General features: G+C 40.0%; 1 protein-coding gene across 1 annotated transcript; it reads right to left on the reverse strand.

Annotated features, from left to right (window-relative positions):
* Positions 1–7994: 7994 nt before the first annotated feature.
* Positions 7995–56680, reverse strand: LOC126277877 (THO complex subunit 7 homolog). The gene is made up of 4 exons (XM_049977404.1): positions 56551–56680; positions 36044–36167; positions 12525–12837; positions 7995–8645 (listed from the first exon to the last, which is right to left on the reverse strand). The coding sequence occupies exons 1-4, from the start codon at positions 56558–56560 to the stop codon at positions 8463–8465; spliced, it is 630 nt and encodes a 209-aa protein (XP_049833361.1). The 5' UTR covers positions 56561–56680; the 3' UTR covers positions 7995–8462.
* Between the last annotated feature and the right edge of the window lie 4268 nt (positions 56681–60948).

Below are 60948 nucleotides of genomic sequence, written 5' to 3' on the forward strand. Positions count from 1 at the left end.
CTCGGGATACTGGCAAATCGAAGTAGATGAGGCTGATCATGAGAAAACTGCATTCATCACCCCTGAGGGCCTCTATGAGTTTAAGGTAATGCCGTTCAGTTTGTGTAATGCACTAGCAACTTTTGAACGAATGATGGATAATCTTCAGAGGCACCTGAAATGGACAATGTGTCTTTGTTATTTAGCTGACATTACAGTGTTCTCAGAGACATTTGATGAACACACAAAAAGACTGAGGGCCATTTTTAAGTGTCTCCAACAAGCCGGACAGAAACTTAATCCAAGAAGCTCTCTTTGGAGCAAAAGAAATCAAAATACTTGGGCACCTTGTGTCAAACAAAGGTGTGCAGCCAGACCCAGTGAAGGTAAGAGCTACAACATAATTTTCTATTCCTAAAAGTATTAGAGATGTGAGAAGCTTCCTCAGATTGCGTTCTTATTACCGTCATTTTATCAAAGACTTTTGTATCAAAGCCAGGCCACTCCAAGAGTCATTAAAAGCCGAATGCCAAACTTATCTGGGGCGGTGCTGAACAAGATTCTTTTGATATGCTGCGAATAGCTCTGATGACAGACCCTGTACTTGGTCTGTATGATGAGAGAGCACCTACAGAACTACACACAGATGCCAGTGGGTATGGGATCAGAGTTGTTCTGGTGCAGATTTCGGATGGAAAAGAGAAGGTTATAGCCTGTGCTTCTAGGACACTTACAAAAGCCAAGAGAAAGTACTTAAGTACAGAAAGAGAATGTGTTGCTGTGATCTGGGCCATGTACAAATTTCAACAGTATCGCTATGGAAGGCCATTCACAGTTTTTACAGACCATAATTCATTTTGTTGATTGACAGGTCTTACGGATCCAATAGGACGACTTGCCAGGTGAGTGCTACGTCTTCAAGAGTATGACATTACCTTAGTGTACAAAAGTGGAAGAAAACACCAAGATGCCGACTGTCTCTCAAGAAAACCCTGTGCAAGACCATCAAGACTTTGATGAATATAGTGACTGTCTCGCTGCACTCCAGGATCTCTCTGCTGATCAGAAGAAGGACGCCAAGATATCTCAAATTATACTTGCCATAAATCAGTCAGAAGAAGTGAAAGGGCAATTTAAGGTAGTTAATGGATTACTTTGCAAGAAAAACTTTGATCTGTTTGAAAAGAGTTGGCTACCAGTGATTCCTAAACACATGTGCTCAGATGTTCTACAAAAATTCCATGACACACCTGAGGCCAGACATTTACGATTTATTAAGACATACAATAGGATCTGGAAGAGATTTTTCTGGCCAGGTTAATTTAGAGTGTCTGTCACTATGTGTTGCACTGTCGAGAGTGCCAGAGGAGAAAGGCAGTTCATCAGAAACCACGTGGCCGACTCATATCAATTCCACCAGCCGAAACGCTTTTTCAGCGTGTTGGGATTGACCTCCTCGGACGATTTCCAATGTCTGCTAGTGGCAATATCTGGATTATTGTTTGCATTAATTATCTGACACACTATGCCATTATAAAAGCACTGCATTCGAGGTAGCCAAATTCACCGTAGAAGACATTGTATTAAAATATGTCGGTGCAACATTACTCATCACATGACGACTGCCTACCATCCACAGACTAACAGGCTTACTGAATGCCTTAATAAGACCTTGGCTGACATGCTATCAACGTTCGTCAGTGTTGAGCAGAGCAACTGGGAGGAGGTGCTACCTTTCATGACGTTTGCCTACAACACCGCCAAACAAGATGCCACAGGATTTACGCCATTTTTCCTGGTGCATGGGCATGCGACTATGACGATGGACACTATGTTTCTGTTACATCCTGGTGATGACTACATTGGCCAGGTGTTAAACAGAGCTGAGAAAGGTCGGAAGTTATACCGGCTCTGCATTCTGCAGGCTCAAGAAAACAATTACCGAAGGTTGACACAAGCCACCGCTCTGTTGTCTACCTGCCCGGTGACCTCATCTGGATCTTCACTCCTGCTTGGAAGGTTTGTCTCTCTGAGAAGCTCTCCAGGCGCTAATTTGGACCTTATAAGGTTGTAAGACAGTTCTCTGATGTTACTTATGAAGTTGAAGATTTCAACCCCAACCCAAGACAACGAAAGATCAGAGAGACGGTCCATGTCCTTTGAATGAAGCCCTATAAGGATCCTGCAACCCAGGGTAAATTCGAAGCTCCAGCGACAGGCAACAAGTGGAAAGGCAACAAAGAATGTGGCAGCAAGGGAAGTTCTAAGATCACCGCCAGGGCGAACATCAGTAATTGGGAGTCAGAGTATGCAGGACCGATGACTCGTTCCTGGACTAGGAGGACGTGACACCAAGATGCTGTTCTCTCTAGGAGGGAGCAATGTCACAGAAGAAGCTGAGTAGCACTGTGTTGTAGTGGATATGATATTAAACTGTTGCATCAAACATCGTGAGTTCAAAAGCCAACTGAACTGTGAAATTTCAATTTATATATATTTGGTTCGAATACATTCTAGAAGTATCCACAAATGGCAAGAATCATTGTACTGGAATGTTCTGTAGCTGTATATATATATATATATATACAGTATGTGTTCTGGCTGGAGGCAGTTTGCTCCATGCTCTTGTATGTGCAAGTGCTGAATAAACCTTCATTAAGTGAAGTTAGTGTTCATCATTAATCTACTTACACCTTCCTCTGTGTGACAATATTATTTACAATCTTTAGTTTTCTGACATGTTCCTGTATATAAGACTCTTCCAATTTATTGGTATCTCAGAGCATTATTTACATAATGAAGAAATAGTAAGACTTTGGCTGGTATATCATAAATGATTTCTTTGCAAGGAATTCATTGTAGTGAGGACTGGCCATTTATGCCAGATCTAAGGTCGCATTAAAAAGAGGTGATTGATCAAAACATTATAAAAACGAAGTCCCTGAAGGTTGTGTGGGCAGTTGGAATTTCCAAGTGGAAAAAACTTCATTACAGGCTTGTACAGATCGATCTACCCACCCAGTGCAAAATACAAGTTTTACTCTCCAGGCTTTACTACGCCCAGTTATTAAGAAAAACATGAGGGTGATTTTGTGCAGGGATTTAAATATAAACTTTCAGACTAATTATTCAACAGAAATCATGTTAGTGGATTTATTCTGTTGTTACAGCTTGGTACAATATAATTTTCAATTAGAGTACAGGCAAATAGCAGTACAACCTCAGACAGTTCTTTGTAGATTATTCTCTGGTTGATGGGCACAGTGGGAGAAAATTTAGTTTGGCCTGTCAGACCATGACACACAGATAGTGATACTGAAGGGAATCAGTGAGAGTCATGACCCACAGTAGTAAACAAAAGATTTAGAGTTTTGAGTTCACTAGCAACACAGACATTTAATGCCAGTCTTGAAAGGCTAACTAGGCAAAAAGTCTACAATCCAGACAATTTGAATGGCAAATATAATACATTTCTTCCAACCTTTATCACCTCCCGGCCAACAATGCTATATGATCATTTCATTTCATCACTTTCTTTAATAGCTCTTTCCCATTAAAAAAAAAAGTGCAGGCACATATACAGTATTAATAAGCAACTGCTTTGGATAACAAATTGCATTAGAATACCACATAGGAGGAAATGGGAGCTGTGTCATAATATGGATAGTCAAGACTCCAGTAACAGAATTTTATTACAGACAATATTGCAAAGTGCTGCAGAGTATCATTAGACAGACTAGGTGCAAGACATCCTCCCGTCACCACCACCACCACCACCACCACCACCACCACCAACTCCAGTCAGGTCACAAACATCACCTATCCCATCAAAGGCAGGGCTACCTGTGAAACCAGTTATGTGATCTGCAAGCTAAGCTGCAACCACTGTGCTGCATTCTATGCAGGCATGACAACCAACAAGCTGTCTGTTCACATGAATGGCCACCGACAAACTGTGGCCGAGAAACAAGTGGACCACCCTGTTGCTGAGCACGCTGCCAAACATGATATCCTTCTTTTCAATGACTGCTTCACAGCCTGTGCCATATGGATCCTTCCCTCCAACTCTAGCTTTTGCGAATAGCACAAGTGGGAACTTTCCCTGCAATGTATCCTTCATTCCTGTAATCCTGGCCTCAACCTTCGTTAGTCATTGTCCTCTCCCATCGAGCCCCTTGCCTGTTCCCGTTCCAGCATTACACAATCCTCAATCCACCATTGCATCCAGTATTTTTACTTCTCTCCTTTTCCACTCTCGTAGACCTTCACCCTATTACTGGAACCTACCCTCCTGTACAAAAGATACCATCATATCCTCCACACTCCCCACAGTTCCTGTCCCTTTACCACATAGTGCCCTGCTTGTCACTATTGATGCTACCTCCCTGTGCACCCACATCCCTAATGCCCATGGCCCTATCACTATTGAACACTAACTTTCCCAACACCTGATGTATTCCAACCAATAACCTCCTCTCCCACAATTACTTCTCCTTTGAAGGCATTACCTACAAACAAATCTGGGGTACAGCTATGGGCATCCATGTGGCACTATCCTATGCGAACCTAGTCATGGGCCATCTAGAGGAATCATTCCTAAACACCCAGAATCCTAAACACCTCACCTGGATCTGATTCATTGTGACATCTTTGCCATCTGAATGGAGGGTGAGGACACCCTTTCCACATTCCTCCAGAACCTCAACAGCTTCACCCCATTTGCTTCACCTGGTCCTACTCAACCCAACAATACACCTTGTTACATGTTGACCTTCCTAGATAGCTACATCAGTACCTCTGTCCATATCAAACCTACTAACCACCAGCAATACCTCCACTTCGACAGCTGCCACCCTTTCCATACCCCTTCCATACAGCCTGGCCAACCTTGGTCGTCGCATGTGCAGTGACTAGCAGTTCATCTGAAAATATACTGAGGGTCTCACTGAAGCCTTCACAGACCGTAATTATCCTCCCAGTCCTGTACAAAATCAGATCTCTTGTAACCGTATCTTTCCAGTCGCCCACCACCTCCCAGAGTATCACCATCTGGCATAGAGGAGCATTCCCCTCATAACTCAGTATCACCCAGAACTGCAGCATCTGAATTACATTCTCCGCCAGGGTTTTGACTACCTCTCGTCATGCCCTGAAATGAGAAATGTCCTACCCTCCTACAGTGGTATTCCACTGTCCACTGAACCTACACAATGTACTCATCCATTGCTACGCAACCCCTGCTTCCAACCCTGTACCTCATGGCTCGTATCCCTGTAATAGACCTAAATGCAAGACCTGTCCCACATGTCCTCCCACCACCACCTACTCTAGTCTGGTCACAAACATCACCTATCCCATCAAAGGCAGGGCTACCTGTGAAACCAGGCTGCAAGCACTGTGCTGCATCCTATGCAGGCATGACAACCAACAAGCTGTCTCTCCGCATGAATGGCCGCCAAAAAACAAGTGGACAATCCTGTTGCTGAGCGCACAGCCAAACATGACAGCCTCCATTTCAGTGAGTGCTTCACAGCCTGTGCCATATGGATCCTTCCCTCCAACGCCAGCTTTTCTGAATTGCACAAGTGGGAACTTTTCCTCCAATGTATCCTTTGTTCCCGTAACCCTCCTGTCCTCAACCTTCGTTAGTCATTGTCCTTTCCCATCCAGCCCCTTCCCTGTTCCCATTCTAGCACTACACAGCCCACATTCCACCACTGCACCCAGTATTTTTACTTCTCTCCTTTTCTGCTACCCCCCCCTCCTCCATGCCCTCTGTCTAACCTGCTGACTGCACATAGCTGCCCTACCCTTCTCCACTTTGTCCCTGCGTGCTCCCCAGCAGCATGTCATTGTCCACCACCCCCAACCCAGCCTCCTCCTTACCCCACCCATTCACCACTCCCATCATGCACTGGTGCTGCTGCTCAAATTTGTGACAGTCTTTTTGTTGTGCCTACCTGTTCTTGGCTATATGGTGAGTAGCAACTTTCCGTTTGATATTATTATTTTTATGATCCACCACAGTTGTGCAAAATATTAAATTATTGCTTCTCGTCTTTAGTTGGCAAGTTAAATTAATTTTTTATTGGTTCAGGGAAATATATAGAACTCCCGAAAACTGCTGTTCTGAGACAACTACGTGATGCAGCTCCAAGGAAGAGGTAAATTGAATAAATTATTACATGATTAGAGAGTTAAGGCTCCCATGTGTAGTGATGAAATTTCAGAGATTATGAAGACAAGTGCACCATTGATTAGTTCTCTCTCGTCACCTGTGCCATGTATCTTTCAGGTGTGGTCTGTTTCCTGAATGACTGAAATACTGATTAGTGAAGCTACTTTATAAAATGTGGTAACATAGGTAACAAAGGCAATAAATTTCTTTGCTACCACTGTTTTCAAAGTTATTTAAGAAAGCAATGAATATGAGAATCTCAGTACATAAAAATTACTGTCAGACTCATTTGGCTTTAGGAAGGAAGTGCCCACAGAAAACACTATCCTTTTGTGTGAGGTGCACTAGTAGAGTTAATTGATGGGTTGAGGATAGTAGGTATTTTGTTTGGTTTCATAAAAGCATTTCCTTGTGTGAATTACATGATATTTTTGTGTAAATTGGAACATTACGTGATTAGGGGAAAAGCTCAACAGTGGTTCACTTCATACATGGAACATAAGAAGCATAAGGTTGCCTTTCGGTGTTAAGAAACAGGGAAGAAGTTTGAATCTGATGGGGTCATGTAAAGTGGAAGAGGGGGTGGGGTTCTTGGTTCACTGCTTTTCGTGGTATATATCAATGATCTGGGATTAAATATGACAAATAACTCTAAAGTTGTCATCTTTGTAGATGAATCAAGTGGTGGTGTGAAAAATGTGGAATGGAATATAAATGAAGTAGGTAACAAGGTAGCATAAACATCGGCATGTGGCTTTCATAAAACAGATTAACAGTTCACTGTAACAAAATGCAGTGCTTACTGTTTCTGATGCAAGAGCTTTCTTGTGAGTGTGACATTCTATATCTTGTGCTGCTGTCTTCACTGTAAGAATGATCTTAGCTCTCTCTGATACTGATACTTGAAGGCTTGTTTACTTTACTTAGTTTCACTCTATTACCTCGGATGGTAATATTTTGTGACAACTCTGTTCACCCACAGAGTATTATTAGCCCAGAAACAGGCGGTCAGGCTGATCTGCAGTGTCAGTTCATAAACTTCATCTAGGTCACTGTGCAGGTGTCTTGGAATTCTAACCCTGCCATCCCTGTACATATATTACCTTATGGGATCTGTTGTTGGCAATACTAACTCACTCATAAGAAACTGCTACATTCAGTCACTGAACTCTAGATGTAACAATTATTTACCCTTGGATAACATTTCGTTAGACATTGTACAGAAAGGTGTAAACTCTTCAGAAGGTTTTGTTTTCAATAGGCTTCCAGCAGAAATGGACAAAAAAGAGTGTTACACCACCAAGTATTCAAATACAAGTTGAAAGTTTTTTATTCTGTACAGGAGTTGATAACCCTTATGTGCACTGTGTTATTTATTCATATACACTGTTTTTGTGTTTTATTAATTTAGATTTGTAGCAGCCAGAGCCAGTCTTTTAAAAATATTTTCAGCTCATCTTTTGACACTTTCGCATCTCATGGCTTAATTCACTGGCTCATTTGGGAAAAAAATTGGAAATGTGAGGTAAGGTCTTAAGGACCAAACTGCAGAGGTAATTGGTCCCTAAGCCTACACACTACTTAATCTAACTTACACTATAGACAACAAACACACCCATGTCCAAGGGAGGACTCAAACCTCCGACGAGGGGAGCCGCATGGACCGTGACAAAGCGCCTCAGACCTCGCAGCTTGTCTTGGGAAAAGGTCTGACCACTTTCAGTGTAGATGTGAGGTAGATCATGCTAGTTACCACCGATCTTTTGTAGATTTTTGTGTTAATCTAAATTAGGATTCCAAGCATGTATACTGGGATATGTGTAACAATAAAACTACATTCTACGATAACTCACATAAAATTTAATATATTTCTATCTTTTTCCTTTGTGGCACACAGTTGGTACAAAGTTGAAATCTGATACTGGATTAGGATTAGTAGGTGCCCAGCCATATTCTCTCTCTCTCTCTCTCTCTCTCTCTCTCTCTCTCTCTCTCTCTAGTATCACATGCTTCAAGTGTACTGAGATTTCTGCACCTCTGAAATCACAAATTGCTGTCAGTGCTAATGTTAGTAACATATCTGCATACAATTTCACCCTAAACATAAATCTATAACACTTTGTTCTCCAGAACATAGTTAGCAATGTCATAACACATCAGCCAACCAAATAAGAGTTCAGACTTTCATACAATAATATCTTTGATACACTCTGCTTCACTGATATAGATTTAGTATAAATGTTCGCAAAATACAAAACTTAAATTTACAATTTGAACACAAAATACAGGATAGAATTGTGCACACTTATTCCACCATTGGCTCTGCTCTAATTTCTAATTCATCATCAAATGGATCTTCTAATGCTACATCCATTATATCCTCAGCATCTTCATCCAGCATTGCCTGAAGCTGATGAATGGAAGCAACTAGCACATGGAATTGTTTTCTTCTCATATCGAGTTTCCTTTCCAGCTGTTCCTCTGTTTCCTAAAATGGAAGGCAACATCAATAGCTGGCTGATAAAAATAAAAGTACAGATGATAAAAATATGGACACAATGTTCTAACAAAGACATTACTGAGAAACAGATTATAGTATGTACAAGCAGCCTCTAATTTGTCAGCTCAGCAAGTATGTAGCAACAATAAATGCAAATTTGTCCTTCTTTGAAATACTTGTTTTTTCCTCTTTTTCCTTTAATTCTCCATTATCAGTTTTTTGTTTCTTTTCAACATCACCGTCTACTACATGTTTCTGACATTTCATTGTTAATGCGGCCCTGCCTATCCTAGCCTGTGCTCATCGGTGATTATTCTGTCTAACCCTTGGAAAAGTTCCACACTGTCCACACCTCTCCCTCCTTTTTCTAAGCTAGAGAATCCTACCTGTTGTAATTAAGAGCATCAATCCATGGCTGAGTGTACTGATGTATGAATGCCACAGACCTGCACAGTGATGGCCTTTTTAGTGTTCGAGGAGCTTCATAACTTTATCTCACAGATGCTGTACAGCTCCAACTACTTTCATTCCATAATAATTGACCCCGACTTTTACCTGTATTTTGGTTACATCCAGACATGTGGGAATGTTTACTTTTATTTGGTATATGACTATTACATTTTAATTGAAAAGGGAGTGGTAATATTTTACAATAAGTGTGCTTTTTTCAACTTTTTTTGGTGAGTAACAGCTCCGAAGAGATACAGAAGCCAGACTGCATTTGTGTTGACAAATTTCCTTTCCACAGTTTAAACACACAACCATTTCTTTCTAAATCATCATTTTGTTGTAATAATGGTGGATGTAGATGGCTGCAATTTGCCAAACGGTGATATGTACGGTCAAGAGAAAAGATGTAAATGCAAGCTCTGTTGTTTCCTTTCACAAATGTGAACAGACTAGTGATAATTTAGGGCCAATAGAACTGCCTAAACAGCCGAATGGTTAGTATCACTAACACAGTGGTGAAGAATGACCCAGATTCAATTTCCTGTACCTCCTGGACTTTTCTCAGGCACAGAGGTCTCTAAAAGAACCCACTCAGCCCCATGAGGCTGAGTGAGGAGCTGCTTGAATAAAGAAGCAGCAGCATCATAAGGATTTAACACTGCTGGAGAGATGGTGACATGCTGATCACTTCCCACAATCACAGATTGCTCCCTGTACTGCCTTGTAGGGAGAAGTCAGTCAGAACAGGCCTAAGGTCTAATTTGGGAATGGTGTTTATGTTTAAAAACTTAGAGTGACACAATATACTTTTAGCTATCTACTCCAGTACAATTAATCTGCACCTTGAGGAAGGCACTCCAAAACAGCCAAAATGTTGATTGTCTAATATGATGAGGTGGCATCACATCATGAGGGATTTTAATCGAGTTTCTTTTTTACAGTAAGTTCAGAATACAATTTCAGAGGAAGACATTGTGTCAAGTACATTAATTTACTTTTTTTCCCTTTCTGGAAATTCCAGTGATGTTAAGTGCGAAAGTGGCAGAACATACTCGGTTGGTACATAAGTTCGTCGTGTTTTTGTTTTGCATGACGGTATTCTGGTTGCTGTGGGTTTATCTATCAACTGTCACTGTTTATTTGTAGTTCTCTGATGCTTTCTGAGTTGTCATTTTGAGAGGGTTAGTGGAGCTGTGGATGATAGACAATGGAATGCCAAGAGGAGAAATTTGAAAATTTTTGACATTCTTCTGTTTGAGTTCAATAGAGGGGTGACAGCTGCACAGGCAGTATTAAACATCTGCACCATGTACGAGGATAATGCCATTGGACAGAGCACTGCAAGAAAATGGTTTTCTTATTTTAAGCAGGATCATTTTGGCCTTAGTGACTCTCCACATTCAGGAAGACCTTCAGGGTTTGATGAAGATCATTTAAAAACATTAATCCACAATGATCCACATCAGTGTACTTGAGAACTGGCAATTGTGATCATTCCACCATCATGTGATATTTGTATACAATGGAGAAGGTTGAAAAATTGGGTTTATGCGGACCACTTGCTCTAAGTCAAAATCACAAAAATCAGTGGGTGGCCATATGTGCAGCTCTGCTTATTCATCATTAATTGGCTCATGACCACCACCAAACATTCCTATCTTGCAGTGTTATTGGTGACGAGAAACGGCATCTCTATGCTAACATAAGGAAAAGAAAAGAATGTTTGAGCCCAAACGGTGTGGTACACTATGAATTGCTTCCCCGAGGTTAAACTATCAATGCTGACATTTACTGTCAACAACTGAGATGTTTTGCACACACAATCAGAGAACAATGACTAGCAAGATTGTGTGAAGGGATGCTACACCAGCCTGCACTCCGCTAGACTATCAAAAAACACTATACAGGAAATGGGTTAGTAATTCATTCCTCACCCACTTTATTCACTCGATCTTGCACCCTCAGACTGTTCACCTTTCCGCTATCGAAAAGCTACCCCAGCATTGACAAGCTGTTGTAACTAGTGCAAGAAAATATATTACTGATGACTAAAGTCTCTGTTATGCGTATCTGTTGTGTTTGTTACAATTATGGAAGAAAGCTATGAACTTCAGCATCGTCCTAAGAGTTTAACCCTTTCCACTCCAATGTCGAATGCCACTCGACATCGCGAAATTTGTTTTCCGCTCCGATGTCGAGCCTCATTCGACATGACTTTTCGATGCTCTCAGATGTATTTTGAGTCTACTAGGCATCATTGATGCAGTGTCGAACAGTAGCAGCTGTGTTAACTCAAAGATTGTAATTACTACGTTCAAGTCCACGCGCTCAAAATGGCTAGTTCTTCACGTACAGTCCTTTCTGAGGAAGAGATTTTAGATGTTTTAGAACAATCTCTAAGTGAAAACGAGAGTGAAAATGATTTTGATTATGATAGTGATTCATTTCAAAACAATTCGAGTGACAATGATGAAGAAAACAGTGACAATGTGCATGTTTCTAGTGATTCAGCAGAGGATTTGTGGCGAATGTGGAGCGACACTGACACTAACTTCGCAGATTTTCCTTTTGATGAATCAATACCACACAATGGAAAGTTTTGTACTGTAAAAGATTACGTAAATAATGTATGAAAGCACACATTTTGTTTTAATGTATACCCCAATTGTTGGCCAGCAGCCACATTGTTTCCACAAAGAGATCCGCGCAAATCTCTGCGATGCACTGCCACCCAGGCAGCGGCGATTTAAATAAGAGCGCGCGGAGCAGCCCTGTGTCTGCCTTACGGAGTGCAAAGGGTTAATAATTTCAAAATATGGCTTTAGTAGTATATAATTAACATTATATTTAATATCTAAATCAAATAGATTTTATAGACTCTGCTTAGTTACTAGCTCCTGTTAATGTACTAAGTGCTTTACTCATGTTCTGATCTTAACATACAGAACTGAATATAATATTCCTTACAATATTATTCTTATTGATCACATGTGAGATGGGCTGTTTTTTAGCTACACCTTTAATTCCACGTATATTTGTTTTTGTAACTAAATGTGATTTACATACTAAAATTCCTTGGATGAGTAAAAAAATACCAAATGAGATATTCCTATAAAATATGATGCATAAATGGTATTATCAGTTGAGCAAACTTGAGAAATGCAAGCTGTGCTTTAATTGGATACTGTTATTTCAGCAGGGTTAGTATTGGAAAACATTATTGAAAATCTGGCAAGATAAAAATTATTTTTCCTTTTAAATAATTATTAAGTTAATACCAAAATATAAAAAAAAACTAAATTCATTTTTACCACAAAGTGCCTATGTTTCCATACAATTAATCATATTTTCTATGATTCCTGCTACTTTGAGCAGTTAAATTTAAAGAGTTTAAGTAGTCTACTTTGATTTACATACCTTGAGAGATCCCAGTTCTTTCCTTAATGTTGATAGTTTCTCATCAGTCTCCCTACGGTCTGGTTGTTCATTTATGACTTTAGCCAAAACGTCATATTCTATACGGTTTTTCCTCACAGTTTTTGCTTCTTGAAGTTCTTGCTTTGTGCTTTCTATTTCTTCTTTTGCATTCTGTATACGCCTTTCTATTTCTTCAGCTAAACTTTCATAATTTCGTAGTTCAGCTGCACTCATTTCAGCTGAGAGGCGTGATTTTGTCATTGCAAATTCACACTGTGAAAGCTGTGCCAGCATTCTATCATGAGCCAAGGCACTGAAACAATGAGAACACTAACATCAATTACTGTGCAAAATTAAGTAAATTTTCTATAGCTTTCATAAAACAAGCACAGTTAAGACAGCATTATGCTAATAACCATCTAGCCTGTTTCCTTACGCCTATGGTCCTTTACCTTCCCCAAATATGTGAAAATAGCAAAACAAATAAATATGAATAAAGGCAGTCCTAATAAAGCTTTTTAATATGAGGCTTCCAGTAAAAAAGGAACATGGCTGGCTTGCAATTAAAGGCTCAGCGGTGGAGTTACCCAGAAGATGTATTTCACTATATTTTTCAATAATATATTACAAAATTTAATTACCAGTAAGCATTTTGAACATTTCTCACTGGCATTTAAATAATGGTGGTCAACTTTTTAGAACTGTTGATATCAAGTGATGTTATGTCAATGGGTGGTATATAGTCTTACGGCTGCACAGTGAAATGCAGAGAGCTTCATCCAGCAGAGATTTGTGAATGCGGCTTCTGCAGAGCACAGCTCTTATGGGCTTCTACAACACTCAACTAGCACAGCCTAAGGGTGGTGTACAAACCCCAAATTTATGGTTAATATAAGTTTCACTACCTAGTGAGAGTTTCATGAATGATTAGAGTAAATAAAGGCATGAGAGGTGTTATTACTTTCAGTTGCTAACAAATTTATTACTTGTGAACAGTGTATGCATGATAAAGTGTGTGTCATTTAAGACAATATTTACTGCTATTATTGAGGTGCATTCTGACAGTTTTCACATTGTGACCATTAGATAGAACTCAAGACGACAAAAAATTAAAAAAATAAAATAAATAAATCAGTGCGACACTCTAGCAATCAAGAATCTGACGACATTGGTAACAGATTTGCAACCTTCCTCTGTATAGAAACCACAAATTTCTTTGACAGAAAACTAATACATCTGTACATGTTTAGAACTGTCAAGACATGTACTGTTCTATTGTTTGCTCTCATTGATCACTGGTCATTATATTACAAGACAGAAGGCTGGAAAACATTTTCGAGGTACACCTTTTATTGGTGGACTAAGTGCATCAGTGCTTGGAGGGAATGTCCACAGTGTTTGGACAAGACTGAGCACATAAGATGGTTCAAATTGTGTTAGAAAGTCAGTGGTTTCCCGTTAAAGATGAAGTACGTCATCAGCAAGCAGAAAATAATGTTGAAACTTCCTGGAAGATTAAAACTGTGCCAGACTGAGACTTGAACTCAGGACCTTTGCCTTTCACAGGCAGGTGCTCTACCATCTGAGCTACCCAAGCACGACTCAGCCCCATCCTCACAGCTTCACTTCTGCCAGTATGTCGTCTCCTACCTTTCAAACTTTACAGAAGCTCTCCTGCGAACCTTGCAAAACTAGCACTCCTGAAAGAAGGAATATTGCGGAGACATGGCTTAGCCACAGCCTGGGGTATGTTTACAGAATTAGATTTTCTGGAAACATCCCCCAGGCTGTGGCTGTGGCTCCTTCACAGGAGAGCTTCTGTAAAGTTTGGAAGGTAGGGATTGAGATACTGGCAGAAGTAAAGCTGCGAGGACAGCGCGTGAGTCGTGCTTGGGTAGCTCAGATGGTAGAGCACTTGCCCGCGAAAGGCAAAGGTCCCGAGTTCGAGTCTCAGTCCGGCATACAGTTTTAATCTGCCAGGAAGTTTCATATCAACGCACACTCCGCTGCAAAGTGAAAATCTCATTTAAGAAAATAATGTTGTAGTATGCAAATAGGTAAGGAGAAACAGTTAATGTGATACCACCAGGTACAGGCATCTTCTGGTCTGCCTTCATCTGCAATTCTCACCATTTTACAAGACCACATTCAGGCAGGCAAGAAACTTTTTTCTCCACAGAGCAAATGGCACACTATCTCTCATGGTGTACAAAGACTCAAAAAATCTGAAAAGTGTTGTACCTCACTATGTGAGTAGCACTTTTACACAGACAAGTTTGTAATTTGCAGCTTCTTGTTTTCAAGCTACTACTATCCAACACATTCTTTATATGGTGTCTGTCTTCACTAATACTGTTATTTATGTTAAAACAAGAGATGGAACATAACTGAAGTCAAAATAGTGCCTCATAAGTAATTGATGATAGATTATGCTGTGAGGAGTGTATGCTAAGCATACTATTGTCTTTATACCAATTAGGACAAGAATATAAATAAAAGTTTCAGAGATTTAAACTTGTTCTAGAATGCATACAACCTTTCTTTCTCATTGCACAGCAATGTCTATTGTAGAAGTTGAGATTTATTAAGAAGTACAATATACTTCACATTTTGTTCCACATGGCAAAGCAGACACTCAACCTATGACTATTGTGTACAAGTTGCCATTTGTGAAGTCTGCATCAATGTCTCTGTAATCCTATCAATTAAGTCCTAGAATTGGGCATGCTTTACTTCCTGCGACACGTGTCAAACTTTAACGAGAGTTGTTGCCTTTCCACATTTATGTTTAGGTTTCAATTGTAGAATTTCAGTAAAGGATACATCACTCATGCTTTAAAGCATATAGGAGAACATTAACAGTGAATTCTAAAACAAATTTTAGTTCTCTTCAGTCACATTGCACAACAGATAGGTAATTATAAGATATAGTTCTCTTCCTGCAGAGTTATGAACCTAGTTTATTTACTTATTTAACAGAGAATTACAGTAACAAACTAAATACTTTACATATAATATATATATATATAATTTCGAGTAAAACTGAAGTGATATCAGGTGTTCCCCAGGGAAGCATCCTGGAACCTCTACTGTTCCTGATCTATATAAATGACCTGGGTGACAATCTGAGCAGTTCTCTTAGACTGTTCGCAGATGATGCTGTAATTTACGGTCTAGTAAGGTCATCCGAAGACCAGTATCAGTTGCAAAGCGATTTAGAAAAGATTGCTGTATGGTGTGTCAGGTGGCAGTTGACGCTAAATAACGAAAAGTGTGAGATGATCCACATGAGTTCCAAAAGAAATCCGTTGGAATTCGATTACTCGATAAATAGTACAATTCTCAAGGCTGTCAATTCAACTAAGTACCTGGGTGTTAAAATTACGAACAACTTCAGTTGGAAGGACCACATAGATAATATTGTCGGGAAGGCGAGCCAAAGGTTGCGTTTCATTGGCAGGACACTTAGAAGATGCAACAAGTCCACTAAAGAGACAGCTTACACTACACTCGTTCGTCCTTTGTTAGAATATTGCTGCGCGGTGTGGGATCCTTACCAGGTGGGATTGACGGAGGACATCGAAAGGGTGCATAAAAGGGCAGCTCTTTTTGTATTATCACGTTATAGGGGAGAGAGTGTGGCAGATATGATACACGAGTTGGGATGGAAGTCATTACAGCATAGACGTTTTTCGTCGCGGCGAGACCTTTTTACGAAATTTCAGTCACCAACTTTCTCTTCCGAATGTGAAAATATTTTGTTGAGCCCAACCTACATAGGTAGGAATGATCATCAAAATAAAATAAGAGAAATCAGAGCTCGAACAGAAAGGTTTTTTTTCCCGCTTGCTGTTCGGGAGTGGAATAGTAGAGAGATAGTATGTTTGTGGTTCGATGAACCCTCTGCCAAGCACTTAAATGTGAATTGCAGAGTAGTCATGTAGATGTAGATGTAGATGTATGTAACTGATGTATTTAAACCAAACATGTTTATCAGTTTAAATCATATTTCTATCAATTTTGGTTAGGCAGCTAGAAATGTTCAAAGTTTTAGGGAAGGATGACGTAACATGCTGTATCTAACTGGCTGTGTTCAGATGGTTGTTCTGGTGGTGGAATCTACATTTAAGTGAGTTGAGGATGCGATAAGTTGTAACACCATATTTTGAAAATGTCTTCTGGAAACTGGACACATCCACACACACACACACACACACACACACACACACACACACACACACACACACACACACACACTTGCAGCAAATCTTTACCCAATTAATATCATCTTCCATTCAGTTCAGACAACACGGAGACACCTGAGATAAGGTCTGAACTACTGGGCAGAAGCTGGAGAATTTTGAAGTCTGCTGTAACCATTGCCCTGTGTAACAAATGTGAAGAAGTGTGTATTCTTAAGGGATGGTGTTAATTGCAGAAACAAACCCACTAAAACCATCTTAATTATTTCAATATGGTAAAGAATGAAGTGGTTAGTCACTTTAAAGCACCGATGACCTTTCATCAAAGCAATGATAAAGAAAAACTGTACTTTAAAACTACTCATTTGTGTACTTCCTTATACAGTGACTGTGAAGTTAATTAATTAATTTTCTACATCTACATCCATACTCCGCAAGCCACCTGACGGTGCGTGGCGGAGGGCACCCTGAGTACCTCTATCGGTTCTCCCTTCTATTCCAGTCTCGTATCGTACGTGGAAAGAAGGATTGTCGGTATGCTTCTGTGTGGGTTCTAATCTCTCTGATTTTATCCTCATGGTCTCTTCGCGAGATATACGTAGGAGGGAGCAATATACTGCCTGACTGGTGAAGGTATGTTCTCGAAACTTTAACAAAAGCCTGTACCGAGCTACTGAACGTCTCTCCTGCAGAGTCTTCCACTGGAGTTTATCTATCATCTCCGTAACGCTCTCGCGATTACTAAACGATCCTGTAACGAAGCGCGCTGCACTCCGTTGGATCCTCTCTATCTCTTCTATCAACCCTATCTGGTGCGGATCCCACACTGCTGAGCAGTATTCAAGCAGTGGGTGAACAAGCGTACTGTAACCTACTTCCTTTGTTGTCGGATTGCATTTCCTTAGGATTCTTCCAATGAATCTCAGTCTGGCATCTGCTTTACCGACAATCAACTTTATATGATCATTCCATTTCATATATGGCCAAGCTAACAGGAACTTGAACTTGTAACTACAGGGGATATACGGTGAGAAGCAGACTATGTCTTGTGGACTTGAATCCTAGACAAACTTTCCTAGTTCCTACTGATGTTCAATAATTAAACACCATTTAGAGAAAAAAAAGAAAATATTTAGGAAAAAAACCCTTATGCACATCAAGACACATTAAATGACCAATATAACAAATAATTAAATAACTAGTGTACTGTGGTCCTGCATAAGGTGCCTGGGAGTGATGTTCAAGAGTATGGGGGATAGTAACCATTTGAAACAAACATATTAATATGTGGAGCCAATACATCCTGTGAAAGACAATGAAAATACCTATCACAAAGCATACATACACTTATGCATAACGTGTTTTGTGAGCTACTGAAGACACATACCTGTGCTATTACAGTACGTCTCTCCCAAAAAGGGATATTGTAATTACATTTGGATTGCAACATGAACTGTGGTATTTTTGCATAGTGGCAATGTTTGGCCAATAATACCATAGATCCAGGGGACATATAAAATGGACGTAAAAACTATGCACAAGTAGTTATAGAGACATTGTTTTTTAGGGCAACTTAAAAGTCATTTTAGAAGTGCAGAAAAAATCTCATAAGTCAACAATTTTATCAAAGAAATTTACAATTCCTGGACACACATCTTTCTGTTTCTTGCTTTCAACCTGAGTACTTTGATATTATTTCATCTTCCTTTGCCACACTTTTTTTTCATCACTGCAGTTTAACCTTCAGCCCTTTATTCATATCTTGTCTGTACAGTCATATCCTTTTGTCTGCATGTTTACTAAATTCATGTATCTCCTTTGTTTGTCTCTATTTGTAGCTGTAGATTCTAGAAGTCAGTTTGAAATTTTTTTACGGTTCCTGACACCACTTATCCAGCTAGTTATGTGCCTTTATTTCGTTGATAATTTCCTTCCCTTGTTTAAAAATCTCCTTGTTCTTACTTTTCATCACTAATGCCTTTACTGACTGGTCCAAAGTTGTTCGTTATTACCAACTTCCAATGAGGATTTATTCTGAGCACTTTATTACATGCAGAGGAGTCCAGAAAAATATAGACACTCTTTGATATCTTTGGAACAAAATGACACATAGTTACAATCTTGTGCAGTAGCGCAGGCCATCGTTTTCTCAACAAACCTCGGTGTGCATTTTCCAGCAGATGACAGCACATCAATGAATGGAGTAAGATTGTCACTTGAGCAACGTAAGCCAGTATTTAAGTGGTACTGGAAGCACAAAAAGGTGATGGAGGTCCAAAGGCAATGGCATAATCTTTACAGAACTCAGCCACCAATGCGTACAACAATTTATCATATTCGGGATAAATTTGAAGCCAACATTACTGTTCAGGATTTGCATAAGGGACGGTCTGGCTGACCATAAACATCAACAAATCCAGCTTCCAGCAGTGCTGCGTTGCAACATTTTACTCCGTCTGTCCCAAATCTGTGAGACAGGACGCACATGAAAATGGGGTAAGCTGCTCAAACGTACAGTGAATTCTGAGGAAACATACGACAAATTCTGGAGACTGCAAACTGGAAAGTGTACACATCAAGATCGCTGCACGCTATGAACAAGGACAACCCAGATCAAAGGATGGAGTACTGCAAATGGTTTGATGGCATGCTTTGCAAGGATTAACGGTTTGCAGGGATTGTTATCTGGTCTAACGAGGCGCAAAACAAACTGCACACTGTAAACCGCCACAGCTGCATGTACTGGGCTCCTGAAAATCCATATGTTCACACTGACAAAAATGTTATCTACCACATGTTAATGTATGATGTGATCTGTCATTATGCAGTTTGACAGGCACATTTTTCTTTGATGGAATCATAACTAGTGAGGTGTATCTTCATATGCTGCAAACACTGATGTTACCTGCTACCCGTAAGGTGTTTGGAAATGAAAGATTTTATCTACAACAAGATGGCGCTCTGCCTCAATACCACAGAGATGTCAGAGCCAACTTGGATGAAAATCAACCTGGACTATGACAGGAGCTGTTGAGTACACACAATGGTCTCCAGACCTTATACCTCTTGACTTTTGCCTAATTAAGTTTATCTACAGAAGCCAGCTACATTGAACGAGCTATGAGAAACCACTGAAGTGTCCGTTTGGCTAGCACATTAGCAACACTGACAGCTGTACTTCCTTCAACAGTTCATTAGCATCAATGTTGTTTGGCTGCTAATGGGGGTAACTTTGAACGCATAAAATAACCTCCCCCCTCCCAGCGAAAGAATGGTAATGATACGTCATTTTGTTCTATTAATACTGAATATAAAAGAGTGCCTACATTTTTCTTTATGCCCCTGTACTTAAACTGTGAATCTCAGCAGTCATGTTTCATTGCTATTTACATTGCATCAATCATCATGCCACAATCAAAATCCTTTGTATCATTTCATTACAGATAAAACTGTAAGGTTTCAATAGCAATATTAGAAGTGGCTAAGAACACAAACCCCATCAACAGGACACAAGATTCCTCAGAATTAAATCAAGGTACATGATATCAATGTTATGGCATAGTTATAAAGGTCCAGATACAAACTCACTGAAGTGGGAAAATCAAATTATTCTTAAAATTAAACAAATATGCAAAAACTTCAACATCTACATTTTGCAGGTAAACAGGAAGACAATTCCTTTTGTAGTACCCAATGCAAGAGTTACTAAAGAACAGATTTTTAAGGGAATCACAGAAGACGTGTCCCCGCCCCCCCCTGTACAAATGGCAAACAAAATTGGGGCAGTTACTGAACATGCAGTGTAATGAATCATATGTCTATAATCAAATGCCAATTATGTTTTACTCCCTTAGTTCCTTATATAATACATTCTAACAAGCCTGTGTTCCCATACACTCAAAATTAGTGAAACCTCTGCACAAGGGATGTTAAGTAGATGAATTCAACAGCCACTGGTATCATTATGATATGTGCTTTTGAATTATTATTATTATTATAATAATAATAATTATTATTATTATTATTACTATTTTCTTTATGCACAATAAAATAACCATGACTGATCAACTGACTCAACAACATTCTCAGACTTCTTGCCATGTCAGTGAGTTGCTCCTGACAAAGACGATGGTGGAAATCGCTGAAAGCTTGACGTTTTACCATGAACTGGGGTGACAAGAAGACCGAGAATGTTTTATACAACAGTATCATCAAGGAAGACTTCATTCTCGGACTCAAAATTATGGAATAATTAATCAAAGACATTTTTTCTTACAGAAAAACAGAAATAAATAACTGTGATCATAAAACAGCCACAGTGGAAAGTGGAATTGTCTTTTATGTACAAGGTGTACAACTTTGCTTCCACCGTTCTTTTCCCCAACATTTAAGGCTTTAATGAAACATATTGGTTACACAGTTACCATTCAAAGTATTTTCCATTTCTGGCAACTACTTTCTCCCATCTTTCTGGTACTGTACAAACCCTGCGTTAAAAAAATTGATCATCTTTTGAAGCGATCCACAAATCAATCCAATTTGTGACTTTTTCATGAGATCGGAAGTGTTCGTCAGCCAGGCCATGCACCATTGATCTAAACAGGTGGTAGTCAGAGGGAACAATGTATGGAGACTACGGCGGGTGGGATAGGACTTCACATTTTAATGTTTCCCAGTACGTTTTGACCTCTTTTGCAACGTGGGAGTCAACTATGGTCGTGCTGCAAAATCACTTTATCGTGCCACTCACTGTATTGTGGCCATTTGTCTTTTAATGCTCTGCTCAAACACATTAATTGCATTCAATAACGAGCACCTGTGATTCTGTCACTTGCTTTTAACACCTCATAGTACACGACGCTAAGCTGGCATAAAAAAGCCCTGGAACCTTGAGTATTCGGTTTGGTCGTTGACATGGAAGCATGACCGGGATATCCCCATGGTTTTTTGCATTTAAGGTTATGTAATGAACCCATTTTTTATCCCTGGTCATAATGCGATGCAGAAATCCCTTCCATTTTTGCCTCTGAAGCAACTGTTCACAAACACTCAAACATCGTTCAACGTATCTTGGTTTCAGCTCACACAGGACCCAAGTTATTTCTTTCTGAATCATGCCCATAGCCTTGAGATGTTTTGAAATGGCTTGCTGTGTCACTCCCAATAATCATGCCAATTATTCTTGAGTTTGATGCGAGTCTTCACTCAGCAATGTCTCCAATTCTGCATCTTCAAAAACATTCTCTCTTCCACCACTATGCCGGCCCATGACGTTAAAATCACCATTCTTGAAGCGTTGAAACCAGTCACCACATGTTCTTTCACTAATAGCGTCCTTGCCATAAGTACTTAACAGCATTCAATGAGACTCAGCCGCTGTTTTCTTCATATTGAAACAAAACAGTAACACCTCCTGCAAATGACGAGAATTAGGCACGTAAACTGACATTTTCAATCAAGAACAACTTTCTGATGCAGACAAAAATCGACCAATGTTTGAATGAGGTTATGTTGACCGAGGTCCAAGCTAACTGCCTGACGTCTGCGATCTGTTTCTTTCAACCATTACTTACCATTGTCGCCACCTATCGACAAATGGCTGCAGCAAAGTTGTACACCTTGTATAAGACTCAAAAAGTTGCACCACAATGACATATAACATGACACAGTCTTACATTTGATTAGGGCCCTGTACTTGAGGTTTTCTGAGGTTTCTTCAATTCACAAGTGTTTGTGTTGTCACTTTATTTTCAGTAAGTAGCTGAGATATGGACCATATGCCTAGGTTGGCAGAAAGTATGACATTCCTGATCTTTCTTTTGTGTTAAGAAGGAACCGCAAGTTCTTCCCCCTGTTTCTGCCCTGTCCCAGATTTCTTGCCATTCTCTATTACTGCAAGCCTTTATTTCCTTATTCAATGTGACTCTTGCGCGTGGCATCTCCTGTACCTTATCATATTCATCCTTTCTGAGCCAAAATTGTGCACCTCTCTTTCTTATGTCTAGGTCTAGAGGTATTAAACCTCGTTATCAACAGCAGCATCTCAGTCGGTATTGTAAAATATGCACCTGTGACATGCAGGAATACAATTCTCGCCATTGCGAGCTCCTGGCTCTCTGAGCCCAAATGCGGTCGCCCACAATAGCAATTGACACTTTGTTGTGGTACATTTTTATTGCACTTAGTGGCAGCTGAGAACATCTTTGACCAACTGTTGCTATTTTGTTCAGGATTTTAATACTTCTTTGCCAGATGATTTCAACAAGTGCATGAAAGTCTTGTTTCTCGTCGATGTTTATAGCAAATTACCTATATACTTCCTTTCTTTTCAAAGGTTGGTCATTTATGCCGATTGTGGGGTTTCTTGTTCCTGATAATGTTCCTTTTAGAAACATACAAACTGTTTTGTGTGCAGATATAGTTAGTTTGTTTTCTACACAACAGCTACTTAGTCTTTCAAGAACTACCCCATTTTTTCCCCTCTAATTTAGCCTTGAGTTGGCAGATATTATAATTAGCAGATCGTCTGTATAGGTAATGCAGTCTCTATAGTGTTTGTTACACTCTGGAGCTGATTTATTAACGGCTCTACACCAACATCCCAGAACTCTGTATCACAGAGCTCTGTGGGCAGCCTTTCATGATCTCTTTAACAATTTTCTGTCCAGGATTTTGTAATTGTAACTGTCTGTCTGTGGAACAATCCACATTTTACAATATATTGGACAGGGCAGGCCACCACAAATTACAAACACTCTAGCTTTATCACTCATTATGTCTATAATATGTTTGTTATGTGAGGTGCACAGTGTCTACTGCATGATTTATCACATCATCTGTGGATTTCCCTTTCCTGAAACTGTACTGCTGAGGCTCATGCCTACTATCTGTCTATGATCCTTCAAGCAATGGCACAGAATCTTTTCTTGTACTTTGACAAAAGCATTTACCGAACAAATCGACCTGCAAGAATCAAGTTTGGTCTTTGTCTTCCCCTCTTTTTAGTATAATGATATTCAATATTTTCCAGATTCTGTGCACCCATCTCTGCATAAAACAACTGTTTTAATAACTCTGTTATATATGGTACAATTTGGTCCACTGGCTGATGCAACACATCTGCCATAATTCTCTCAGTCCCTGGTGCTTTCTTCTTCTTTCAGAGTCTGTGCACCCATCTCTGCAAAAGACAGTTATTTCATAACAGTATTATATATGGTATAATTTGGTCCACTTGCTGATGCAACACTTCTTCTGCCATAATTCTATCAGTCTCTGGTGCTTTCCTCTTCTTTCATTATTGCTGGCCTTACTTCCTTCAGGGCAAATATAATCACAACACTATTATTCATATGCTGCTCTAGTAATTCAGGGCGAAGTGTCTGATGGTTTGCTTTGTCGTCCATCGTAGTATCATTGTAGTGCCTCAAGAATTTCTGTGTAAATTCTAGAGACACTCAGCTTTCCACAGTCTCAAACACCCGATATTTTAAGTACGAGGATGAGATAGTGGATATGTGTCTACCTCGCTGCCGGTTTCTATGTGTGCAGAATGGACATGTATCGGGAAAATACAGCAATAGTGACAGTCAATCGGCATGAAAAAGTGTTTGCAGCCTGAGAAGTTGTATGTCCAGTACAAAGAGCAAACACGCTTTATTTCTTGATGGTGTAACGACTATATTGTTGTGAACAAATGAGTTATGTCTTGAACAAAAAGACACTTACATTTGACTTGAACAAAAAGACACTTACATTTGACTTTCCGCTGTTGAACTCGAGACAAACAAGAACTGGTTTTATAGTGGTTATTAAACCAAACACATTATAACCATATCTGTTAGTTTCTAATGATCCAAGAAGGGGTTGACTCACAAGAGTTGAACATTTGTGTGAATCTTGTAAAGTTGTTTTATTGTGGAGATGAAAATAAAACAGAGCTGAACAAAAATATCCTGAGAGTACAGAATCATTCCAATAGTAGAAAAGAAGTCTATTTTGAAATTCCCTTAACCAGTTACAGTCTTCGGAGAAGAAGAGTTCATGAAGATCAATGCAGCCATCTGACCCCAGAAGGAGATACGCTGCACAATAAATACATTAGTCAACTGTGAGAGAGGTGAGAGTCTTGCACCGAGTACCACACTGTCTCTCCTGATGTCCGAAAACTGTCAGATCATGGCGATAGTGACAGGACTCAAAGAAAACAGGAATTTTATGACAGAAATGTAGAAGAGATATTACGCATTGTCACTGCAACTAAGCCAGACAACATATGAGAAGTGTTTCCAGAAATTGTATCGAGTCCAATGAACAAATGGAAGAAAGTTGTGAGAGCAACACTGAAAAAGATGTGAGAAAGTAATAGTGGAGAAAACTGGAGAGACTACCTCAACTTTTTGACTAAGACAATCGGGTGTGGGAAGTAAGCAGTCTTCACACACGTACACCGCACCGACGCCGACGCAGTAACCAGCCACTGATGCCGACTGCACCAGCTGCTGCTCACTGGTGCTGACTCCGCATCCGCTCACCGACGCCGATGCTGAAACCAACGTCCAACACCACTGGTGCTGATCCCACCATCGCCGATTACACATCTGCTCACCACCGCAGCTGGAACTCTACGCCGGGTGAGCAAAAAACAATAATTTTTCGGTAACGTTGAGGGGGCGACTGCATGATAAACTGTTATTGTAATTTTTGTATTCAGTGGTGAATTTTCTTTAGATGATTACTAGGTCTAAGATCAATAAAACTATGGATCAGAAACAACAACGTGGAACAACTTCAGAGCCAGCCATGACTGGGGAAGTCGAAAGGGGAGTGCCAGACAGGACAGAGTTAGTAAAGTTAATAAGTACCACTTTGAGTTAAAAATTAGATGCACAAAATGCAACTTTGAAAAATTAGATGCACAGAGTGCAAATTCAACCACATTAAGACATGAACTAAATGCTAGATCAGATGACCAAGTGCTAAGTTAGATGATCAAAGAACAGATTCAAATGCTCAGAATGAAGCTCTAAGAAAAGAAATAGCTTTAGTACATTCTGGTTTAAATACCCAAAGTGAAACCTTGAACTGTCAAGCAGCAAATATAGTTTTATTAAAGACTGAATTTGACTCTTTAAATAATAAGGTAGAAAATCTGAAGTTACATTTGAAGAGTGAACTCACTAATTCTTTGAATACTCTCGTAAATCAACTGTTCGCTGACTTTAATCAGAGACATAATGAAACTTTAAATATTCAAATGACGAATATAGGTTTGTTGCCCGTCAAGATAGATGCTCATTGCAAAGAATCTAGTAATCGATGCGGAGGCATAGTTACTTTGGAGACTGAATGCGACGTCAAATATAATAATAATAATAATAATAATAATAATAATAATAATAATAATGTAGGATCTGAATTTAGTAGAAAATTAAAATTTTGTGAAAATGTATGTAATGTTAAATGTAATTCCGTAAGACAGGAAATGAATATCTTGAAAAAGAGCACAGATCGAGCTATGGAATTAATATCGATTATGCAATCAAAAATTCCAGGTGTTAGTACACGAGCTGTTACTACACGAGATGTCAGTTCACGAGTAAATAATGTAAAGCAAAATTTCAAAGAAAATATAGTCAACTTTGACATTATAAATGTGAGTAGTCTCGTGAAACCTTTTGAGCTAACTACAGATCAAGAAATTTCCGTGAGTATAATCTCTGGAAACATTGTGACAGTTGTTTTTTCCAAACCTAATGATACTAACAAGGTTTTAGTCTACTTGGGTGAGGAATTCAAACTTGTCCATGACAAGGTAAGAAACAGAACAACTTTACCCGCTGTTGTGTTATGCAGTGAAGTAGTAGTAGTTTTTTTTTTTTTTTTTTTTTTTTTTTTTTTGCCCCCCCACAAAATTTAACGGAAAGTACCGGTTTGCATTTGCTCAAGTGAGGTTAATATCAGATCCAGGGGATATGGGCGCAGTCATGTCTGTCCCCCAGGGACGTTAACATTCTGTGTTAACGGGCGGGGTGACGACCGCCAGCTCCCGAGTTGTTTTTGGTGTTTCTTCGAACTTACATTTTTCTGCGCAGGATTCCCTCCAATTTTTAAACTATTCTATAATCTATTCTTGAATTCTTAAACTATTCTATGATTTCAGTATGTAGGAAACCAGATATGACTACAAGATTAGGACCAATTTAAGAGAATCACAAATGAACAGTGATCTCTAGACATGAAATGAAACACATAGAATAAGTACTTTGTGTGTGTATGAAAAATAGTATAAACTGAATGACTAAACAGCTGTTATCGTAGTGTATAATTTTCTACTTTTATAGAATATTTCATACCTTTTGTGAGATGTAACATAAATGGGAAGGTTTGTATAACTTTTGGAAAGGGTGGGTAGTGTAAGCACAAGCATAACTAACTAATCACCCACCCCACCTTTCAGATAACCCTCACAGACAAGTGTGACTGATTCTTCACCATTTGCGGTTCAATAGGTGTTGCTAAGATTTTTCTTCGGGGGCTTCAAAGGTGAAAGTGAGAATGTTCGTTCTGTAGAAAGCCGTTTAACATCATACCTCCTCCAGCTTCTCACTCAAGTACAGGCAAAGTGGGGATCCTGGGGAAGGAGGGTGGGAAGGGTTTTCCTGTCTTCTTTCTCATCTTCTATCTTAGCAAACTATTGAGTACCTACCTACCTTTCCCTCTTTCCACATGCATCAACTTCTATCGTTGAAGTCCTTCTCAATTTCTGTGGTTCATTATAACCTTCAACTTATTTCACATAAGTCAGCTGAAGAATCAGGATACACGAACACATATCTACATACACACAAAAATATATTTAAAACACAAACAGGAGAATTATGAATTAGGAACCTGAAATGATGCCAGAACCATCAAGGGATGTAGGGGAATTAAGATATACATACATCTGAGTCGATGCACATATTACATTGTTGATATGTGACGGTTCTGCATCATTATTTTTTGTCGTTCTCAAACATATATTTACTTGTGCCGTGCTAGTCCTTGGAGAAAAGGCATAGTATCTAAGGGGAGTTGGTAAATACAGGTAGACATAGCATCTACTATGTATGTGCATGACATCTGTTTATATGGCAGAAGTGAGGAGTGAAAGATTACTCTAGGTTATTAGATGGAGTATTGGAAAGTCAAGTTGTAAAGTAGAGTTTAATTTTACCAGAGAGTATTTAAGAATAGTATTCATAAAGATACATACTCGGGCAATGAACCAGGAGGTCTTCTCAGGAAGTAGAAGGAGGGCGCACCCAGCATTTATTGGATGAAACGGGCAGATAGGCAGTCCCAAGACCAAGAGAGGCTGACCTATACTGTGCGAACAGGGGCACCAAGAAGCGGATTGACCTGTACCGTAGATTTGGGAAAGGATACTCCTAGGATCAAGCCATATAAGATATAGGTACTGTTCCTAAAGGGAAAAAGGGCAGTATCGTGACAGAAGTCACATGTTTAAAGGGATGAGTCTGGTAAGTTTGAATTCTATGCATAAATAGCCTCATTAAGTTTCAGATTTACAAATATCCAAGAAGGGAACACTTTTATTCTACCCAGAGTTCCTCCAGATTACAATAGGTAATGAATAAGTACGTACTGTTGAAAGATAAAGAATTACCATCTTGTGTAATATTAGTGTACATAATGAATGTGTATAAAATATTGCGTGTTCGAGTTAAGGGGAGCGATATGGAGTGTCTCGAGAATTTTGGTGCAAATTCTAGAGATACTCGGCTTTCCACCATCTCAAACATCCAATATTTAGGTACGAGGGTGAGAAAGTGGAGATGTGTCAAACTCGCTTTCTGTATGTGCAGGATGGACATTTATCGGGATAATACGGCAATAGTGACGGTCGATCGGCACAGACAAGTGTTTGCAGTGCGTGCCTGAGGAGCTGTATGTCCAGTGCAAAGAACAGGCATGCTCTATTTTATGATGATGTAACGACCGTATTGTTGTGAACAAATGAATTATGTCTTGAACCAACGGCACTTACATTTGACTTTCTGGTGTTGGACTTGAGAGAAGCAAGAACTGGTTTTATAGTGGTTATTACACCAAACACATTATAACTGTATCTGTTAGTTTCTAATGATCCAAGAAGGGGTTGACTCCCAAGAGTTGAATGCTTGTGCGAATCTTGTGAAGTTGTTTTATTGTGGAGATGTAAATATTACAGTGTTGAACAAAAGTATCCTGAGAGTACAGAATCATTTCAAGAGTAGAAAAGAAGTCTATTTTGAAATTCCCTTAACCAGTTATAGCCTTCGGAGAAGAAGAGTTCGTGAAGATCGACAAAACCATCTGACTCAAAAAGAAGATAGGCTGCACAACACGAGTCAACTGCGAGAGACCTGTGAGTCTTGCACCCAATACCACACTGTCTCTCCTGTCGTCCGAAGACCGTTAGATCGTCTGGCACCAGAGTTCTGAGTAGATACTGCACTAATGACTACCAGTCTGACATCACTAATATTGGATCATCTCAGGGTTGATAATACTATGGGTGATTGAATATTGTTGGTTGCAAGTTTGTATGGAAATCCCCAAACCTCGATAGAAAATTAGCCTTCTTTGTCGTCCTGGCACCCCTAAGGATTTCTGTTGGGATCTTCTTGCCTGCCTTGCTCTGCATCTTAAAAGACTGTAGGGCAGGACTCCAGGGAATTTTAAACCCTTTTGACTTCCTAATAAATGTTGAGATTGCTTTCTCTTGTGTCGTCTTCAAGGCTCGCACCAATTCGTCGACTTTGGAATCAACATCAAATCCACTTCACAGCAGTGGTTGTAACTTGAATTCTGTCTTTAAAAATATCCCAATTAGCTCCGCATTGATTGTACAGTTGCTAGTACTGGATGTTAGCGTTTAAGTCATTATTTACATGTGTAATTGTGAAGAAATGAGATTATGGTCACTTGTTGTAAGTCCATTACATACCTCCATTCTGCAATGCACACACTGACTTTCGTATTCGCAAGGCTTATATCCATATTTGTTGCCATACCTGCACAATTCTGGAAAGTAGATGGTTTCAGAGGCCTGTTCATCACATGAAAGCTGCCAAGATTTTGTGTAGTGTTCTGCAGGCAGAGTCCTCTTTCATCAGTTACTCTGCTATGACACAATACTGATTTCGCATTTGCATCCATTATAAAGACATGTCTGTCATGTCAACCCAGTATTGCTGCTGTTTTTAAATTTTCTATATGTGGCTTTATCTCCACACTGTATTGAAAATATTGATTAGTTATGTAAAATTTTCCTAAGGCTGTCATAATTTCTATGGTCACCACTTGTTCGTCATCGAGTTGATGTATCTTTGTCACTATTCTGTCATTATGCAGCATCACAATGATGGCCATTGTGTGGTATCGATAGTAACGATGCCATATAGTTTCAAAGGTTGGCACTGCCGCGAAGAACCGACAACAGCGCCCTCTAGCTGGTGCTGTGCAGCTCTACGAGCTCCGCTACAGATTCTGCCCATTTTATCAGGTGCAGTCAGCCAGAACGCTTCGCATTTCACTCCAAGTTATGAATTCTTATTGCTGAGTAAAGGAGATTTAAATTCATACAGCAGTACTGACGTGTTTTACTTTTTCCTGGCCCAACCCACGTGCTGCCTTCCAGGTGGGATACAAAAGATGGTGGCGATCAGGGACTAAAATTTTTTTGCCTTTCCTATCATTTCGTTTTTTGCTTGGTACTGCTTTATCTTTTTTGTGATTTCCCCATGTAACCATGGCTTCGCCAGAGGAACAGACTTCGCTGTCCGATCTTGTACGTTTTCAGGCTCAGCAAATGACGCAGCTGCTTCCTGCCATAAATGGACTGGTCACACTACAAACTGCAGCTACTTTGGTGCCTCGGACGCCACTGCCTGAACCGATGCCGTCGCCTCCATTTTGTGCCTTCACTCCTGATGTTGAACGCTGGCTAGAATACATCGGCCAGCTCGAGGCACACTACGCAGCTTACAACGTACCAGGTGCAGGGCAGCTTGCCTTTTTCATTGCCAACGTGGGTGTTGTGTTGTACCGTGTGCCCGTGATATTGTTTCCCACCACCCGCCCAGAAACTAAGACATACGACAAAGTGATTGATGCATTGAACTTCCACTTCCATGACAGCGTAAATGTGGTAGCTGCACATTACAAATTCTTTCGTCTCCGGTGTGGCCCTACTCAGTCTAATAAGTCTTGGTTAGCGGACCTTCAGGGACTAACTTCTGATTATGATTTTAATTGCTCATGTGGACGCTCATATGTGGATATAATGATTAGAGACGCTATTGCACATAATGTGGCGGATCACCGCAATCGCGAACAAATCCTCCAATTTAAAAACCTGTCTTTGAAGGAAGTAGTGGACTTGCTAGACTGATAAGATACTTTAGACTTGGCTACTTCCGCGTTCGACATGACCCCGGGTGTGTGTACTGTTAGTGCAGCACAACACGTGCCCTTCCACCCACTAGCACGGCCAGCCACACCACTCGCACACTCGTAAACATTGTTGAAACCAGGCACCCTCTAAGAAACTGAAATCCTGTCCAAACTGCGTTCGTCCCCACCCACGGGACAGTTGCCCATCCTGTCAAGCACAGTGTTATTTTTGTAATAAGAAAGGACACGTGCAAGCTTTGTGCAGGCAGAGAAACTCTGATTCACAACACGTCTGCTGTTCACGTGACTCGCTTGGGCATCACCACAACGGCAACCGCCATAATCAGGTTTCCCATCAGTCTATGGACGTTAATGCCATTTATTCAAAGCCTTCTGCTTCACGTGCGTCAGCAGCTCATCATGTGAATCAAGTTTTGCCAGGCACTTCCTCTCGCATTCATCGCGATGCAAAGAAACTTTTTGTGACTTTGCAGGTTAGAGGACATTCTGTTCGCAGCAGCTGGACACTGGTGTGTCAGTTTCTTTACTGAACAAATCAACATATGACTTGCTAGGTTCGCCCCCACTTCGTCATTCGCATTCCACGCTGACTGCATTTCCTGGACAGGAAATCTTAGTGCTCAGTGTGTGTAGTTTGCTAGCCACGTATGGTGCAACGACCCATACAGTGTCTTTCCATGTGCTCCGCTCTAGTGATGCTATGAACATTTTTGCCATGGACGCATTTGAACTTTTTGGCCTTGCAATTCATGACAATGTACTTTGCATTAGCGCTAGTTACCATGCACACAGTGTTACCGCATTATGCGATGATTTTGCTGAACTCTTTTCTGATGGCCTTGGTTGTGCCACAGACTTTGCAGCACATGTTGTAGTTAAAGGCAATGCCATGCCTATTTACCAGTGCGCACGCATGGTACCGCACGCACTGCACAGTGCCGTAGCTTCTGAACTTATGCATTTGCAAGACAGTGGTGTCGCTGAATCTGCTTCTGCTTCGCCATGGGCTTCGCCTATAGTGTGTGTGAAGAAACCAAACGGTCGTCTCTGTATTTGTGCTGAATTTAAGTCAACAGTAAATCCCCAGACAGTGGTAGCTACATTTCCCTTACCGCGTCCTGAAGACATTTCTGATAAACTTGGCGTAGGAAAGTTCTTTTCCACGATTGACTTGTGGCATGCCTACTTTCAGATTCCGCTCAACGAACAGTATTTAGGACATATGATCAATGGACAGGGTATCCACCCCTCGCCGTCACATCTCAGTGGGATTAGAGACTTGCCAGCACCCAGGAACTTGACAGAACTTCAGTCTATGTTGGGCAAAATCACTTACTATATTCGGTTTTCGGTGTAAAAACATTCCTTTTGTTTGGTCTTCAGAATGTGACGCTGCTTTCCACAATCTCAGATCTGCTTTGTTGAGTGATCACTGTCTGATTCCTTTCGATCCCTCCAAACCAGTTGTTTTGGCTGTCGATGCATCTTCTCACGGCATTGGAGCGGTTCTTTCGCACCGCATTAATTCTGTTGATTGCCCGATCACTTTTGCATCTAAATCGCTCAATTCTGCCCAGCAAAACTGTTCTCAAATCGAGAAAGAAGCTTTAGCTATTGTATATGGCGTAACTAAGTTTCATGATTTTTTGTATGGTCGAAAGTTCTATTTGGTCACCGACCATAAGCCTTTGACGTCATTGTTCCACCCCTCAAAGCCAGTTCCGGCCTGTACTGCATAAAAGTTGCAACATTGGTCTTCGTTTTTGTCCGACTACAATTACGAAATTTTGTTTCGGCCTACGGCCGAGCATCACAATGCTGGTGCTCTGTCTCGTCTGCCTATCGGTCCTGACGAAGTGTTTGATTCTTCCGAACTGTAATGTATGTTTATTGATTCACAAGATACGGACTTAGCTGATGGTTTTCTGGAGGATTTTCATCTTGCTGCCGCAACAGCCGCCAATGCTTCTTTGCAGATTCTTTTGCAATATATTCGTACATTAGAGATCCACTTTGCGCAACGTCACAACTTGTCTGTACACCACGGTGTTATCTTGTTATGAACTGACATTGATCAGTTTCGTGTGCCTGTACCTCGTTCGTTGCAGCTGGAAATCCTCCTATTGCTGCACGCTGGTAATTGGGGTATCGTGCAGACGAAGCAATTAGTGGGTCGTCACTGCACTTTGGTTGGCATTGATAGACAAATTGAGAATTGGCTTGCTAACCGTCGATCTTGTGCGGAGCATCAATCTGCTCCCCGCCAGGGCTTCTTTGCATGGCCAACTCCCACTGCGCCTTGGCAGCGCGTTCATATTGATTTTGTGGGTCCTTTCTAGGACACCCATTTGTTGATTGTCACTGATGCATACAGCAACTTTCCTCTTGTTGTGCCTATGTCTTCTACTACATCTGCGAGTACTATTCGGGCTTTGACAACTATTTTTTGTATTGAGGGCTTTCCTGAAGTTATTGTCTCCAACAATGGACTCCATTTCGTGTCCTCAGAGTTTGAAGCATTCTGTGTTGCTAATGGAATTCGCCATCTGACCTCAGCCCTGTTCCACCCCCAGTCGAACGGCGAGGCTGAACACTTTGTGCGTACGTTTAAGTCGCAGATGAGCAAGTTGCACGCCATGCACTCACATGAGTGCACACTCTGGACTTTCCTTGCTTCCTATCGCTCTCAGGCGCGTGGCACCCATTCCCCAGCAGAATCGCTACATGGCCACACCCACCCATCGGTCGCTCCTGCAGCTATTGCACCCATCGCTGCAAGCTCCCACTGCTTCGCATCGTTCTGCCTTGGTGTCGTATGATTTGGTGTTCTATTTCGTTTTCTCTGGCAGGCAGTGCTGGGAGCAGGGGCGCATTCTTCACCAGCTTGGCCATGCCTTATTTGTCATTTCTGGTCCCTCTGGCACTGTCAAGCGACACTGGAACGAGATTCGTTTGTGCTGTCCTCGGTTTTCTGCCACTGGTTGTTTTCCGGCAGAATTGGAGGCTTCGCGGCTTCCACCGCCACGGCCCATGACGCCACCGATGGCACCTCCGGTCGTCGCCGATCCGGTCACCTGCTCCGGATGGATGCCTCCCATTGCCGCCGCCCATGGAGGTCGTTGCTCCACCTCCTCCTCTGAACATACCCAGTAGCGGTGCGCGGCCTGGGAAGGTTTTCCATGGCGCGTTTTCCTCAGCCCCTCGCGAGCAATTCGGGGCCGCGGGTGGACAGCACCCCGGCAGTTCCGCTGTCCGCCCCCTCCACTGCGCCGCCCCTGGGTCCCTCCACCCACCAATGGAAACCATACTCAACGACGGTCCGTCATTTCAGGGGGGAGGGATGTGGTATCGATAGTAACGCAGTTCTACGATCTCTACTACAGATTCTGCCCATTTCATCAGGTGCAGTCAGCTAGGACACTTCGCTTCAGCTTCGCACTTGATTCCAAGTTATGTGTTCTTATTGCTTGAGTAAAGGGGATTTAAATTCATACAGCAGTACCGACGTGTTTTACCTTTTCCTGATCCAATCCAGGTGGGATACAAAACATTGGATGATGACTTTATGCTATGATCTGTGCTGTTACTGGCAAAGGGGGTAATGCTCCATTATTGGAATATGACTCCAGCTTCTGGTTTTTGCTAGCTCATTCTCCTTAATTTTTCATTATTATATTTTTTTCGACATGGTTCATGAACCTTATCCACAGCTTTGCCCTTAATAAGTGCAGCTATCCCATCCTCATCCTCCTCCTGCTCCTCCTCCTCAACTGCTTCCAAGAACATCCTTCAAGACCACTTTGGGCCTAAGGGCCGACACTTTTCTCCCATTGTCCAGTACACCTTCACACAGGAAACACTTCTCACTTGGACTTATTATGTATGACAATTTTATACATTTAAACTGAATTTACCAACTGCAGAAATATTCTAAGTGAATATTTGAGGGTGAACTCAAAAACAACAGCCTGCACTGGAGAACAACGCACAAGACTGACATTCCCGCATACCAAGCATTCCAATAACATTGTGACACCTGGCAGATGAAACTCTGATATAGATGTGCAACAAAGACGAGTGAAAGACGAGTGCAGACGGGATGAGGGGTGAGTAGGTCCTGAGATGACCAATCTTTGAAATCGCACTTACTTCACCACACACTACACGCTATACAGTTGGTCTCACAAAAAGGTCATATGGAACTACTTCGTGGAAATTTTACCCTATTTCTTTCACAAATAGGCAGCTTAAACCAAAAATACTTCCATTTTTTTCATGGATCTATCTATTTTTCACCCATTTCCTTGCCAAAATTTTGGTGGGACTTTAAAAATTTAGATTCAGCACCCATGAAAACATGTAGAACATTTGTCAAAAAAACTTCTGCTAAACTTTCCACTATTTGAAATTTTGGAGCACCATTTGACTGTTCTATTATTTCATGCAACAATGTTTACAGATTTAGATTACAGCACATGGAGGTTTCATACCATACTGGATTCTAAATCTCAGAAATCATACACAGATCTTTAGTTCTAATGATTGCTACAAATAATTGAAGGAGAAAGATAACAACTCACCAAATTGTTTCAGTGCTGAGCCATCAACTGACACACACACACACACACACACACACACACACACACACACACACACACAAACTACTATGAGGTGTCAGCACAAAAAAGCAAGTGTTCCCACAAGTGAGGAATCCTTTTTGTCTAAGAACAGATTTAAAATAAGGGATCAGCACAATAAAAGTATTGCATTTTTCATTCATGTCATGAGCATTGTAAACATCTCTGTATTTGGATCAACTTCGGAGAGCTTTTTCCTTGTCCTGTTAGAACTGACCTTTCTTGTGGAGTTTCATTTGTAGAATTACACCACTTTATGAATGATTTTAGCAAAACATTGAGTCTACGGTCATCCCCTGTACCATCACCATCAATCAGGAGCCTCCGTCGAATAACATCCTCTGAAAATTAGAACAAATTGTTTACATTTTAGTACTGAGCAATCACATTTTATAGTTTTGCAATAAAATTATGATTGTGGACACACTATTATTAGAAAATAAACAATACAATGACCAAATGTGAACCACTATACAGACAGACATCCATCTTGAAGTGCTGCTCTGCTGTTACTAAAAGTGGAGAGACATATTTCTTTAATGAAATACCAAACATACAAGAAGCTACATGTGTGTGCGTTAATGGAATAGTTTCTCACGGATGTAATAAAGATAAGACGTGGTTGATGACTGTCATACAACATCAGACATCTACATTTTTTAAGAATTGAGACCTGTTTACAATGAAGGCTGTTATTTACCATGGTACTAACAGTGATTTTCAATGGTCTAACCTAGTAAAAAAAAAATAATAATAATAATAATAATTTGTTTGCAAGATAATGTAATAAGAAGGCAGCTTACTTTCTGCATAGCAAAAGCTGAGAAAATGCCTCTTGTAAATTTGTAGGTAAGGAATAGAGTCCTGGTGGTGTTTAATGTTCATGCATGTAAGTGTGAATAGCTGTGTGCCAGTACGAATTACATGTACTGCACAAGATGTGATAGTAAAATTGCATTGGTATCAATAACCGACCATGCCAAATCAAACAGTCAACAACAACAGATATGCTAGACACCCACAGCATCACTAGACACTAATCAGGAAGACAGTAAGCGACATCTCCGGTAGTTGCAAGCCACCACCTCATGGTCTTCAAATACTGCCAAGCAGGACAAGAGCAGCCAGTTCTATTCTGTTCTGTCTCTGAGTTGTATCTACAGTTCTGTCTTGAGTACAGTCACGTCTCTAAGTTCTATTTCTGCCTCCAGAGGACAGTGTCATCACATCATCAAGCCTAGTTCAGTCTTAAATGTGTTCAGAGTTCATTAACTGCAGTCTTGAACTTTTAACACAGCTCAGTGTCTATAGCTGACTCTTGTGTATTTCAAAAGCAAGTTCCACACATATTCAGACAATCAAAGTAGTTGAGAGCTAAAGGTAAGTATATTTTTTGCATCAATACAGTGTGCTGTTATTTGACTGCTCATACAATCAACTCTATCTTTTGTTCACTTGTATGTGTGTTTGAAGCACAATGTAACAAAAACCATACTTTTTCCCTCTTTTCTTTCAGTGTTTAACCAGTGGCACTAAACACTAACGATTAGCAATCACTAATCTATGATTTGCCAATAATTTTTATATGTCTTCTGTAGCCAGAAGTTTTTATTTTAGAACAGATGTCACAATACTAACAACATGAAGTAGATCAACATAACGAAGAACACTGCTGTTTCTTCCAAGTGTGAGTTTCTCTTTTATATTGCATAAAATTTTGCAGTGGATTCTTTTTCTACTTTTACTCATCTTGACAGCCTGTTTTGTTCATATTTTATTTATCGTAATGCATAAAAGCAACTCAAACATGAAGAAAGAATTTTACACACACACACACACACACACACACACACACACACACACACATATATATATATATATTATATATACTGCAAAGGGATGGCATCATCATACCTTTAGATCAAACACCTCTGTCCACTCAATTGCTAAGACAAACTAAGAAGCTTGTGCTTCATTTGAATGAGCTATGTAAATGCAAAAGTATTGTATTGGGTACGTTGAAAACTAGTGTCACTACCTTACTTGAAGGTTAAGATTTATCCTCGTTTGAAGATAGATTTAGTATGGTCTCTCAACATCTTTTTACAGTGCAAACTGATGACTGCCATTGGAGGTCAATTTCTTCTTCCAATAGTCATTTACAAAATGACTCCATGGAAAGGCAGGCTCCAGGATACCACAATTTTGTGATATTTCTGCACCAAAGCAACTTCTCTTTGTAGGTATGATCACTAAGGAGTGGAAGCCAGCAAACAGATGTAGGTCTGAAGACATCAGCAACCTGTCTTAAGTGCCCCATTAAGTTGGGTGTGGATTAGCTTCATGTGAGGGTGATCCAATCACATTAGTGTTCAGTATAAAGCTGCAGAGAAGGTGATTTTATACTAGCGCACCTCAAGGTGGCTGTAATAGCTCCCCTATTGAACAAACAATGCTATGGACTTTATCCGATATATTTCATTTGTGGTATTTGAATGAGTGTGCATTGTAAATGTTATTCTCAAGTATTTTGAAAACTTTGTATTTGTTAATACTATATCCTTCAGTGCCTCATGAATTTTGTTATTGGACAGTTAACTGTTCAAGCAAATGAAATCCAACTTCAATGTATCAATATAACAGTACTTCTGGGACTCTGTTTAATACAAATCACATCTCTATGCTTTAAATGGCAGGAAAGATAGCACTGCACCCTGTGGGGCTCTATTGTTTATCTGCCTATATCCTACACAGCTGTCATTTCAAGGAATGGAATAGAAACCACTCACTAAAACCATTTCCGGTGTTACGGACAAAAACAAGTAAGCACATTATTATTATTGTTGTTATTATTTATCGTATGACATGCCGGCAGCATATATACAAAAACTGTCATTACAATGCAAAGGAATATACAGGGTGATTATAATTAAAGCTTAACTTTCAAAACACTGTGGAAATAATACTACTGGTCAGAATGATGTCAAATTGCAACAGAATATTATTGGAGAAGGGGAAAACTTATGGCAGAAGGGGAAAAAATAGTGTAAAACTGATGAATAGATGGCACTGTACGTGTCAGAATATGCAAATAAAAACACCTGTCATGTGCACATCCCACTGAAGTTGGTATAAACAAGCTGGGTACACGGCTTTTCCTCCTTTGGTGTCCGCGATGTTCGCCATGACTGTCTCAATGCAGGATTGTGCTCTGCTTGTAAAGCTGTATTACAAGAATGATCAATGTGCTCACTTCGCTCTGCATAAGTTCTGGACACTAAAGGGTTTGAAAAAAGGCGATGGTCCGATAATTGCCGACGATCTGGAGAAAATTGTTCGAAATTCGAAAAGATGGGGTCTTTTGCTGTGCAACCTGGTAGAGGGAGGAAACAAATTGATTCAACATCAGTGGAAGCAGTGGCCGCAGCAATGCGGGAGGAGACAAGTGGTGGTGCGCAAATGTGTAGTGCACAGAGACTTGCCCGAACACTGGACGTTCGCGGGAGCGCAGTGCATAAAATCCTATGAAACATCCTTCTTTGCTATAAATTCAAATTACCCATGTGCATGGGCTGCTTCCTGTTGACCTGCCAGCATGAGAGACCTTTGCTTTAGAATTTCTTGCTCGCATGGAAGTGGATATGATTGGCCATGAAAGATTTTGTGGACAGACGAAGCCCACTTACATCTGACAGGATATGCCAATACACAGAATTGTCGAATATGGGCAATGGAAAATCCACACGTAAATCAACCAGTACCACTTCTTCCTGAAAAGGTCACTATGTGGTGCGCATTTACGGCATCATTACCATAGGACCAAGAAACAGGTGCTTCCGGTCCTGTTATCTGCACTGTCACTGGTAAGCGCTACGAGTGTCTTTTGTGCAACCACATCATTCTGGCTCTCCAACAGCATGGATGTGTGGATGGGATCATTTTTATGCAAGATGGCGCACCTCCACACACTGCAAATCCAGTTAAGCAGCTGCTGAAGTGCCATCTTAATCTGTGTGACTTCTGGCTATGGGGCTATCTAAAAGATGTTGGCTTCAATGTTCCAACTGCAAACTTAGCTGCACTGAAGGCATGCATTGCACAACACATTCTGAATGTGACCCCGGAAACACTGCAATAAATTGTAGTACATGCTGTTTCTCAATTTCAACTTGCAGAAAACAGTGGACAGCACATTGAACATGTTTTGCCCCCGTCACATGGAAATTAATAATCCAATTTGATTTTGATTGATGCTTTTTATGCGGTTTTCAGTCTCAGGGCAATTAGTAACTGATGTGATTGGGTCTTTTTATGCAGTTTTTGGCCTCAAGACAGTTAAAAACCGATATGTGATGCTCTTTATGTGATTTCTGGCCTCAGTATAATTAAAAACCAATGTGAGTGATGTTTTTTGTGTGGTTTTTGGCCTCAGTATGATTAAAATCTGATTTTTTCCATCCAATGTGATACAACATTGCCATGACGGATGGGCTAACGTAACTAACAGTTTTGCACCTGTACACCCTGCACACTGAGTAGTACAGTTTGTTTAACGTCAAACATACACCTTAGGCACTGTTGTATGATTCATTTGTCATTTGTAGTCGACCACTATTAACCCTTTCCACTCCAATGTCGAGTGCCACTCGACATCGCGAAATTTGTTTTCCACTCCGATGTCGAGCCTCATTTGACACGATTTTTCGAATCTCTCTCAGACGTATTTTGGGTCTACTAGGCATTATTGCTGCAGTGTGGTGCCATCAAGGACAACTAGTGTTAACTTGGTGTCGGAGTTTGTAATTATTCCGTTCAAGTCCACACGCTCGAAATGGCTAGTTCTTTACATACAGTGCTTTCTGAGGAAGAGATTTTAGATCTTTTAGAGCAATCTCTAAGTGAAAACGAGAGTGAAAATGATTTTGATTATGATAGTGATTCATTTCAAAACAATTCAAGTGACAATGTCGAATAAAACAGTGACAATGTGCATGTTTCTAGTGTTTCAGCAGAGGATTCGTGGGAGTGTGGAGCAACACTGACACTGACTTCACAAATTTTCCTTTTGACGAATCAAAATGTGGTTTTATAACAGAAAGTAGTTCTGTTCCATCTTTGGATTCTTTCAATTAATTTTTACAGATGACCTATTTCAACAAATAGCAGATGAAAAAAAATAGGTATGCTACATCAAAAATACGTAAAGTGATACCACTTCCACAACATTCTGCATGGTGGGACTGGAGAAATGTTACTATGGAAGAAATGAATCGCTTCCATGGTGTGCTACTGAATATGGCAGGATCTCCCCCCCCCCCCCCCCCAAGAGAATGGTTAAAATCATCCAACTTCGTTCCAGACTGTTTTAGTCGCCGACAATTTATGCAAATTTTCTGAGCGCTTCATGTTTCTAATGTGACGAGTGTTACACATGTCAACAGTCAGGTTTAGTCACATCTGAGTAAAGTGACAAATGTACTGAATTACTTGTCTGGCACGTTTCTCAAAATTTATCGACCATATCAGTATTTAGCTGCTGATGAATCTACAGTATCGTTCAAGGGTTGTGTATTATTCAATCTTCAAAAACCAAAAAAATGGGGACTCAGAGTTTATGTCATTTCAGATTCATCAAATGGTTATATCTGCAGTTTCATACCCTATTTTGGCGCTGTAACAACTGAGTCATTGATTTGTCCACACTTGAATTTTTCTGAGAGAATAGTTCTTCAGCTGCTAGCTAATATCAGAAATGCTACAGGGCTATCAGTGTATCATTTGTACACTGACCGTTTTTATAAAAGTGTTGCATTAGCTGATGAGCTGTTGAAACAGAACATGCATCTAACAGGAACAATTCAGGCCAATCGCAAAAATCTTCCCCAGCTGCAATCAAGAAAGTAGCTCTGCGCCTAAGGAAGCACGAAATAAAATGCCTCCGCAACAACAAAATGATGGTTCTGGCATCGCAAGATAAACAAACAGTTCTCATGCTTTCTACAAAAGCCAATAACTCAGTGTCACTTACACAAAGGAGAAACAGAAAGGAAACGGAAGAAATAAAGAAACCAAATGTGATTATTGATTATACTTCAAATATGGGTGGAGTTGATCGATCTGACCATTTTATTTCCAGTTACGGTTTTCTAATGAAAAGTCTCAAGTGATGGCGAAAACTATACTTCTGGCTGTTGGAGGTAGGACTTGTAAACAGATATTTACTATACAAGAACCACTGTGAGAAAAACAACTAGACAATACCGTCTCACAAAGCATTCCGTAAAAGTGTTATAAGAGGATTAGTTGCCGAAGAAAGAACTCAAGGACAGAAACGGGGACGTCATTCAACTTCTGATGACGAGGAACACTTGAATGGAAAGTTGCACATTATCAATGAGCTTCCTGGGAACAAGCATAAGGATTGTGCAGTGTGCTCAGACAGAAAAAAGAAAGGTGGCAGGTGTGAAACTGTGTATTACTGCGAAACATGCTCATGAAACCCATCTCCCCACCATGAAGAGTGTTTCAAAAAATACCACGCAATGGAAAGTTTTGTACTGTAAAAGCTTACGTAAATATATGAATGAAAGCACACATTATGTTTTAATGTATACCCCAATTGTTGGCCAGCAGCCACATTGTTTCCACAAAGACATCCGCGGAAATCTCTGCGGTGTACTGCCGCCCAGGCAGCGGCGATTTAAATAAGAGTGCGTGGAGCCCCCTTGTGTCTGCCACACGGAGTGCAAAGGGTTAAATTATGATGCTTATAGCGCGATCTTTTGCTACATTTTGTAACCATTTTTCTTCTGCCATTGTCTTCCCCCTTCTCCAGTAATATCCCATTGCCGATTTGACATCATTCTGACCAATGATGTTATTTCTAAAGTGGTTTCAAAGTTTAACTTTAATTATAATAATAATAATATATTTAAAATAATGAATAAAATATTTCTTATACATGCAAGTGGTCAATGTCATATGATATACAGAAACATGACAGGTATTAGGTGAGACTAGGAGCTATTGGTTACACATCGACATACAGGTCTTGGATCCACTTCATAGCTCGAGGAGTGGCTTCTGTGAAGTTCTCTTCTGATCCACTGAATTTTGTAGTAGGGCACACTTTTGTGATGTGGTCCAGAGTTTGCTCACATGCTCCACAGCCACAGCTTGGGTTATCTATGAATCCCCAGTTTTAAAGCATGGCCCTGCATCTAGAGTCGCCACTTCCGATACGGCTGAGCTTAACCCAGTCTTACCTAGCAAAGCCCCCTTTTAGTGCTTTTGAGGGGTCACTTATAAGGTGATAATTACTGACTGAGTTCACCTTCAACTCTATGAACAGCAGCAACATCAATAGTCTACACCACTGTAGAATACTTTGTTCCTGTCTGGCAGAGAAGCCATCCCACCAACATGGTAGACATGCAACTCCACGATACCATGCGTATTACCACTCGGACATTAAAATCTACCCCAATACCATGGTTCTCTGTCATTGCCAATATAGCACCACCAAAACTAAGATGGTAGAAAACATCTATTAAAGAATGGGAAAAAATAACACAAATAGATGACACAAAATGCCTACCTATTCAAGATGTCATTAAAAATTTACCAAATAACGATTGAAGTTACAAAATTTGATATGGAATAACAACTACATAAGAGGAGCGGACAGCTTCAATCTTACAGACACTTGGAAAAAGTAAAAACTACAGGTTTTACATAAACCAACATTCAACTTTCTGACAATCTGGTATATTTCTGTTGGCTCTACGTCACCTCCTATAAGCTAAATAAATTTACATATGGTATGTGACTGTAATCTCTAATCTGTTTGCCTTCATATTTTAAACTACTGACACATTGTGTGTTCGATATACAATTGATGAAATAATCCAGTATTTATATGAACCACAATGAAAAACTAGCCAAAAACCACAAAACAAAACATGCACAGTGTACCAGAACACTGACCACTAATTTATCATGTCGATTCAGTCTGTATCAGGCTTGGCTCATGGTTTCCATGCTAGGGTAGACTAATGCATTTACCAGTCAGAACTATGGTGCAAGGTTTCTCTACACAGTTACACATTATAAAAATGTTTATAGAATGTAACTAATTTCCTTTTTGTAATAAAGTGCTAAATAACAGTAAAAGACAAGAATTATATGTAACATGTTTAGATGCTAACATCACATTTCCTGACACTTTACAGCAACAAACCATATCAAAAATGATGTATTTTGGAAAGATCTACAATGCGGTGTGATGGTTGATAAGGTGGAGGGGACCAAACAGCAAGGTCAGCGGTCTCATCAGATTATGGAAGGATGGACAAGGAAGTCAGCCGTGCTCTTTCAAAGGAACCATCACAGCATTTGCCTGAAGTGATTTAGGGAAATCACGGAAAACCTAAATCAGGAAGGCTGGACACGGGTTTGAACTGTCATCCTCCCGAATGCAAGTCTAGTGTGGTAACCACTATGCCACCTCACTCAGTACAATGCGGTGTGTGGTAGCTTTGTTGCATGCAAAGTGTTTTTCATATTTTAAATTCCAAACTTTAAATGTGTGTTGTGATTGGCTGACAGAAGCAAAGCTTCACAAACATGCTGTATTTACAGGTTTTCTTATTTATATTTATGAATTATGAAAATATGCAATTTCAATTAAACACCACAGTAAAGGTCTCACCAACAGATAAATTGCTGGGAAATGTAATTAAATATGTTACCCCATATTATGCTATTTTCAGGCTCATGGTATGCTGTGATTATTCACAAGAAAATACACAAGAAGTGAGGCACAATAAATTTAGAAAAAGAAACTTGCTATAAGGCACATTATCCGGAAAACATTACCAGCAAGTAAGGAAATTCTTAGCAACTGAAGGTAATAGGACATGGTTCACCCCATTATTTTCCCTAATTATACATGTAGGTCTCACAAACTTGTGACAGTTATGCTACAGTAAAATAGGGTGCTCTGATGAGAAATTTTAAAAATTTCACATGTTTTTCCTGCAGTGTATACATTATCAATGCCAAAAACAAAAAACTAATGGTAGGACACTGTTAGGCAGTACGAGCTGAGCCTTCAATAGGCCCATAAGATCTGTACTCTGCAGAGGGCACATCCGTAAACCTCTACTATACAGAGCTAACTGCCATTTCAAGGTGAAGCCTTATGATTGATTGACAAACATCACCCAATATCAACTGTTCCAAAAACATTGACAGTCATTATTTAAATCCATGTGGCAAATATTCAGAAAGTGGCATGGCAATTTAAATTCTGCAATACATGATAGAGAAATATATTTTAAGACATATTTTGAGGTGGCTCTGCCTCAGAGCCTTTAACTATGAGCTACACCAGATCTAGATGTATCTTACATCATTGCCTCCAGAGCCAAATTGAACATGATACCAGGTCAATCAAAGTGGTATATGTAATGCCTCTAATCTCTCATACTGGACATTTCACTTAACAACTTACTGAAGTGTATGAATTAAAGTGAACAATTAACATGAACAATGTAAACTGTGAAACGTATCCAGGAGTGGACTCTGACCATCATTAGTTAGGCAATGTCAGAAATTACAAAGACGTAGGAAATTAAGATGATGGGACTCAGGTAAGTTAAAACAGAGATGGTTGCAGGTTTTGAAAGTGAGCATTAGCTAATGGCTGACCAAAATACACAAAAGAAATGCAACAGAAAAAGAATGACTAACTTTGAGTAATAAAACTGTCATGCCAGCAGAGGGATAAAATGGCAAGGCCCTGTAGCAGTGCTTAGATAACACACAAGACATTTAATGTAATTTATGAAAGGAGAAAACACAAATGCAGCAAATGATGCAGGCTAGACTTAATACAGACTTCTACAAAGTGAAACTGACAGAAAGTCCAAAACAGCAAAGTGCAAAAGGTTTGAATATAATTGCAAAGCTTTACAGCACCCAGGTATACGAAAGTTATAGAAGCATTTTGAAGCTTTTGCTACAGGAACAGATTTTCATGGTATGTTAATAACACTCCCAATAAACAGGGTTTCATCTCTTAATTCTGAATTATTTATGAACCAACTTGAAGTGTTAAACCTCGTACCTTACACGCAGAATGAGGTAATATGAAGTAGAGATTCGAATTTTATAGAGCACACCTGTTCTAGAAGTGGATTCAAGCTGTTTCTTATAATATAGACCCACTTGCATAATTTGCAAAGAGAGATATAGGATGCACCATGATTGCTATTGGTGGGATTTTTATGGACACAATGACATTGCAAAATCATAGCATGATTCATACATTTAATGGCCTCTCACATCATGGTGGTCAACTGTTGACAATCAATACCAAAGAGCATGGTGTGGGGGGAAAAAAAACCTCTGTAGCTGTAATACATGAAAAAGGAATTACAGAATTCAATAAGAATTTGCAAAATACAGAGTGGAAGGTACACACAATACCCTTGGTGTAAATGAAAATAAAATGTATTCTGTAACATAGTCATATGCTACTTCCAAAACTGATTTCCTAAGAAATTAACCATAGGAAGCAGATTAAATGCACCTCAATGCTGGATTGGAATCAGAATATCATTCATGACTAAGAGATGATTACTTGTCATAAAGTAAGGATGAAAGCAGGATTAAACCACATTACATCCGTACTGTAAAATTCTGAGCAATGTCACCGGAGAATCAAAATGTATGGACTGTTGAGGAATCATAAGCCCCTCCAGCAACAATACATAATGGACAAAAGTATTACAGTAAAATCCATTTGGAACATAGTAAAAATGAGACACGAAAAATGAAAAAAGAGAATGAGGAAATTTCATTGAAAGTAGATTACAAACAGATCAAAGGTAGCCCCCAAATTGAAGACACACTTCATAACTTCTTTTTTATCAAAAGCAGATGATATATATATATATATATATGTGTGTGTGTGTGTGTGTGTGTGTGTGTGTGTGTGTGTGTGTGTGTGTGCTTTATTTATTGTGCCTGTCTACCGGCGCTTTCCCGCTAGGTAAGTCTTGGAATCTTTGTTTTTAATATATATAAAGGCGTCTTCCAAACCAGGTTCGATAAAATTCAACCTCATCATACATCTCCCAAAGTAGTTTTCAGTGTTGTCAAGCTTCTTAAAAATATCCGTTCAAGTGGTCACGATGAAACCAGTAGTAAAATAATGAAATGTCATTCAGCTGAACTTAGTAATATATTGAATTACTTCTACAATGAATCTTTACACAGTGGCACTTTCCCAGACAATCTTAAGGAAGCTGTTTTCAAGACCATGATATAAGGTACATATTACACACACTCAGTACAAGCAAGAACACTCAGCAGCAAATAGTTCAGATTTCAAAGAGGACTTTAAACTGAAGAACCATTATTTATGTTGATAGATGATACTTGAGAACCAATAAATCCGAAATTACTACCATTGGGAATATTTTGTGACATGGCTACAGCATCTGAATTTGTTGTAGATGAATGTTGGATGAGGATGGGCTGTCAGGATGCGCCATATTAAAACTCATCAGAGTTTCCCAAGTGGTTTATTATTTCCAGCTACAGTGACCCCATTCCTCTCGATCTGCGTCACCGGGTCCCGCAATGCTGAGGGCACCACTTGGCTGTTTGCAAAGTGGCTTGGCGGCAGAATGGTTGCGCCAGTGATCCGTGCAGCGCACTGCTGTGTCTTGGCCTTGTACAGCCGCGGAGTTGTGACGGTATGAGGCTGCGCCGGCAGTTGACTCAGTGGTCTCTGTCCCTGCCATCCAGGAGAGCTGTAAGATGACCCACAGCATGCTTCCTCTGAGTCATGTACTCATAACACCTGGGTTGGGCCAGTGGGCCCCTTCTGCTTGTAACTTGCGCCATGCACACCGCTGCGTTTACTCTTTTCAGCAGGTCTATGGCCCTGTGGCCTCCATTCTACTTTGCAACCACTGGTAGCGTAACTTACTGTCAACAGGCCCGCGTCTGGCTGCAACTAGTGGGCTCCGAAATATTGCACCGAAGTTAACCGTTTCCCATATTAAGCAGTGGTGCCGTTACAGTGTAAACCATGATAACTTAGTACAAAAGTTCAAATATTATGAAACTGTAGATGCAGAAAGTTCATGGTTTTTTTATCTTATTTGAATGACAGAAAGTTATGTGTAACAACATAATGAAGGGCACTCAGAATATGAAGCAATCAGACATGGTGCACCACAAAAAATATGATCCATCTGTAGTTTCAGAAGATGCAAATTTTGTACATTTTGCAGATGATACAAAAATAGGAATAAAAAACAGTACCAGTCCCCTTACTGAAAAAGCAGTTAATGAAATAATTGAGAACATCAACAGACAATTCAAGGCAAACGGATTATCACAGAATTTTGACAATACTTAATACATACGATTCAGCACTTCTCATGGAACTCTGTATAACAATATGTTTCTCAAACAAAGAAATGCAAGCAGTAGAAAGTGTTAAGTCTTTGGGATTACAGTTGGATCACAACCTCAGATGGAAAAGCCAATGCCTGAAATTAATGAAGTGCCGTGTTTCAGCTATGTTTAGAGTACACACGATTAATGTTACAAGTGATTTAAAAAGGAAAAAAAAAACAACTAGTTTATTCTACATATTTCCATTCACTAATGAGTTACTGAAACATTGTTTCGGGAAATTCAAGTTACAGGGATAATATTTTCAGAATGTTATTTTGTACATCCATTTGTACTTATCATAGACTGATATGGCTAACATGCGCATCAAATATGAAAACAGCACTTTGACTGGGTAACTGGTGATTTGTATAACATTTTTGCATGTGAGGTATAACAGCTGTACATATAGTGAACCACTGATAAAACTTAGGCTCCTCAGTCCAGCCATTTGTCGAAGCAGCACAAAGTGTCCCTGGGTAGATGTTATTTGAAGTCCATCGACTCTGAACTGCAGCACCCTTCAACACTCGGATGACAAAAGCAGATGTACAGTAGGTATAAAAGGGCAGTGGATTGATGGATCTGTCATTTGTACTCTGGCGATTCATGTGAAAGTTTTCTGAGTTGATTATGGCCACAAACAGTAATTAACAGACTTTGAATGTGGAATGACAGTTAGGACTAGACGCGTGGACATTACATTTCAGAAATTCAACATTCCGAGATCCACAGTATCAAGAGTGTGACGAGAAACCAAAAGTCAGTCATTCAGACCATGGGCAATGTAGTGCCAACAACCTCCATTCAATGAGTGAGAGCATCACCATCTGCATAGAGTTGTCCGTGTTAACAGACAAGCGACACTGCAAGAAATAACATAGAAATCAGTGTGGGACATACAATGAATGTACCTGTGAGGGCAGTGAGGTGAAATTTGACATTAATGGGCCATGGCAGTAGATGACAGGCACAAGTGCCTTGGCCTACAGCACCTGTTCTGGGCTCATGACCATATCGGTTGGCCCCTGTACATGTGTTCTGGTCAGATGGCTCCTGAATTCAGTTGGTAAGAGCTGGTGGTAGGTTTTAAGTGTGGCACGGATCCAGATTGTCAACAAGTTATGTTGCAAGCTGGTGGTAGCTCCATAATGGTTTACGTGGAATGGACTAGGTCCTCTGGTCTGATTGGACTGATCATTGACAGGAATTGGTTATGTTCAGCTACTTGGAGACCATTTTCAGCCTTTCATGGACTTCATGTTCCCAAACAACAATGGAATTTTTATGGATGACAATGCGATGTCACTAGGTCACAATTGTATGTGATTGGTTTGAAGAATGTTCTAGACAGCTCAAGCGAATGTTTTGGCCACGCAGATCGCCCAACATGAATCCCATCAAACAGTTATGGAACATAACTGAGAGGTCATTTTGAGCACAAAATCATGCATCAGCAACACTTAGGAATTATGGACAGATACAGAGACAGCATGGCTAGTTATTTCTACAGGAAACTTCCAACAACTTGATAAGTAAAGTCAAGTTGCTGTAGTACACCAGGCAGAAGGAGGCCAAATATAACATTAAGAGATATCCAGTGAATTTTATAACCTCAGTGTGTATGATCAAAGGTAGCAGGTAAGTGTCATGTGAAACCAACACAGCCCAACACAGTTGTTGATTCCCCACCTGACCTACCAGAGACCCTATTCAGAGGCATTCCCTGTTGCTCAAAAGCTCTTACCCTTATTGGATAATTGCCAAACCCAGATGCATCATAATTGTAGACAAAGCATGATTTCTCATTAGCTTTTAGTCCACATATTCTTCTTGTGTCTTTACAACCCTGTCTTGATCTTTGCCTTCTTAACAGTTTCTTTCAATTCTGCACCCTCGTTTGCTTCCCTTCTCCATCCTCTGATTCCTAGGGCTCTGGTGTTTCTTCCACATTTTACAGCCAACATTTATGTGGTCTTACATTTAATGTGATTCCTATCAATTTCCATTTGAAGACCTTTGTAGTTTGTGTGTCCTGCATCCTTAGATCACACTCTAGCCAGGTTATTCTTTTACTTTTAATTGGACCTACAATATCAGCTCCTTGTATGAGACAATCCAACATAATTGCTCCTCTCCAAGTACCATCATTATTTTTGGATCCTTCCATAATTTTTCCATAGTATTCATTGTTCAAATTTTTGAGTTATTCGTCGGAGCTGGTTAGCCCTCATGCTTCACATCCATGTGTAGCCAGTAGCCTATCATAGCCATATATATAGCCATTTGAGCTGTCAGTTTACCATCTACATAATTGTATCTCCTATGGTGTACAGCTTCTTTCAGCTCCAGCAAACGGACAATTAATTCCTTATCAACTCTCACCACTGGCATGGAATCTGCCGAGGTTACCTTAAAAACAAAAAAAATATATGGATGGTATGCTCAGCAATTTTATATCTTCTAACACCTCTTCCCTTTCCAGACTATCAAAGGCCTGCTTGGAGTCCTCATAGGTACTGTTGAGCTTATTATTATATTCATATGAATTTTCCTGTATTTATGTCAGTATGAAAATTTGGTCCACAGTTGATCTATTAACCCTAAAACCACACTGATAATCTCCCACTATGGAACTAGTCTATTCTAAAGGATTCTGCCACATTCAACAGAGTGATCCCTCCGCAATTAGAACAACATGCCTTGTCACATTTCTTATGTTTGGGCTGGATCACTCTTATAGTCCAGTCTTCTGGAATTCTTTCTTGATTCAAGAGTAAACAGAGAAGATTATATATCTAGTTGTGTAAAGTAATGCCTGCACTCTTTAGCAGCTTGGCAGTTATACCATTGTTTCCTGGAGATTTGTGATATTTTAGACAACTCACCACCTTCTATACTTCTACAAGAGTGTGTTCTTCCATTTTTGGTTCTACTGTATATCACTGTATCTTTAAAATAGTCTCTCCATCTGTTCATCATTTTCCCCTTTTCTGTCAGCAGCACCCTGGACTGGATTACTCTCATATAGGATCAGTGATGGCAGGTAAGTGTTATTTGCAGCAATGTAGGTCAAAACAGTTGTTGGTTCCCTACCTTATACAGTGGAGACCCTTTCAGTGGCATTCCTTTTCCCCAAGGGCTCTTACCCTAGTCGGATCAATGACAAGCCTGAACTCATTGCAATTGTAAACTAAGCATGATGTCTCAGTATCTCTTAGCCAACATATTTAATACAAATTATACAGTTCATTGTAGGAAGTACAAACTACAAATGGATATCTAGCATTCTTTTGGGACTTCTGAAGGGACTTGTAGGTTTATGACAGGAGATGCTGCAGCTATGTACTGGGAAGTATCTTCAGAATAATGCGGAAGATTTATGTATGATCAATGCTTGGTACAACTTTGAGTGTTTGTGTCTACATTTTGTCACCTCAAGAAGAAAGATTCATAAAGACCTGATACCAATTCTCATCAGAATGACCATCTTTAGATGGAGTTTTCAATGAAAAATTGTTGTAACATTGATTTAAGTTCATTTTTCTCAGATGATACTCCATTTCTGAATGAGCAATTAAATAAATGGCCAGTATGTGGGGAAAAAAGCGTGAGGATGCCCAAGGCCTAATTTATCTAATATCCTCCGCCTAAAGAAGAAATTAGAATAAAATGATGCAAATCGTGTATAAACGGTCAGATATAATTTCTTCTTTATTCTAGACATCCAGAGAAATATAATTTTCACCTTTTAATTCGATAGTATGGGCTATGACTCATTTTGAGACACCACAAGCTGCTTTTGCCTCTCTAAAGGTTTTAACTTTACTGATACCATCATGCATGCCCCTTGACACACATCATTTAGAGTGTAACTGCAATCTAGACTAGTTGTAGATGGTTGACATTTTTCAAAACCTGATATGAAATATCATAATCATATAGTTTTTCCATCTCTACTCAGTATCTGTTCCTAATATCCCACTTTGCAATTTTTTAGCAGGTAAATGTAAACAAGTAGTGGTTCTTATTTAACTTGAAAGTAGGTAATTTCATTATTATAATCTCATTTTGGAATGATGAAATAACTTAATAAGCCATAAATGTATTTTAACTTACCAGTAGATGAAGGAGAAAACACAATCTTCTTTCTTTCAAAATCGGGAGCTAACAGCCTGCTAGACACATCAGCATGAAAATCTCAATAATTAACAAAATTACACAATAAAAAAGAAAGGGCAGTGATGTAAGTTTTTTTAAGAGGTCTCTGCATAACGATCTAGAATTAACACCAGATGTAATTATTACAACACACCAAATGTAGTCATTTAGTGGGCTAGCCGAGCCATTTAGCTGACAGACCACAATCTATTGACAAATTTGTGTTTGAACCTGTTAAAATCAAATGGTGAATAGAGCTGAGCTGAATATTTTTGTGCTTAATGTTATGTGATAAATTCCTTTGGAAAATGGCCCATTTTGTAATTTTCATAACATGTTGTTTGAGATGGTTGTAAACACAGTTATAACCATTCAAGAAGGTCATAGAATGGTGTTGGTTTACTGTTACCCCTGCTGGTAAACCCATACCCAGTCCACACTCCGGGACAGCAGTTTTCACTTACCCCTGACCTAATCAGGGAAATATGAACACTTGGGGTAAATGTAAACTTATCACGATGTCAAGTTCGAATCAACAGATTAATGAATCCAAGAGCACAGTTTATATTTTGGGCCTATTATGTCTTAAAATTACAAAAATAACTTGTTGGAAAGTACGATTAAAATACTAGCACCAAAAACAACCTCTACGAAGACCTCAAGGGGTTTAACATCAATACAGAAAGGAATCAGACATATGGCTACGCATGTATTCAACAACCTAATGGAGTACATTATATGTTATGTTGATAATATAATAGAGTATATGACTGAAATAAAGAATTTTATGCCGTGGAACTTCTTCAACTCCATTAGGAGTATCCTCACAGAAACTTTTAAATTTAATATTTTTAAGTTCATGTATAATTAGAATTAGGCTAGCACTCTAACACATCAAATAAAGTCATTTTACTGCAACATTTTACAAAGGAATGCTTTGACCCATGACGCAGTGGTGTGTGACGTCACCATGGTGCGGAGTCTTTGAGTTGGTTGTTTTGCAGATGTCGCATTGTTGTATCTGATCGTGCCCACTGGTGGCGGATGTGCTGTTGTATTTGATCATGCCCTCTGGTGGCGGATGTTGATGTGCTGAGTTTAACGTTCGGTTAATTTGAGTTTTGGTTGTCATCGTGCTAACATGGTCTAGAGTTTAGGATATTGGTGTAGTAAAGTGGACCGTGGAAGTGTTTTCAGTACGTTATTAAGGTCTTTTGTTTATGTGTTTGGCATTTTTGTTAGGTCTGATTAATTTGGTGTTTGTTGTGCAGGATGAAGTCGATTTTTTAAATTGTGTTTTGTTACGTATGGATATGACAGTGAAGATCACGAGCTCATCATTACATTCTGAGATGGGTGATGATATGTCTGACGCACAGGTTCTGGAGATATTTTCGGTCTTATTGCTGAATATATTAGGTTTCTTCTTCGTGTGGTGTTGACGAGAATTCCGGTGACTTGGACCAGGGACTCGTATATGTGGCATTGTCGGTGCAAACGTGTGTGTGTGTGTGTGTGTGTGTGTGTGTGTGTGTGTGTGTGTGTGTGTGTGTGTGTGTGTGTGTGTGTGTGTGTGTGTGTGTGTGTGGTGGGCAACCTAGGTGGTATTGCCAGAGGCTTTTCTTGTTAAGTAATTTCGTTTTGGTTTGATTCTATACGAACTGTGTTGTTCTGTGAGTTGTAAATTTATGGTAGGTCAATTGTGTTTTAATTGATGTAGGCTAGTGAATATGGAATATTTGGATTTTTGAGTTGTTGGGGATTTGGTCCCACTTATTGGGGTTGTAGGTGCTGGTTTTTTGGGATCAATAGCTGCGGTTGAGCTAAGTAGGTAAAGGGAAATGCCCGAATTCATTTTTAGGACTTGTACATTTTGGTTGTATCAGTATCTGTGGCTGAGCTATATATGTCAAGGGAAACGTCTGCACTTTTAGAGGTTATACATGTTGGGCTTTTGGTAACGATAGTTGTGGCTGGGATATATACCTCAAGGGAAATTCCTGTGGTGTTGTTAGTGTAGCGGAGTGTTGTAATTTAATTTTTTTTATATTATTTGTTTTGGGATGGTGTAGTGGTTTTTTTTATTGTTGTATATTTAGTATGTCCCCGCCCGCAGTTGTCCTGTTAGTCTCACTTTATTTTTGGAGTGAGACGTTACTGTGGCATTTTTATTTTTGTTCACATTTGTTGGTGTTTGTGTGTAGTGATGGAATTGTCTTCATTTTGTAAATTCTGGGAGCAGCTGTTTCCACCATACTGATGACATCATGGGCCAAAGCAGATAGACACTTCTGTAATGCCCTTAAGTAAATGTACATTTTTGACGACTTTCATCACTCCACAGAACACACCACATGAGATCCATGGGACACAACTAACATAATGCAAAAAAGTGATAGAAACCTTTGGAGAATAGAAAGACATCCATTCTAAGCAAATAGGAGGAGGCTCAAAAGTGGAAGGAAAATACAGAAGGGCTGTATAAAGGAAACACACTTGAATACAATATTAGACAAGAAATCAGGTAAATGGAAGAAAATGTGATGGGGCTACATTAAGGTGGAAGGAAATTGATAAGGCACTAAAAAGAATCAAGTTAAACAAGGCGCAAATGTTAGACAACATTCCCTCAGAACTGTAAAATGCTTTGTGGAACCAACCATGGCTTAACTGCTCCAGCTGGTATGGAGATATATGACAGAGGTGAAATGCCCTCAGACTTCAAGAACAACGTGTACTCCGATTAAAATAATCTTGTGAGTGAAGTTACAGTGAGTAGAGCAGTAGGGGCCAATCACCAGCCAATCCTAGGTCTTTCTCACATGACACATGCTTGTTCTGTTGCCTGTTTTGTAGGTACATGCAGAACTTGGCTAGTGTGGCTGGCTGCACACTGGTAACAGTACCCCTCCCATTGCTATCTGCCAACCACAAGGTTATTTTAATGGGAAAATCATGATCACAACACAAAAGAAAGTAGTTGTGGACAGGTGTATTACTGAACCATCGGTTTAATAACTCATTACGGCAAAATATTAACACAAAAGTTTGCACACTGGTAACAGTACCCCTCCCATTGCTATCTGCCAACCACAAGGTTATTTTAATGGGAGAATCATGATCATAACACAAAAGATAGTAGTTGTGGACGAGTGTATTACTGAACCATCGGTTTAATAACACATTACGGCAAAATATTAACACAAAATTATCTAGAGAAGGATGGAACAAACGATTAAAGCTGACCTGGGCTAAGATCAATGTAGGTTCACGAGGCAAAACTGGCCAACACATTATTTTAAAAGGATCATTTGAACAATGCCAAAAGGTTTTTGACAATATTGACAGAAAAACACACTGAAAAATTATGATGATACCAGGCACAAAATATAGTGATCGACAATGTTTACCTACGACACCTACGGAAGCCAAGATGTATTGTAACAGTCCAAGGACACAAAGGGAGATAGGAGCTATAATGGGGATGGAAATGAGACAGAGACAGGACTGCAGCATATCCCCTAACAACTACTTATAGACGGCAGTTTATTGCTCCGGCGATTTTTAAAATATTGTATTTTCGTAATGAAATCTTCTCCTAAAGAAATCTTCCTCATGTGGCCTATGAAACTTACGGCCTACTCATACAAGTTGCGAAAAAAAAAACCGCGGGTTTCAGAAACATAAAAAATAATTAATTTTTCAGAGGTTAATATGTGTGTCTAAGCAGAAAAAATATAACTACTAGTGGCTCCCCAATATTGCATTCTACTGCCAGGTACAAATAAGCGGCTGTAACATCTTAGTAAAGTACCCACAAGCTTATCACAAGTACCACTTAAATCTTGAAAAGAAAATTTCTATTCATGATTTGCTTTATTTCATAACACGTTGTACGAAAATCTTATTTTTCACCGTGCCACTTCCCATTTTTTTTTTTTTTTTTTTTTAAATCACGAACAGTTTGACTTTACCAATATCGCTGTTTCTTTACTTGGTATCTCACATTATTTAAGAACAGCACTTAATAAAAGAACGGATGCCGCACAACAGGAAATATAATGGTTTCCCATAGTTAGCCTTACATACCATCACTCATAGCACTTGTTTTTCGCTGCAGCGTCACTCTGCAATTTACTGCCGCACCAATAGCAACAAGAATGACAACAACACTCACGCTCACAAGAAACGCTGTAAACAAAATCAAAGGTAACGCGCAAAGAATCAGAGGTAATTCGCCGGCATTCTCGTGTATCGACTTTTGGGGCAGTTCAACATATATCGATATCACGCGAAATATGAATTCAAAAAAAGGTAGAATGAGATTAATGCCACAAAATTTGAAGATATTTCGCCACTTTACGTACTGTTTATTTATACAGCTGAAAACAAATCTCCCCTCCCCCTCGCTTTTGTTTACCTTTCAGACACAAAAGCAAACGACTCGAGACCAGAGCTGTCAGATGTCGGGTACCACGAAAAACGTATTTCATCCTACAGGCTTACTAATAGTTGTGATCTAATTTGAGCATTATACACTTCTGAGACACGTATCATCGCCCAAGCAACCATTCCCCCTACTTCAGTGTGAACAGAATTATATCTTTGAGAATTCTCAGACTTTTACGAGTGTCGTACATGTGGTATTTTGTGGTAAGTCGACGTTCACGAGTTACTGTTGAGAATCAAACAAACTTCATTAGCGACATCTGGTTTGAGAAATCATTTTCCCCATTAATTGCAATGTAGCTATTTAAGCAAACAGTGCAACATTTAAGCAGAGAAATACGTTCACCTTTTCCCTCTCGTCAACCAGTTTCTTTTAAGGAAACATTTGAAACTTTCAAAGTGTATGACCGCGATGTGCTGCTCTTACGAAGGCGATTGCTGTGGTGCAAGAGTGTAGAGAATTCTTCCATCATTCAAACAGTAATTATTCAGGGACAGACATGTACTGTAACCATCTGGTTTTATTCACATACTTAACGAAATACAACTTGACAACAGAAACCAAATAAAGATCTGTCAAACTGAAAAACAACGAGGAAACATAACTTCGGCAGAGTTAGATCAGAAAACCAAAGAATAATATACACTTTTAACCCCCTTCCGAATTCAATGCTTTCCACGCAGTGCCCCCTGGTGGTAGAGATGAGCTTCTGGGATGTGCGATTATTTATGGCGCACTTGACGCCCTTCTCATAAACAGACTGCCGGCGTCTCTGGTGCTTTCTGTGGGCTAGTTCTCTGAGTCACGGGCGACCTTGCAATTGTGTGACCAATCCCACTACTGGGTTGACTTGAAGACACTGATGTGGCGTCCCAGTTTACTGTTTCCGCAAGGGAATGTCAGGAAATACGTCAGTCTGACCCGTCTCAGTGACATCGTTAGCAGCTTATCACTGCATATTATTTGAGTGTACAGCCATCACATTTTAGTATCTGTAAGGGTCCGGAGTATGGTGGTTGTAATGATGGGTGCACTACACCTTTCATTAACATCATGGGCGAGTATGTCTGTTCACCAAGGCGGCATGCTGTTGAAGGGTGTAACACAGAAATTTGAAGCTTTACTTGTTGCAGCAAATATGGTAGTCCTGACTCCACTGGTAGCTGTTGTTCTGAAAAAAAAGAAAAACTCGTCCTGCAGGTATAATATCTCTCCATAAACCACCTCTGCTTTTGGTGCTCCGACCTCTGACTTGGCATTGGCCCATTAAGACCAATCGCAGTGTGGTGGTCCAGGTGTACTTGTAACATTTAGTGCAGCTTTTAATGCTCTTTGTCACTACTCTGCCATCCCATAGCTTTTGATATCGTATATGATTGTATAATGGTGATTAAACACACATAACTTGGATAGGTGCTGGCTCAAATAACCATCCCTGATCCATAGTGACATGAGTTGGACTGATGAAACAAGAAAGACAAGCCATTAGGAAGGTTCTTGCTGTTGTTCCTGCCGATATTTCACTGACTGGCTTTCCCTCGGACCACTGAGTGTATCTGTTAAGAGCGGTAAATATGTAACGACGGCCCTCAGGTGGTGGGAGCGGGCCCATGAGATCTATGTGAACATGGGAGAAACGATCTGTTATTTGTGTAAATTCTCCCACTGACATGTGTATGTGTTTGCCAATTTTGCATTGTTGTCATGTTACACATTTTCTTGCCGATTGACGAGTCTTTTTATTTACTGGGCAACACATACTTCTATATCATTAGTTTAATGCTGGCTTTGGGATTTGGATGGACGAGATTTTGAATGCTGTCAAAAACCACTCTTCATAGCATTATGGGCATGAATGGCCTGGGCGAGGGTCTACACACATCACACCAGATCAGGTCCTAGGTACCTAATAACTGCAGTTGTTTGAGGTAGAGAGCTTTCTGTTGTTTTACAAATACTCCTGCAGCTGCTTGTCTGTAGTTAGCACTGTGTTGAAGTGACAGTAATTTCTTGTGTAAGAGATAGCGCCGATACTGGAGAAAAAAAAACAAGTGCTACATTTCCTGCCCCTCTTATCTGACTTACAGCTGTTGTAAACTGAGCAATAAATTGTAACTGGTGAAACTGTCAGTGAGAACAATCCTCCTTAAAATGGTTCGAAAGCCTCTAAGCACTATGGGACTTAACATCTGAGGTCATCAGTCCCCTAGACTTAGAACTACTTAAACCTGACTAACCTAAGGACATCACACGCATTCATGCCTGAGGCAGGATTCGAACCTGCAACTGTAGCAGCAGCGTGGTTCTGGACTGAAGCACCTAGAACCGTTCGGCCACAGCGGGCGGCCAATCCTCCTTATGCTTGTTAACAGTGAATGTCATTTGTTTGTGAGCTGTATAGACTACAAATGGTCTAGCTTCTACATAAGAGCGAATGTGCTGCACAGCTTTATAAAAGGCCAGCAGCTCTTTGCCATATGCGCTCCAGTTGGCTTGAACCTCTGTTAGTTTATGGGGGGAAAAGCCTAAAGCCTTCCACCTTTTCTCAACATATTGCTGGAAAGATGTGTTGGTAGTCTGCTGGTTAGCGTTCACAACTACTGCTAATAGCGAGTCACAGATAGGGTGGAACAAAGGACTGCTTGTAGCAAGCTACCTTTTACCTTTTCAAAAAAAAGGAGCGAGGATCAGGTTTAGTGTCCCGTCGGCATCGAGGTTGTTAGAGATGGAACACAAGCTAGGACTTTGTCAAGGATGAGGAAGGAAATTGGTCATGCCTTTGCAAGGAACCATCCTGGCATTTGTCTGAAGCAATTTAAGTAAATCATGGAAAACCCGAATGCAAGTCCAGTGTGCTAACCATTGCGTCATTTCACTCAGTTACCTTTTCGAAGGCCCCACTGCATCTCTGGCGTCCATCGCAGGGAGCATCATCACGTCACGTTACTTGACAGTGCTGCATATATCTCTGCTGCTACAGGTAGGTGACAGTAGTAGAAGTTAAATATTCTCAGGAATCTTCTTAAATGCTGAATGAGGAATGTTCTTAACGAACTCTGTCTTCTATTGGAGCAGACAAATACTGGCAGCTGAAACTGTATGACTGAGGAATGTTACAGCTTTTGTTACAGAATCAGCAGTTATTTATGTATCCTGTCAAAAGCTGCACTGAGTTGGTTCTCACGTAATGCAGCTGTTTTGGAAAATAGCAAAATATCGTCTAGACAGATGAAACAGTAATTTAGCCCTTTAGCACTTCATCTACAGAATATGCCATGACTGGATGCCATTTTTGCTAACCAAAAGTCATGTGTAGATACTCGAAAAGACCAAAAGTGTTTTAGGGGTGTCTTCTACTGCCATAGGAATCTAGTTGTGCGCCTTTTTGCAGTCAGTCACGCTGAAGATTGTAGCTCCAGCTAGCACATTCATCAAAAATCTTATATTGGGGACTGGGTAGCAGTCTGGAATGGTTCATGTGTTTAAGGCATGGTAATTTCCTCAGTATCTCCAGGTGCTGTCTTTATTTTTCATTAAATGTAATGGTGATGCCCACGGGTTGTCAAATCTATGTATGATGGGCTGCTTATAAGATTTCATCAAATTCTCCTTTGCTGCAGAAAAATGGTCAGATCCTAGTTTCTGTGACCCTTGAGAGAATGGTCGTCCAGGTGTTGATATTGTGCACCATGGAAAGAAGAACCTTACCTAAGTGGTTGGCATTTTTCCGTCTACGCTCTAGTACTGAATTATGGGGTGAAGTGATGGTGTTGGTAACACTTCTGCCCATAGTACCTGTGACCACCTGACTGCCCATTTTAACCTGTACCGTACTTAGATTTATTTCCATTGGTTGTGAGTGAAATCTGCTTCCAGTATTGGCTCAATAACATTAGCAAGCTTGAACCTCCATTCGAACTTTTTACTGAAACCCAGGTCAGCTGTCACTTCACAATGGCCGTATGTAATGGGCGATCTGCTGACTGCTGTAAGGTGGAGAGGTGTGCCCCTTGGTGCGGTTTCGCTCTATCTGTATG

The sequence above is a fragment of the Schistocerca gregaria genome, chromosome 6 (assembly GCF_023897955.1).
Source record: "Schistocerca gregaria isolate iqSchGreg1 chromosome 6, iqSchGreg1.2, whole genome shotgun sequence".
Lineage (NCBI taxonomy): Eukaryota > Metazoa > Arthropoda > Insecta > Orthoptera > Acrididae > Schistocerca > Schistocerca gregaria.

What these genes read in the sequence shown, in the direction of transcription:
- LOC126277877 (XM_049977404.1), bottom strand. An exon ending in AATGAAACTCCACAAGAAAG is followed by an intron (nt 12,838 to 36,043) that starts GTCAGTTCTAAC and finishes TCATTGTTTCAG; the next exon opens with TGCCTTGGCTCATGATAGAA. An exon ending in AAGAACTGGGATCTCTCAAG is followed by an intron (nt 8,646 to 12,524) that starts GTATGTAAATCA and finishes CTTCCATTTTAG; the next exon opens with GAAACAGAGGAACAGCTGGA.